The 72089-nt window shown below is 39.8% G+C and overlaps 2 protein-coding genes and 2 pseudogenes across 7 annotated transcripts in view; 2 read left to right on the forward strand and 2 right to left on the reverse strand.

Moving 5' to 3' along the window:
- The window catches only part of Plgrkt (plasminogen receptor with a C-terminal lysine), a 64529-nt gene extending 53794 nt beyond the window's left edge, over positions 1-10735 (reverse strand). Inside the window, exons 1-2 of one of the 2 annotated variants that reach the window (XM_023721950.1) lie at positions 10594-10735; positions 8354-8446 (exon numbers count right to left, since the gene is read on the reverse strand). In XM_023721950.1, the coding sequence (XP_023577718.1) occupies positions 8354-8434 (81 nt within the window). In that variant the 5' untranslated portion in view covers positions 8435-8446; positions 10594-10735. Of the gene's footprint in view, positions 1-8353; positions 8447-10593 lie in introns of those variants that run through there. The other variant, XM_004637192.2, reaches the window with a different exon arrangement.
- A 21287-nt stretch (positions 10736-32022) lies between these two features.
- Positions 32023-50615, forward strand: Cd274 (CD274 molecule). Of its 5 annotated transcripts, none has more exons than XM_012516005.2 (7): positions 32023-32156; positions 35015-35080; positions 36020-36361; positions 43181-43465; positions 45607-45714; positions 47401-47460; positions 48089-50615. In XM_012516005.2, the coding sequence occupies exons 2-7, from the start codon at positions 35029-35031 to the stop codon at positions 48109-48111; spliced, it is 870 nt and encodes a 289-aa protein (XP_012371459.2). In that variant the 5' UTR covers positions 32023-32156; positions 35015-35028; the 3' UTR covers positions 48112-50615. The 5 variants fall into 5 exon arrangements, with proteins under 5 accessions (XP_012371459.2, XP_023577640.1, XP_023577641.1 ...); XM_023721869.1 differs by lacking the exon at positions 32023-32156 and adding an exon at positions 32319-32417; XM_023721872.1 differs by lacking the exon at positions 43181-43465.
- Positions 32830-32932, forward strand: LOC111818321 (annotated as a pseudogene).
- Positions 50616-54161: 3546 nt separating the features above from the next.
- LOC101574144 lies at positions 54162-61922 on the reverse strand (annotated as a pseudogene).
- Positions 61923-72089: the final 10167 nt, after the last annotated feature.

Raw genomic sequence — 72089 nt, forward strand, 5'->3', positions numbered from 1 at the left:
GTGCCCCGGGGTGGGGCCAGCACAGCACACCAGGGATTGAACCCTAGCCCCTGGGCTCTGTCTAAGCAGGCGCTTTAATCTGCTGAGCTATCTGGCCAGCCATAATGCTACAATGTGAATTAAGCTTGTGAATTAAATGAAACAAACTAGACACTAAAGATGACATATTAAGTTATTCTATTTGTACAAAATGTCAACAGAGACAAATGGAGAGATAGAAAACAGAATAATAGTCACCAAAGGCTGGAGTTCAGGAAGAGGGCTTGGGAGTGGGTGCTTAACAGGCTTAGGGTTCCTTTTGAGGGGGACACAAGTGTTAATGGAATTAAATAGTAACAATGACTGCATGACACTGTAAATGTACCAAATGCCACTGAATTGCACACTTTAGAATAATGAACTTCAAATCAAGTCCCGGGAGAACTAGTTGAAGACTATTGGGAATCCACCCACAGGAATCAGGTGGCATTTCTTTCTAGCCCCGCTATCCCCAGCGAGCTCAGAATCATGCTGTACTCCTCATTTAAGGCATTCACTTCTAGTTAAACCCCTGACACATCTAGGCCCTGAGCCAGCTTCCACCTACTGCTTCACCTTTCACCTACGTAAGGTTTCTGGCCACTTTCTCCTCTTCATTACCACCTACTCTACATTTCAGATTCTTTGCAACCACAAGCCTCTCTATAAAACACATGCTGTGCCATTTGCTTTCCTGGGAACACAGCTTCCTTGCTACCAAAAAAAAAAAAAAAAGGTAAACAAAAAGACAGACATTGGGAGTTGTAAAGGTTTAAGCAACTTTTAAATGTTCTCATTATAGTTATTTGCTGTTCTTAATTTTATGTACTTGAAAAAGTGCTTGTTGAGCACATGTTGTAATTTATGTTGCAAAATCCATCAGATGATGGCACTCCTCTGCACAAAACCCCTAGTGGCTACCTGTGTCACGCAGAATGCATTCCATGAACAATTAGAATGAGTACAATGCCTGTGTGTCTTCTGACCTTGCTCCCCCTCCTCTCCCAATCCTTCCGGAAGGGCCAGGGAGATGGCTCAGTAGAATAAGTGCTTGCCTGGCAAGCACAAGGGCTTGAGTTCAATCCCTCGTTCTGCCAAAAAAAAAAAAAAAACAACAACAGAAACCCACCAATCCTTCCAGAGCTCTGAGCCCACAGCCTCTGGAGTGTTGCTCTGGCTGTCTCCTCTCTGTCTCTGCCTATCCCTTCCTTCTGTCTGAAATGGTCACACCCTTTCTACATAGCTCATGTTTCAGTTCCTTCCAGGAAGCCTTCAGTATCCATTCTACAGAAAACAGCATCTCCTCACCCACCCACACACCCCTGCCACCCCGCCCCCCAAACTCATCACTACTAATACTTTGGCCAGTGGGCTGTTGCCTGTGTCCCTGCTGGGGTGTAACTGCTGAGAGAAAGAGACTGTACCAGCTTTCTTCATTGCCCTCTCTCCATCTATAGTACTGTCTGGTGGGAGTGGGCTCCACAAATAAGGTGACTAAATAAACAGCACTCTTAGTAATAAAAGTTCTGCTCATGGTACTAACTTTGCTGAGTGCTTACACAGGCTGGTCTTTTGGTGTGTTAAATTCCTATGCAACAGTTATCTCATTGAATCTCCACAGCAAGTTACAGGGTATAGTAATTATTACTGAGGTACAGACTTAAATGTGGGAAGTGAGGCACAAACAAGTTAGACATCCTACCCATGACCAAGAATTAACTGACTTTTATCTAAAGGACATAGAAGTCCAATTGAAAAGGTCAATTTGGGGATCAAAAGCAATAATCACTACTGATTAAACTCATTAAACTCACCAAAAATTTTTAGCCATAATATACAAACAAAAGATTGGTCACCTTTTGGAGGTTGCCATGGCATTAATTTTCACTATTGTAAAAATTTCTAAATTAAAAAAGAGAAGCATGTATTTTCTGTTTCCTGTGCAAGCTACATTTCATGATAATAAAGTAGTTAGTAAGGGGAATTCTTATTAAATTCCCAGGTAATAAATGCAGAAAGGAGGGAATCTTCTTAAAGTAAGAAGACTGTCAAGCCCTAAAGAAGAAAAAAAAAAATCTAGACCATAATTATGAACAGATAGTAAAACCCTCCGACCACAAGCTGATGTGGAACTTCATAATAGGAAGATCATTTGACATCACTGAGAGCAGATTTTATGTTCCTCATAATTTGATGCATTAGGAAGAATACAATATTGCTTAGAAAAATTTTTTGCTTTTAAAAAACAACTGAACCTGAGTCAAATCAAGCCCCTAGATTATGCTAGTTTATAGAAACAACAACGAAACTGAGAAGAATGCTTTCAATAATAATGCCAGGAAGCAATTCTCCAAATCCTGTCTGTGGAACAATCTATTGAGCAAATGACATGGTTTCTTCAATAAACAAATGTACAACAGGCTAAAAAGGTGTTGCTACAAATTAATACCTGGGAGTCCGAATAACTAAGTATAGTGTGAAAGCTATGCTTGGATTCTGATTACACCCAGTTATAAAAAGATATATATGAGGCAAATGAGATGAGGCTTTCTTTATAAGAGAAAAGAATCACTGCTGATTGAATTCAATGTAGTTATGCCCATATCCTGAAATACTTACGGATAAATTGAAATTTGCCTTAAAGTGCATTCTAGCAAAAAGGAAAAAAGGCAAAAGAAGTTGAGACAGAAGAGACAAGATTACTAAAACATTAGCTTAGGGCTGACCAAATAGCTCAGCAGATTATAGCACCTCAAGCAGGCTCAGGGGCTGGGGGTTCAATCCTCAGGCCTGCCATGCCGGCCTCGCCCCCAGGGTGTGCTGAGATGGTGATTGAGACCAGGCATGGTGGTGTACATTGGTAATCCCAGCTCTTGGGAGGTTGTAAACAGGAGAATCACTATGAATCCAATCTAGTAGTGAGACCCTGAATACCCTGTATACTCTTCCTTAAAATACAGAAAACAAAAAACATTAGCTTAAGTTTATACGTTTTCCTCTCCTTCACATGCATATTAGCAAGTTAGATTTTGTAGGTCTTAATGTTTGTTTGAGTTGACATGATTATATCTTCAATTATTTTTTTAATAACACATGGCTTATTTTCTGAATATCTGCATGTTCGGATTTTTATCAGTATGTATGCACAATTTAGTAAACTATAAAATTTCAGGGTCTTTCATTAAAACTGGAGATGCTGCTCCATAACTTCTAGCAGTAAGATATTTGAAATCAGCCACTAAGCCTCTATAAGAGTTTTTGTTTCTTAATAATAGGCACTCCATACAAATTTATATAAGTGGGCAAATGAATGGTATAATATCTAAGGAAAATCTACTGGCATATATCTGGAAGTGTTTCTTCTTTGGACCACACTATAGCTTTTATTTATTAGAAAACTGAGGGAGTCTATACATTCCACTTTTTCGTTTTTTTTTTCCCCACTAAGTATACAAATCAAATTATTATTCTTATGTTTGTTTTTGCTTGCATATTGAGGAATGAACCCAGGACAGCCTTTGCACTGAGCCACAATCCCAGCGCCCTACCTCCACCCAGGTTTTGTGAATTCTGATACAAGGTTTTGCTAAGTCACTAAACTGCCCAACCTGTGCTTAAACTTTTGATCCTCCTGCTTCAGAGGCGGGGAGTACAAACACATGCCACCATGCCCACTATTGTGTGTTTTCTTTCTTATTCATCAGTTTGTTGCCTGGGCATAGTAGTTCTGTGAGCTCAGTGTTTCTCAGCTATGTCATAAACCCACTGCATCCATTTCCACATCCAGCTAGGCTAATCTACCTCCTGCTGTGGGACGTGGGAGTACGTGGAAAACTAATGCCAACATCACCCATGTGCTGATTGTTCTGCTGTGGGTTACAGTCTTCTGCCAAAATCTGTGAAATAGTAACAAGCTAACTTGTTTACAAGTGTAGTGGAAGTCCAGATGTTTCACAAGACCAGACAGTTTGGGTCACAAAGATGAAATTGTCTTACAGACGTGGCTTTCTGGAAAAGACAAGGGCCCTTGGTTGGGTGAGAGGATGTGAAAAAAAAAGCCCCCAGGGCAAGTGGTGAATGCTGTTGGGTAGACGGCGGTGAGGCTGGGAGGATTAAGTGAGGGCCCTCGTTGTCCTGTGTGTGAAGTGAAGTGCAGCAACAAAAGACAGGGTTGAAACAAGTTGCCCAAATGGTGCTTTGGTTACTGCATGTCCTCCAGGGTAGGAGAGAGGAAGGATGTTATCATGACAATGGCAAGGCAGGCCCAGGTTTTAATCAAAGGCAATGCAATGTGGCTGATGCTACTGAATTGATGAGTCCCTAAAGCAGAAATAAATGTCAGCAATGGGGATAAAGAATTTGAAGTAGCCTGAAAGCACTAGAAATTTATTTGTTGAGTGCAGTGGCAGGAGACCATTTGAAACTGAAAATAAATACCAAGCTGGTTTACTAGCCACAAGATGCTTTTCTTTTCTGCTCTCTGAGCCCTTCCCACCCCTCCTCCTCAACTTCAAGATATTTTGAGAGGACATGTGAGGGGCTTGGGGAATTTTATCCATCTGTTGGATGCAGGAGCCGAAGTCTGCGTGGTCCCCAGAGCGAGGATGGCCAAAGCACCAAAGTGACCCAGGTCACCAAGGACTGCAGGGCAGTATTGGGGCACTAGTGAAGGCTAAATGAATGATTCTTCCCAGTAGCAGTGCTCTCCAGAGGAGGAAGCACCAACATCCTTGCATAAGGAATCAAAGGACAAAATGATCTCTCTGACCTTTTGTCTTCTCCCTCCAGCTGGGAGACTGTGCTAACCCCTAAAACAAGAATCCAATCCCCAATCCCTAAAGAACCTGTGTTAGGCTCTGGTGGGTGATCAGAACAAGAGGAACAACAAGACACCTGCACCAAATGACAGCGTTTGAGTAAAGTTCTCAGTGAGGAAGGAAAATTAAAGGGACCTTGAACCAAGTAAAGACACTGTCAGGTATACCCACACACTCCCCACCCCACTTTCTGCATGCATTTAAATGTATAATGAAATTGATGTGTCTCACACTTGTATTGTAAAAATCAAAGTTACAAGAGGGTCTTTCCCATTCATGAATTCCTTCACCCTCTCCCAGTGGTCTTATGGAAACAATAGAGGGCTGGGGAGATAGCTCAGTGGCATAAGAGCCTGCCTGACAAGGACAAGGTCCTGAGTTTGGTACCCAGTATAAAAAAAAAAAAAAAGTCCCAATGCAAAAAAAGAAAATCTGCTGCTGAACTTTGGGAAGGCTGTTTGCTCAGTACACTAACACCACCTGCTGGACATGAACACCAAATTGTCCCAAAAATTGTATGTTTGCTAGAGCTGTCAAAACAAGTGACCACAGATGGGCTCATTTAAGCACTATAATTTTGCTGTCTCTGTGATGGAGGCTAGAAATTCAAACTCAAGGTTGGTTCCTTTCCAGGTTGTAGAAAAAAGCAGTCATTGACATACTGCTGAGCTCTTGCTACAGATAAAGACTTGCCTGTGGAGGCCCTGCAATTCCCAGGCCTGACATCCTTACTGTGCTGAGCAACAACTAGGACACACCAACTACAAGGGAGGGGCTGCTTTGCTGGTAAAATTAAAATAATGTACCATGATGAGAAGGCCTTGGACAACTGGCATATTTGTGGCTACTTGTCATACATGATCCTTCCTTTTTTTATGAATTGAAGAATTTTGAAACCAACCGTAGAAGGACCTAGCAGGGCAAGGGTGAACCACTCTGAGCATTTTATTGGCAGGTAATCAGTTATTTGTTATTATAAGAAGATATGTAGAAAATAAAAAATTTTTTAATCTAAAAATAAAATAAAATAATGTACTTGAGGAAAGTCTGGCCTGGCTGTGCCTAAGTATAATTTTAGTTTCTGGAGTAGTAGCCACCCCTATGGGAAGAAGTTTTCCCCCTCTCTGCCAACGGAGCCATAGCTACTGGCTCAGTAGAACCCTGGATTCACAGATACTCTCCTAAATGCCTGGGCCTCATTCACCTTTGGTTCAGGTAAGATGAAACCTGATGACCACTCCACTGTGTGAAATCTGGCTACTGGAATCAATGGACAAAGCTCAAAACTTTTCTATGGCCTCTGGTCAATCCAGTTATTATTGTGAACCCTGAATGTTTGTGCATGATTTTCCTGTGCAGGTCAAGCAAGCTAGGCCCAAGTGTTCTTTACGTGGGCCATTCTTTCCTTGTGCTTCCACAAACAACCTGAAGGAATGAAGTCACACAGATCCTTCTCTTCTTCCCCTCCTACCTCCCTTGCCCCTGTCTCACTATAAAAGCAATAGATTTTTGAAGTTCAGTGTTCCCTCCATGTGGCACAAATCCATTTAGTGCATAGAACCCTTTTAAATCCACGCTCACCTCTACCACCTCTGTGAGATTTGGGGTGCATGGAGAATAGCATCTTGCCACTTGAAGCTCTGTAGTAAAGTCCTGTGTCTCTGATTTAGGCACCTGTGGTCCTCTGTGACACACTAACTTGTTAGCTTGCAATGAGAGTACACCCTCCAGCTCTTCAAAGACTCTGACATCATGGGGGCTATAACTTCTGAAGGTCTTTGACAAGGATACTGTAAGGATCAGGAATACATGGTTGATTCTGATGCCTAATACTTGATCTGTTCTAAAACACATTGCTCTGTTACAATAATTCAGTTGTCCATTTTTTTAGTTGTTCCACAATCCCAAAATGAATCTTTACATTTCAGGGGGCATTCTTATCAGTCATTAATAGCAATAATAAAAGTAACATCTAATATGGACTAAGAGGCATTTTTCTAAAAACTGAAATCATTGATCTAATGATAATATGTGTTGGCTTTACTCCTTAAAATATATTTCTGAACAATATCCTGCTACCTCTAGTATCCAGGTCAAGATGCTGAAGAACAGGTCATACAATTAGTCAGGAGTGGAATTGGGATTTAATTCCAGGCATCCTGGTTTTAGTCCTCATTTTAAAGTATGAGCTATGCTGCGAACTCAGGCCCTTGCGCTTGCCAGGGAAGCGCTTATTCCACTGAGCCATCTCCCCGGCCCTTTAACAGTTAATTTTGTTTGTTTGTGTTTTTTTTTTTTTTTTTCAATTTATTTGGTATAGGGTCTATAGGGTCTTACTACACAGATCAGACTTGTAGTGATCCTCCTGTTTTCAGCCTCCCAAGGGCTGGGACTACAGGTGTGCGCTACTATGCCCAGTCTCAGTTGCTGTCTCAGCATGCCCTGGGGATGGGGTTGGCACAGCATTCTGGAGATCAAATCCTGGTCCCTGCTCCTGCATGAGCAGGCACTTTAATCTGCTGAGCTGGCTGGCTGGCCCTTTAACAGTTAATTTTGACTTGCAAAATTTTAACATACTTTTTTGACAATTATTGTTAGACATTTTGGCAGTCTACCATACTTTCATCTTTTATACCCATCCATTGTCTAGTTTCACACTTTGTGTTAGTTTCTTATTGCTGATGTAATAAATTATAAAGGATTTAATGATTTAAAGTAACACAAATATGCTATTTTATAGTTCTGTGGTTAGTGTCTAAAATACACTGGCAGGACTGTGTCCCTCAGGAAGCTACAGAACAGAATCTGTTCCCTTGCCTTTTCTAACTTCTGAAGGGTACCTGGATTCCTTAGTTTATGGTCCTGACTGACTGTCTTCAAAGCCAGAAGTGTAGCACCCTCAACTATCTCTCTCTCTCTCTCTCTCTCTCTCTCTCTGTCTCTCTCTCTGTCTCTCTCTCTCTCTCTGTCTCTCTGTCTCTCTGTGTCTCTCTCCTTCTCTCCTTGTTTCCCTCCCTCCCTCTCTCCCTCTCTTCTACTCCCTCTCCTCCTTTTCTTCTCCTTCATTTCCTCTTTACCATATGAAGACCTTTTATAATAGCAATTGATTCATCTGGATAATCCAGGATAATCTCCCCATCTGAAACCCCTCAAACAATCACATTGTAAAGTCCCTGTCCTTTTTTCCACGTAAGGTAACCTACTCTTAACATATTCACAGGTCCTGGGAATTAAGACAAATCCTTATATCTTGGGGGACATAATTCTGTGGACAATACACTCTAAACAGTTATCTCTTTAAGTATAAAAATTTTGACACAAATATCTGTACTAGATACTCAAACAAGGCCATTCACCAGATAATTAGCAATTAATTTCATCTAATCTTTGAGAGTGGAGTCCAAAAACATTTAGGAAGAAATAGGCCTGTGGGTGTATGAGACATTGTACTGCTAAAAACGTGTGATAAATCTTTAACCATGGCAAGAGCATAATAGCTTAATTATTTTAAAACATACCTGGAGTCGAGCATTCATAAGCATGAATTCCTGTTGATTTTTCATGTTTTCATTCATAGATTTTGAAAATATAAACCCCATCTTGACCTAACATATAAAAAAGCAAGGAGATTTAAAACAGTAGATTGTATACATCCTGCGGGGTTGTGGAACATCACATGTCAGTGGTCTGTCTTAATGCCTTACAGCCAGGACAAGTGCTCTGTGGAAAGCGCAGACAGCTCCTATTACCTAGATCCTTGCTCATCAGGAAATCCTGAGTTTGGACTAATCAGAGGCATAGGAGCTGCAAAAAAATGGCTCCCCTCTATCACGGCCAAGGACAAATTCTGGAATTACAGGGGCCTTGCATCAGAGTCAGCTTCAAAGCCCAGGGGGCCAGTGCGATTATTGAGGAGATGAAGTAGAGCCCTGCACGGGCTCCGTGGTCATGAAGTTTTGTTCTTCCTCTGTCTCTGTCCCACTTGAGTACTCTATGACTAGACTGAGGCAGTGTGTCCCACCTCTGAGGGTGCGAACATGGATCCAGCACTTCCTTCCTTTCTCCAAGTTTTGACAGCCTGATGTAAATTCTTTCCAATAGCAGACCAGAACTTGCCTGAAGGCAGGAGCCATACATAACCCATAGGTTTTTTGTTTTGTTTGGTTTGGTTTGGTGCCAGGGATCAAACTCAGGACCTTGAGCTTGCCAGGCAGGTGCTTATGCCACAGAGCTATCTCTTCGGCCCTTATTATCCATCTTGATAATCTCCAGTGTCTACTTTTCACAAATGTTTGTGCAAGACAGGGGTGATACAGTACAAGAAAAAGTTTAGCTCAGCTAACTTGGTGTTCCTTGTTTGCCTGTCACATATGAGTGTATGACTGAATTCTTATCTGCTACAAATGTAATGAAGGGGAAAAAACCACCCTCTTCTCTCCAAGGACACACTATATACATTAAAGATCTGTGTCCCTTAGAGGCTCTTATTTGTCAGGTGATGGGAAATTCTCAAGTGAAAGGATAGTTCTTATGTCAATTATCTACAGACGAGAAACATTAGAAAATTAGAATTTAGACTTCTGTTTTTTTCTGGGCCTTGCTCTCTTGAACTGTAGTTTGGATACGGTAGGAGACACTCCCTGGTGGAAGGGTTAAAGATCAAAGTCAAGCAGGAAAAACTTTCCTGTGGGAGTCCGCACCTAAAAATGAGTATACCACACCCCATAAACTTTACCTTGATGAAGTTCAAGGTTTTCAACCTCTTCTCTTTCTAGAACACTAACAAAGTCATTTTCTAAAACCTGGGATTATTCCTTAGGGTGTTCAGAATTCTTTTACCTGTCTTTCTTACACACACAAGATATTTATCAGAAAATGAGCAAGATGGTGTGTTTGCAATAGGAATAATTGATTACACATCATAAAATGGATAATGAATATGTTCGTATTTACACAACTGAAGGCCCTGGTGTGTCTCAGAGGGCTGAGAAAGCTGCTTTGTGTGTGTGCTGTCTTCACTTTTTCCTTTGGTTGTGGTGAGACCTTGAAAAAGGTGTGGAATGCTGCAGCTTCACTATAGATACTAAGGGAGGGGATATTTCTTGGAAGAGAAGTTCCAGCCACAAATTCTAAACGCCCCTGGGAAACTTGCTGGTGATAAGAGGAAGTGGGAGGGAAGGGAAGGAAAAAAGGAGGGAGGGAGGGAGGGGAAGAAAGAGAAAGAGAGAGAGAGACAGAGAGAGACAGAGAGAGACAGAGAGAGAGAGACAGAGAGAGAGAGAGAGAGAGAGAGAGAGAGAGAGAGAGAGAGAGAGAGAGATTGAGAAATTTCATGAGTTTTGTCATCCAAATTCCTGCGGTACGTTATTTCCTGATCAAATAATACATTATCTGAATTCATTTCTGATTGCCTAATCACAATCTTGTCCAATAAAAATCGAAGTCTATTTTCTCCAGCACAGGCTGTGGGAGATTTTCCATAGTTCTCCCCACACTCTGGACCTAGCTACTGTAATTTAGATATTCTCCCTAGTGGAGTGCTCAGTTTTGAGAGGCCAACTTTTCCCACGATAACGACAGAGGCCAGGAGTTCCCCGCGGACAGAATGGGCACTGAAAGGAGCTTGACAATGCCTCCCAGTACCAGAGACCCTGGGAGCGGGCCTCTGCAGCCCTAAACGTGACCTCGCGCGAGTTGGCTGTTGGTGGTGCAGACCTTCGTTCCCACCCGCCTACCACCCTCACTCACTCACCTAATTGCGTGAAAAAGACACGGAAATTTAGGGATCGCTGCCGAGGCCTCCAGGCCTGGGCTCGCTGGGATCACCACAGAGTGCCGGCCTTTCCCTCAGAGCCTCGGGATTGGCTAGCCATGACAGTTGTTACAGTCCTCAGCCAATCAGCGCCACTGTCAGCTGCCTTAAAGATTCGGTTCCAACGCCTAACAGCCAACGGAAGACTAGAGTGTCCTTAGTCCCAGCGCCCTGGAAGGAGGGGCAAATCAAAGAGGCAAATTCAAAACTGCAGGGTTTCAGGCATGTGATTTTGAGGAGAGGCAGAAGAATCAGAATGAAAGTCTCAACTAAATACTTCTGTTTCCTGTGCAGCAAAATTTCCACTAGTAGAATAGCAAAAAGTTAAGACAGGAAATAACGGATTTGACCAGAATTATTAATTCTCTGTTTAATACACCCTGGAAACTGAGGGATGTCTATTTCTTTTCACCACCCCCCCCCAAGCAATTTCTATCTTGAGTAAACCAAGATTCCTTCCCAATCTCACTGAAAGAATACTTGAGGAACTCCTGCATTCTATCTTTTGTCACCAGATGACTTGGGAGAATAACATGGACTTCACCAGTCTCTAGCCTTGAGGAGGTCCATAGGGGAGATGCTACCTCCACGTAGCTGGCCACCATGTCAGTGGAAAAGATATCTAACTTTTCAGGCTCAGCATGTGAATGAGCACCTAGACTTGTCCTAATGATCTCAGCCCCAGACCTTAGCAAACCGGACCATGCGTCCCATATTCCAAACCATTTTTGTTGAATGGCTGAATAGAGGAATTGCTACAGCATTCTCATTTCCAGTTGTGGGAGCAGGTATGTTGCCAGGAGCAAAGCCATAAGGACTGTTTTAAGGGAGATCAAGAACTGGTCTATGAAGTAGAGAGTAGCATATGGAGTCAGCAGGTAGTATTGGAGTACACAGACTACCACAAGCCCTTAGATTCTACTTCCAGATCTATCAGTGTTACCCTGTCATTTTATCTCCTCTATCTACAGTAGTACAAAAGCCATCTAATTGGGGGGGGCTGTGAGATCTAAATGAGATAATATATTTAGACACATGGGTCAGTGTCTGGTGTATACTATTTGGTCAACAGAATTAATCGAACAGTGGGAGCTGTTATGAACTATAGGTCAGAAGGACAAGGGAGAGGAAGTGGTTACGAAAATTAAAAGAGAACTATAGTTGCAGCTGTAGGATTGGGTACTCACAAGGTAGGTACCATGTGGTTCAGTAGAGAAAAGTAGTCAATGCTGACATTTGGCAGAGCTGGGCAAGATTCCATTGTTATAGTCACTGCCAGACCTCAGCTCAAAGCAAAAACAGAACAAAGCAGAAAGAATCACCTCTGTTCTGCCCATGCTCTGAAATCCTGCCAAGGTCTTCCATTGGCTGGAGTTGCCAAGAACCAGAAGACTAGGGTGTCAAGTAGATGCAGTGGCCAGTCTCATGGACGCAATGTCTAGACCAAAAAATAAAAAGTATTCAGTATATCATGTCCATGCCCCCTTGAGTTTATTTTGTGTGAGTATTAGTCCAAAAGGAAGAAATGTTCCAGTGGAGAGCCCAACCTAGTTCTAATGAATTGGGAGGTGAAATTGCCTTTCAGTCATTTTGGTTCTTATAGTGATGAAATAGATGACTTACCTGAATTACGAAAAGGTTGTGTCCATACAATGAGGGCAAGGAAAACTGCATGATACCCAGGGACTTACGGACTACCTATTGATCCTCTTATGAACAATAATAATGATCACTAGAAAACTGCAGCAACTCAGCAAAATCTAGACTCCTTAAATTTCAGATTATGTAGAAATTAGTGTTGCAGCACATCTTAGTTACTTTCTCTTCCCTGAGACCATAGTACCCATAATTTAAAAGAAAAAAGGTTTACTTTGAATCATTGTTTGTAGAGGTTCAGTCAATAGTTGGCTGACTTCAAGGCAGAGCCACATGGCTAAGGGGCATCACCAAGGAGAAACACTCCGTGACAGAACAGGCGGGAAGCAGCAGGTAGCAGCAAGAAGCCTCCATTTCCCTTTAATCCCATTCAAGCCACAAGCCACCCACACCCAGGTTGGGGCTCCTTTATCCATACTCAGATCTGTAGTAAGCTAACTTTGTTATCATACACACTCAATCCCAGTATCACATAGTCTAATACAGCATCACACACTCATAATACCTCCCAAAAGTAGCATCTATGAGCACATTAGGCTTTGTGGGAATGTCTAAATACAAGTCAGAACACCTCACCACTTCAGGTTGAAAGGAAAATCCTTATCAAGGTTCTGGGGGAGCCAGAGAGAAAGCTTAGGGGGCCAGGGAGATGGCTCAGTAGAATAAGCGCTCCTTGGCAAGCACAAGCACCTGAGTTCAATCCCTGGCTCCACAAAAAAAAAAAAAAAAGCACGAAAAGCATGAGTGGAAGAATAGGAAACTATGATTATCGATTTTTAACCTTGAAAGAAACTATAGAAGCAAGAACCTATGCATATAAAACATGATCTGTTTTCCCTACTCCTTTTACCATGCATAAATGTACATGTAGAGATAAAGTTTATAATTTAGTGTCTAGGTAAGAGTGTACCTGAGTTGAAATCAGCTGAAGGCAATATGGTGGTATTGTGGTCTCTGCCCACATATTCCCCCAAAGCCTCTTGTGGTCATAGGATTTCTGGAGGTAGCCAAATCTAGAGTGTGTGGTGGACTTGTAGTGCAATGCTGGAATTAAGGTTGTGACACCTACACCTGCTCTAGAGTGGGTAGAATGCATACAATATATGACACAGAAAGAGGTGTTTCTCTCCCTCCCTGGCTCATTGCTTTTGCTATTTTCTGCCCACCACAGATTGCTCTCCTCTCTGGAGCCACCCTGTCTCAGAGCCAGCCAGTTATGGACTGAAACCTCTACAGACTGTGAGCTGAATGAACCTTTGCCCATTTAATTTTGGGTGTCAAGTACCTTGTCTCAGCACTGAGAAGAGTAACCAAGACAGGTAGGAAGTGAAGTCTATGGAAAAACCAGAGACAATAAATAAAGAGGTAAAGATTTTTATCCTGGAACTATTGAAATAACAATGGACCGAACTCATAATAGAACTGAAGTCAATTCCACATACTCCCAGGACAAGTGGAGGTTTATGGCTAAGGAGCAAATACTGGGGAAGTCAGTGGATGGAAAATTACTGAAAGGAGAAAAAGAGAATTTTTGCTAAGCTGACCTAAAAGAATTCTTTCTGGAAGAATGCCAGAATGATCAGATATCATCTGAGAGATGATGGCAGAGAGGAATTTGATCAGATACTGAAGGTAATCAAATATTGAAGGCAGTATTGGGGTGTGTTCTCTAAACTGTCTTTACAGTATTTTTGCTAAAATTAATTCTGGTAGGAAGGACACAGGAGCCTACTCTTGAGGTCTGATGAAGGCGAGAGCTTACAAAAGTGTGACTGAAGTTGAAGACAACACATCGTCACACTGCCATTCTCATGTATAGGGAATGAGCTTCTCTTCCTCTGAGTAATAGCAAGAATAAACTCAGAGTGGCAAAGCAGATAGGTAGGCTTTCTGTTTCCTTTCATTATCACATAACATTTCCTCCCTTCCTTGTGCTTCCTATATCCTCAAAAATGACATGTCTGGAAAATATCACCTGAACTTTCCTCAGCTGAATTCTGTTTGGATTTAGATATTTGGGGCTTTCACAGAAACAGAAATAAAGAAAAGATATCAGATATCTTCTGTTTTTAATTTTTCAAGAAACTGCTCTTCTCTCTGTTTTGACTGAGCCTCTGTGGGTGGGGCTGGCATGGCAGGCCCAGGGATCCAACCCCCAGCCCCTGCACCTGATTGCAGGTGCTTTAATCTGCTGAGCTGTTTGGCAGGTCCTCCTTTTATTTCTTTCTCTTTTCTAGTTGCTCTGGCTACTGTTTACAGAACCGTTTTGAATAAGTGGTGACAGTGGGCATCCTTGTCTTGTTCCTGATTTTAAAGTGAAGGCTTTCAATTTTTGTCCATTAAGTACAATGTTGGCTGTTGATTTGTCACAGATGGCTTTTATCAAGTTGAAGTAAAGACCCTCTATTTTGACTTTTTGCAGTGTTTTTATCATGAATAAGTGTTGAACTTTGTCAAAAGCTTTTTCTGCATTTATTGACATGAACATGTGATTTTTGTCTTTGGCTCTGTTGATGTGGTTGGTGTATTACATTTTTAGTTTTTGTGTATATTAAAACATCCTTGCATTCCTGGGTTGAATCCCACTTGGTCATGATGCATAATCTTCCTAATGATTTGTTGAATTCTGTTGGCTAGTATTTTATTGAGAATTTTGTCACATCAATTATTACTATACTTTCTATAAAATAAATTTTTAAAAAAGGTAAGAGAAGAAAATAAAAAGAGGGACAATAACAGAAAATTTAAGGTTTCTTGAAAGCAAATGGTAATATTCAATCATATGTCCAATCTTACATAACTATATCTGTTAATCTGAGCAACAAATTTGACGACAAAAATAGATAATACATCAACCATTGTTAATATGCTACTCTTGTTTTGAAAATCTGTAACATATGTATTATTGTATGTTACCCTGTTTCTGTCTTTGTTTCTGATTTTTGTTCTTGCTTTTGTTTTTACTCTTCAAAATAAAATAAAATTAAAGCCTGGCCAGATAGCTCAGCAGATTAAAGTGCCTGTTTAGGCAGACTCAGGGACTGGGGTTTGATCCCCCATGTTCTGTGATGGTCCCACCCCCAGGGAGAGCTGAGAGTGGGCATGGTGGCACATACCTGTAATCCTAGTGCTTGGAAGGCTGCTGAAAACAAGAGGATCACTATGAATTCCATCTGTGTAGTGAGACCCTGTACTAAATCCATAACAAATTAAATTTAATTTAAAAAAGAAACCACAATAACTTCATAAACACATAGAAATTAAATATCACCCTACCGAGTAACCAATGAGTCATAGATAAAATTAAAGAAGAAATTAAATGGAACTTACAGTTAAATGATAATGCTAGTACAACATACCACAACTTATAGAATGTCATGAAAATAGTCCTAGGAGGGAAATGAATACTAGTGAAATCTCACATCAGAAAAACAGAATATAAGTAGTTCCTCACTTATCATGGAGGTTATGTTCCAGACACCCCTGAAATAAGTGGAAATCAGTGGAATTGCAATGAATGCTTTATGACACCTTCCCACACTCCTATAAACATTTCTTACACTTTTAAAAACACTTCTAATGTTCTTAGCCATTTTCTAAACTCATAAACCTATGCAATTTTAACAACATATGTATGTTATAAGGTATATAGTATACAAAATCCTGTGATATAGGGCTGGAGAGATAGCTTGGCAGTCTAAGCGCCTGCCTGGCAAGCACAAGGACCAGGTTCAATCTCTAGTACCACATGCTGTGCCACTCCTGGAACTCAGGCATGTGTGCTGGTCACTAAAACTGGGCATGGAGGTGCATACTTGTAATCCCAACACTGGGGATGGTGAGACAGGAGGATCACTATGAGTCTGAGCTGCATAGTAAGACCCTGTACCAAATAACTAACTAACTAACTAAATAGACTAAAAAAAATTTAAAAGCCTGCAATATAGTGAAAAAAACATGATAAATAATTAATTGTTTTTTGAAAACCCATGAAAAAGTCTGTAAAAGTTGAACCATGAAATGGCAAGGGACTACTGTAAGCTCAAACAACCTAATGTTGACCCTCAAACTTCTAGAAAAAGATGAGCAAGTTAAACCAAAGCTCATATGAGGGAGGAAACTATAAAGATGAGAGCAGAAATTAATGCACATAATCAAAGAGTTGGCTCTTTGAAATATTAAATAAAATTGACAAACTCTTACCCAACTCATCAGTAAAAGGTAAGACTCAAATTCATGCAGTTAGGAATGAAAAGTGTAAAATCACAGTGAATCCCTTGAAAATCCAGAAGATCATCAATACTTACTTTGAAAACCTTTACTCTTATAAGATGAAAAACATAGAAAAAGTGTACAAATTACTAGTTACATATGAGTTACCAAAATTGAATCAAGATGATATAAAAACTCTAAAAAACCCAATATCAATCAATGAAATTAAAAATGTAAAAAGCTGGGAGTGGTGGTATGTGCCTATAGTCCCAGCTACTCAGGAGACTGAGTGGGAGGATCACTTGAATACAGAAATTCTGGGCTGCAGTGCTCTACACCTACGAGGTGTCTGCACTAAGTTCAAAATCAATATGGTGACCTCCCAGGAGTGGGGACTCCCCCACCAAGTTGCCTGGGGAGGGGTAAACCAGCCCTAGTCAGAAATGGAGCAGGTTGAAAATGTAAATAAAACTTACCAACAAAGACAAGACTGAGTTCTGCTGGATTCACTGCTGAATTGTAAAGGAATTCAGAGATGCAATGCCAGTACTCATAAAATTCTTTAATTTTATGGATTAAAGCACCTGCAAGAAGGGCTGGGGAGATATCTCAGCACTCTAAGCACCTGCCTGGCAAGCATAAAAACCTGAGTTCAATCCCCAGTACCATATGCTATGTGGGCCTTGAAACTGGGTGTGGTGACCCACAACTGTAATCCCAGCACTGGGGAAGCTGAAACAAGACAATCACTACAACTCTGAACTATGTAGCAAGATCCTGTAACAAAAACAAAATAAAATAAAATAATTGAAAGAGAAACAAAGTAATTCCTGGAACCAAGTATTACCCTGATACCAAAACTAGAGAAAGACTCAACCAAAGAAGAGAACTATAGGTCAGTATGAACACTGACATAAAAAGTCTCAATAAGATACTGGAAAACAGAATTTAGCAGCTTATTGAGATTGTACACCATAATGAAGTAGAATTCATCCTAAGGATGTATGAATAGTTCAACATACACATATCAATATATGTACTATAACATATTAACAGAGCCAAGGACAAGAACTATATGATCATCTTAACAGATGCAGAAAAAGCATTAGTCGAAGTCCAATACCCATTTATGATTTTTAAAATGTACAAAAAAATAGAATAGATGATCTCTATCTCAAACTGATAAAAGTCATCTATGAAAAACCAATAGTCAATATATCAAATAGTCAAAACCTGGGGGCTGAGGAGATAGTGCAGTAGAATAAGTGCTTGCCTGGCAAGTACAAGGGCCTGAGTTCAATCCCTGGTTACACACACACACACAAAAAAAAAAAAACCCTGAAAACTTTCATTCTAAAGCTAGAAACAGATGTCCACTGTCAGCATTTCTATTTAATATAGCTCTGGAAATATTAGCCCTTAGACAAGAGAAAAAAATAAAAGGGATGAAGATGGGAAAGAAAGAAAATTACATTCTCATTATATGCAGATGATATGATACTCTACATAGAAGATCCCAAAAACTCCACTGAAAGACTAATAGATTTAATAACAAGATTCAGTTATGTAGCTGGCTGCTAAGTCAACATGCATAAATTGGGCCAACCAAATAGTTCAGTGGATTAAAGCACCTGCAAGCAGGCACAGGGGCTGGAGTTTTGATCCCCAGACCTGCAGAACCAGCCTCATCCCCAGAGTGCCCTGGGACAGTGATTGATACTTGGCATGGTGGCGTGTGCCTGTAATCCCAGCACTTGGGAAGCTGTAAACAGGAGAATCACTATGAGTCCAATCTAGTAGTGAGACCCTGAATATTTTGTAGACCCTTCCCTAAAAATACAAAAAAATCATGCAAAAATTAATTCATGAAAAAAATTAATTCATGAACATTCCTGTACATGAATAACAAACTCACTGAGAGATTAAGAAAACAGTGTCTCTTCTAATAGCACTGAAAAAATGATATACTTGGGAATCAATCTTAACAGAGGAATTAAAAAGATCTTTACATTGAAAACTATCAGAGATTAAGAAAACAGTGTCTCTTCTAATAGCACTGAAAAAATGATATACTTGGGAATCAATCTTACAGAGGAATTAAAAAGATCTTTACATTGAAAACTATCATACTCTGAAAAAGGACATCAATGAGGATATCAGAAAATATAAAAAATATCCCTTACTCTTGTGTGGGGGAAGAACCAACATAGTAAAAGTGGCCATACTCCCAAAATCCCATACAGATTTAATGCAGTCCCAATCAAAATACTAGCATATCTCACAGAGCTAGAGAAAAACATTCCTAGAATTCATCTGGAACCAGAAGAGACCTAGAATAGCAAAAAAAATTCTAGACAATAAAGGCAAGACAGGGAGCATCATGATCTCTGACTTGAAATTATACTATGCAGCTATGGTGATAAAAACAGACCTCAGGATCAATGAAACAGATTAGAAGATTCAGAAACAACTTCAAACACATTCAGCTCCTTGTCTTTGACAGAAGTGTCAAATATGTTTACTGGAAGAAATATAGCCTCTTTGGGGTTGTGGAGATAGCTCAGTAGAATAAGAGATTGGCTGGCAAGCACAAGGTTCTGAGTTCAATCCCCAGTACCAGAAACAAACAAACAAACAAACAAACAAACAAACAAAGAAATATAGCCTCTTTAATAAATGGTGTTGGGAAAACTGGCTTTCCACATGCTATAGACTAAAAATAGATCCATGTCTATCACCATGCACTAAAATAAAATAAAAATGGAACAAAGATCTAAATATTAAAACAGAAACACTAAAAAGAACAGAAACACTAAATCTTCTGGAAGATAGAATAGGTAGAACTCTTGAAGACAATGGTGTAGGCAAAGACTTCATGAACAAAACCCCAATGACAAAGGAAGTACTACAAAGAATCAACAACTGGCATCTCATCAAAGAGCTTTTGAAAACAGCAAAAGAAATCACCACCAGGATGACTAGATATCCTAGAGTCTGAAAAAATCCTAGCTAGCTGTTCCTTGGACAAAGGACTAATGTCTAGAACATATAAAAAATTGAAAAAAAAAAACCCCTCCAATGTAAAGACTGAATCTACAAATGGGAATCTCAAATGAAAATACAAACAACAAATAAATAGATGAAAAATGTTCAACATCACTGATCATTTGAGAGATGAAAATTAAAACAACACTGAGATTCCTTCTCACTGCAGAATGAATGGCTATCTTCCAGAAATCAACCACTAACAAATGCCAGCAAGGCTGTGGGTGAGAAGGAACAGTTTTACACTGTTGGTGGGAATGTACACTGGAGCAACCACTGTGGAAATCAGTGTGCAGACTCTTTAAAAAAACTGAAATTAGAGGTCCAGTTTGACTTATTGTTCCCTTTCTGGGAATCTTCCCAAAAGAATTAAAAGCATTACACCACAATGGTAAATGCCCATCTATGTTTATAGAAGTGCAGTTTACAGTAGGTAAATCTTGAAAACAATGCATAAGGCCATCAACCCCAAAAATAGATTTTAAAAATGTCTTTTTTAATGCAATGGGGTACTACTCTGCCATAAGGAAGGATAAACTTGAGACATTTCTGGGTAAGTAGATTCAGCTTGAGACCAAACCCTTAAGCTAAATAAATTGGACACACATGTGTAAATATTTCATTGTTTCTCTGGTGTGAGAAATAGAATGTGCAAATAAAAGCAAAAACATATAATAAATATGAAATCAGAAGAAATTTTTCAAAAGGGAAAGGTGAATGGGGTGGTGGAAAGGAAAGGAAAAGAAACAACTAAGAAGAAAGGTATAATGAAAACAAAGCTTTGTAAATAAGGAGGGGAGTAGGAGTTGAAGGAAGAGGAGAGGGATGGGAGAAAATAAAAGAGGAACTAAAATATATCATGTATGGGTACAAGTTCCCTATGATGAATGTGATCACTATGTATACCTAAATTGTATCAATAAACATCATAATTTTTAATAAATTTTTTAATTCGAAGAAAAAGAAATTTCTCTGTGATTTCAAGCCTGTGATTATCCTCTAGGACCTTCAGCTTATGGTAGTGTTCAATTTAGGATGTGATTCTGCCATCCCTAGTAGACAAAGGAGGTAGTCAGAGCCCAGATCAGGGCTGGGCAGTCCCAGGAAACCTACAGTAGGATTTAGGGTGGATGACAGGTCATGCCCCTGAGCCTGCAGTGGGATTAGGGCACGGTGCTGGTTCTGGTACTTTCAAATCCTCAGAAGTTCAGGCTGATCCTGGCCTCTGGTCATGGGGTTAGGGCCTGAGTTGTTCAGCCTGCAGTACCCTGGGTGTCTCTTGCTGGCCTGACCACAGTTCCCTGAGACTGAACACCTCCCAAGTCACTGTGGAATCTCAACACTGGGAGCCCTGAGACAAAGGCAACACATGCTTCTCCGAGTCCTGGGTTCAGCTGGCCCTTCCCTAAAATGGAAACCAACTAAGCACCCTGTCCAGGGAATGCAGAAGTCACTCAGACTGGAGTCACTCACCAGCTGTTGTAGTGCCAGCATCCACTGTTCCATTCCCCTGCTGTTTCTCCCAGAAAGCCTCTGGAGTCACCTGCCCTCACTGATTTCTGTAGATTTGGTCCTCCTCTCATGCCCTGAGCCAAGGGCCTTGGAGAAAGTGCAGATAGTCCCTTTCCTTTCCTGCATTGAGGACTGTCTCTTCACTTGCTCTGTAGGCTCCAGTTTTCCCTTCAGATCCTGACTGGGTCCCTGGCATTTGCCTCGCTACTTCTTTTCTTCCCCTTCCCCAAGCTATTATTTTCCAGTGTCTGGACTCTAAATCTGGAGTGGTTGATTGCTGCTGCCTACCACTCCAACACCTTCCTGGAAGTCCCCTCTGGCTCCAGCTGACTGGATTCTGCATGTTATTTCCTCCCTTTGTTTATAGCCTGCAGATGACACAGGCTTCCTGCTCTTGCTAGATTCTGGATAACTCAATTTAATGGTTCTCTTAATCCAAGTCACATGTTTTTAAATATTGTCTTCATTCATATTTCCTTAGTAGAGTGAACTGAGTAAAATTCTCATTCCTGTTGGAAACTCAATATATATATAGCTCAATATATGATATGATATATATGTCTCTATATATGTATATCTTTATATATATCTTAAAGTATGCATATAATCATGAATACACATGTATGATATTATTCATAATTTTAAAATATAAGTGAAAAGGGATGGCCATGAGAATATATGTCCAAGGAATTGAGGAAGATGTTGGCATAGATATTGGATGCATTTTATAAAATATGGAGTAAAGGAATTAATACAAATTTATTTCAATATCAAGTGACGTAATCTAACTGATATATAGATTATTTTCAGTGTATAAATTTGTGAATGTATATGTATACTTTAGACATCTATAAAGATGTGCTTGTTATCATTTTGCTTTATAAGAATTTTTGTGTTGCTATATAACATTCATAGTACCATTTTTAATAGCCATTAGCTATACAATTCAGCAAGTATATATGCAAAACTTCCATTGTTGGATATTTCTGATTATTTTCCTGTTGCCAGTAACATGATGACCATTCTAACATCTATGTAGCATTTTGCATTTTGATTAAAAATATTGAGTTAGTTTTAATACATTAGAGAGAATTCATGTCAAATCCTCTACTCTTTGGAAACTTGGCATCCCAGTAAAATTGCCGAATATCACCCTGTGCCTCTATAAAGTAGTAGTTTTTATAAAATAAGATTTCTGAAGGTGCTAGTCGGCTTAAAGATACTTACTTTTAACAGAATACTTTCGTGGAGATGTGGATTTCCCTACTAACCTGGGAACCACAGTTAGTCAAGAACCTCAATCTATGAAGAACTACAAGAGCTCGCATAGAGTGAGGCTGAGACCAGGAACTCTTTAATATTAAATGATTCTGTGTTTAGTATTCAGTACATGATTCAGTATTCCCTAAATTATAAACTTTAGCCTTTCACTCCAATCCCAGTGCATCCCTGTAGCCTCGGTACAAGCTGGACAGGCAAATCATTCCAGAAACTATAGAACTCCTGTGAATATGTGTATGTTTGGATTTTGTGCCTTTCTCAACAGGGACACCAGGTGGCAATATAATACAATGACAGCAGAAAACGTCAAATCCTTTGCTCTGCTTGCAAGTATTTTAAGTTGAAAGATAATTCACACATCATAAAATTGACAACTTTGAAGTGTGCAATTTAGTGACTTTTAGTACGTTAAAAGTTGTGTGATCGTCATCAGTGGCTAATTCTGTAACCTTTTCATCACCCGAAAGAGAACGTGAGACCCTCGAGCGTCATTCCTCATTATCCTTTCCTTCGTCCCTGGTGACCCTAATCGACTTTGCATTTGCACAGATTTGTCTATTCTGGACATTTGATATAAATTGAATGGCTTTTTGTGATTAGATTCCTCCATTTATCATACTCTTTTTCCAAGTTTATCCATGTTGTAGCATGTATCAGTACTTTATTCATTTTTATGGGTGGATAATATTCCAGTGTGTAAAAATGCTACATTTTATTTATCCATTCAAAATTGACAGATTGTTCCTGCTTTTAGTATTCTGAATCTTACTAGTAAATTCCTGTAAGTAGTTGCTTTCAGTTCTCTTGGTATATATGTAGGAAAAGGAAAGGCTCAGAGATATGGTGCAGTGGATTTCCCTGGTGGCCAACTGGTCTGGTGGTCAACTTGTTACACCCTGCTGAATTGAGCTAGCGTGGTGGGAGACCCACCTGAGGATTGTTGCCAGCAGCATAAGAGGCAGAACTGAGAGTGGGCCAGATAGCTCAGGGGAGTTACACGCCTGCTTAAGCAGAACGCAGCAGCCAGGGTTTGATCCAGCTGGCCCTGCCCCCTGGGCACACTGAGACAATGATTGAGACTGGGTGTGGTGGCGCAAGCCTGTAATCCCAGCACTCAGGAGGCTGAAAACAAGAGAATCACTATGAGTCTGATCTACATAGTAGACCCCATACAAAATACATTAAAAAAAAAAAAAAGAAAGAAAAGAAAAGAAAGAAAGAAAAAGACAGAACTGGAGAAGCTGTTGGAAGCTGCTGGTTCTCTTGGGCTGTTATGCTGGAGTATTTTGTCATGCTGGCTTTCCTGGTGAACTTGGATATTCTTGTCAGAGGAGGAGCCTGGGACCTTGTTGTCACTGAGAATGGCTATGGTTCATTTTGGGGGAGCTCTGGTCCTCATCTTGAGTATCACTTCCTGGCTCTGGAGGGGAGGATGGTGTACAGCTCAGCCTGTAGGAGAAGCTTGTTGTGTTAGCTTTCCTGATGAGAACTCAGCTTTCCTCATCACCGGAGGAGCTTGGACCTCCCTGTTGCTGAGGATGGCTGTGGTACTGTTCAGGGGGCTCTGGTTCTTACCTTGAGCATTGCTTCCTGGCTCTAGCTCAGATCGCTCAGCCTGCTGACACAGATCCTTCATCCCACTGGTGTAGACTTTCTAGCCTCCACCACTAACCTTTGCTCCTTCCTAGTGCAAATCCATGAAGCATGCCTGCATGAAACCTTGTCTTGGGCTCTAGGTCCTCAGCTGGACTTCTGAGAGGCATTGTTATGTATGGGCTGTAGGTCCTCAGCTGGACACAAGCAGGATATTAGGATCCAGGCCCTCAGCTACATTCTTTGGTCTTTAGTGTATGGACAGATTTCCTGTATTCATTGTATATGATTCTTTGGGTGATTATGAAATAATCTTATAAAATGTGTCCTGTATTATATTGTTCCTCTGACAAAAACCTCAAACCATGACATATGGTAACCCTGTGTTTAACTTTTTGGAGTTCAGCAAATACCTAGTTCTATCATCTATGAATATAAATAATAATGTCACTGCACACTTATGTAGTAGTTAAGAGCAGACACTAGGGCCAGAGAGCCTGGGTTTAAAGTCCAATGTGTCATTCTTTAGTAGAATATACTTAGACAAACCTCTATGCCTCAGTTTCCATATCTCTACAACAAACAACCTTTTATATTTTTTATTGAATATAGGATCTCACTATGCAGTTCAGACTTGTAATAAGCCTCCTGTCTCAGCCTCTCAATGCTGGGATTACAGGCGTGCACCACCATGTCTTGTTTTAGGGCCAGCGAGGTGCACCTGGGATTCCTGGGCTGGCACAGCATGTGGTAGAGAGAATTGAACTTGGGTCCTTGCACTTTCCAGGCAGGCACTTAGTCTGTCAAGCTATCTCCCCAGCCCAGTTTCCATATGTCTAAAACAGAGGCAATAATAGTAACTCTAGCCCTCATGTCTGCTCTTAACTACTACACAAGTGTGCAATGACATTATTTTTTATAAAATTTAAGCTACTATATGGTAACTACCAAGACAGTAACATTTGTAAGTGCTATATTTTACTATTACTTCTACTTTTAATTTACTTTTAATTATTTTTTAGTTAATCTGATAGTTTTAAAAGGCAATGCCATTGTTTGTTGAGGTTTCTTATTGAAATACAGTAACTTGAGATACACTAGTGGAAGTGGGCTGAAAAGTTGAAGCAAGCTGTATTGAGCAAGGGGTAGCTACTTCAGAGTGTAACCTGAGTCACACTGAGGCTTCACATGTTTCAGTCCAAGCATGTAATAGCGTTCTAATAAAACATAAACTGTGTAGTCAAGTGCTGAATGAGGGTCTTCACCTTATGCTTGCTTAAGGAGTCCCCAAAAATGCTCTCCACAGCATGTTCTCTAGATCTTTCTCTTTCCAATTTTTCTCCTCTGAATAGCTGGCAGTATCTACCTTCCTTCTCAGCTGTACCTCTCAAGCCACTTGACTAAGCACATGAATTCCTTCTTCTGAAAACCATGCAACTCGCATGATCCTGTTCTCTGCCTGTGGAACTTAGCCTCTTGCGCCCCTCAGAAATTCAGCCCGGTTTCCTATATTGAATGCTTTTGTTTTAACGGAAAACTGTTCCTGGATTCTGATGAGTAAAATGATCTCTTTTATTACATGTGATGTTGTGAGACAATAAGAAATATACCTTTAGTCTCCAGCCCATTTTCATACACAGTCTCTAAAACCTTTTTTTTTTCTTTCTGAGAGATAGCAGCAGGAGATCCAGTCTGTGCTGTGATATGTGATATTTGACTCAGTTCCTAACACAGAGTTCTAATCTCTTCGAGTTTCTTGAATGATTTGAGTGAACTTTGTTCTGGGGAAGTGACTGTGAAAGCTCTGGCCAAAAGGCCAAGCCATGATCAGAAGCCTGGTGTTTTCAGCCCCATCATCCACAAAGGAGAGAAAGGCTTCAATGAGTTAGTAGTTGCTGATGCATATGTGATGAAGTCTCTATAAAAATCTCTGAGCCAGGGAATTCAGAGAGCTTCTGAGTTACTATTTCCTGGAGAGTGGTGCACCCCAAGAAGGGATGGGAGTTCTACATTGATGTTCCCACAGTTTGCTTTATTTACCTCTTTATAACCCTCTGTAATATCTTTCATTATAAATAGGTATACTGTTTCCCTAAGATTTGTGAGCCACTCTAGAAAATTAATCAGACCTGAAGAGGGAGTCATGGAAATCCTCAGTTTATAACTGGTCTGCCCAGGTTTTGGAGGCCTGGACTTGAGACTGGCTCTTGAACTTGGGGCAGTCCTGTGGGACTGAGCCCTCACCTTGAGAGATCTCACTCTATCTCTGCATAGACAGTGTCAGAACTGAATTGAATTATAGAACAGTCATTTACTGTCTGCTGTAGCATTACTTGGCACAAAAGGAAAACTGTCCTTGTATTTTGGTGATCAGAAGTGTTCTGTGCTGTGTTGAGTGTGAAAATACCAGGAACACAATATCTTTGTATACTACTGAGAACACCAGGAAACCATACCTGGACCTCAGTTTCATTTTTTCTTTTTTCCTCTTTCTTCACTCCTCTTTTTGTGGTAATCACTCTAGGAGTGCTGTACAGCTTGGCCTAGCACAACTTGTTAATCAAAGTTCTTTTAAGCCAGTTTGGGAAAAGGTGTCAATGTTAGAAGTTATTCTTTCCTGTGCCAACTCTCTGTCTTCCTCTTGTCCTCTAGTACAGAGGATTGGATACCCAATGATTTGGTTTAAGATGAACCTCGTTACATAAGAAGTAAAATAGGGCTGCTGTCTTTCTCAACACAAAGCTAAGCTAGCACTTGCTGTATTTGGGAAACTACCTATCCATGTTTACGGAGGTCTTGCTTTGAGAGTTGGACTTCAGGGGTAAAAGTATCCTTATATGAGTCTCATTCCCCAGAATTCCCATTTATCTATCTTGATTTGAAAATGCTATCAGATGCCTCATTTACTTTGTCAATTCTGATTAGCACAAAACCAGCAAGAATTTCTAGGTTGAGAGCTTTCTTTTGGGTTTACCTATGACTAACCTGTAATTCACACATTTCTGTTTGGCTTTTTCATGCACAGATATGAATTAACCAATTCTTTCCAGTTACTCTCCATGTTCTCATATTTTGTAAGGAAGTAAAACATCTTCTTCCCAGACTTTGCATTCATTTCCTTAATTCCAATGTCCTGACTGACAGCATTATTCAGTCTCTGAGGCTCTTCCTTTGTGTACCTTGCCAAAGAAATTCTCTAAACACTAGAGCTCCTTGCTCTCATTCCTGGTCAGCTTTCCATGGAGAGTGACCTGCACTAGTAATTTTCAAGGCTCTTTGATAACAACCTACAGGGACAAAGGTCAGGCCTTGACCCACACCCACCACAGTGCCACCCACTTCCTGTATATTTCCAGAAAGCATTGTAATTTCTTCTTCAGAAGTGATAAGTCCCTTAGTTGATTAAAACCATTTCCCACTTGTCAATTTAGCAAGAGAGTTTTACTTTTGTTTTTAGACTTCCTTAATTTAGAGAATGACAATAGTATGAAAGGCTATAGTATAGGTCACCTCATTATAATATTCTAATCTGGGAAAGCAATATTAAAATATATGCAATCTTTGCCTTGTTCCCATCACCTCTAATGTATATCAACAGATTCTACTGATTCTTCTTCCAAATTATATTGTAATTGTTGTCTTCAGCAACAGCTCCTAGAGGTCTCCCAGCTTTAGTGTAATTGGAGTGATATTTTTCAACACTCATCGGGTAATTCCTCTACTATCTCTCAGTCCTCAGGCAGGGAGATAGCTCAGTAGAATAAGCACCTGCCTGTTGTTCCCACTGTCAAATATACTCTTCCTACAGATCTTTATATAGTTATCTTCATAACTCATTTCTTTTATCACCTTTTTTTTTTTTTTTTTAGGAAAGGGTCTACAGGGTGTTCAAGGTTTCACTACTATCAGACTTGTAGTGATCCACCAGTTTACAGCCTCCCAAGAGCTGGGATTACAGGCGTGCACCACCGCACCCCATCTCAATTGCCAGCTCAGTGCACCCTGAGTGTGGTGCCAGCGCTGCAGGCCTGGGGTTCAAACCCTCCAGCCCCTGCACCTGCTTGCAGGCGCTTTAATCTGCTGAGCTATTTGGCCAGCCTCTCTCATCACCTTTCATATGTTCCCCAACTGCTAGATGAACCCCTCCTCTGCACACTCTGCCATATCACCTTGCCTTTTTTCTTTTTCTTTTCTAATAGGATTTTCAGTACCCAAAATTTTTATGTAGCCAAATGTACATTTGGAATGTGCCTCTCAGAACAGAGCAGTCTTGCTGCCCTTTCACAGAGGATCAGGAAAAGAAAAAAATAAGAACTATTGTTCATTCTTTTATGATGAGCCTCTCTATAGCAGTCTAATTAGGTTCTCAATGTGATTTGCCTGGATTTGACTGTACTTGGTCTCTGTATAAGCATTTATTCTAAAGCAATAACAAAAACAGTTTTCCTTTCAAGGAAGAAATTTTGTGGGCTTTTAGATGTCAAGTCGTACTGCTCTTGGTTGAAAACCAAATGAGTACAGAATAACTCTTCTAGATACAATTCTACAAGAGACATTTGAGCCAGGGCATTTCCTTCTGCCAAGTGAATGGCCACAAGATGGCTGTGTTGTTTGTTTGATACTTGCTTAGGCTATTTAGTTGGGGACATTAACTCAATAAAATATTTCTCAATATCTACTTGAGGAATATATCACTATTCTAAACTCTATGATTTAGTGATTTTTCACTTGATTTGAGATTACTTAGAATTAAAATATTTATCTAGAGTGTTTCCAGACTCCCACCACATTTTCTCAGTCATAATTATTGATGTAAGTGTTTGTGAACTCGTAAGAGACAGGAAACACTGTCAGAGCCATCATCTTTGTGTTTAAATGTCTGGGGTGTGGGAGATAGCTTTTGGAGGCGTGAGGTCTTCCACTTAGAATAGGAAGGAGACAAATACAGTGTGAAAGGGGCAATTATGTGAGGGTGAGGGCAAGTGAAGACGTCTGGTGGGCCTCACCCATGTGACCTACTCCTGTCGCTTAAGCCACTGTTTGATGTAGGCTCAGAAAAGTGTTCCATTCCATGAAATCTGTTAGAGACCAGTCTATAGAATGTGTGCCTATAGAATGTAAGGATGGGACCACAAAAGCCAGGGAGGTTTATGAGTGCAGCAAAAGAGAAATGGGCATTACCTAGGGCTGCGGTTTATATTCCTGCACAATCCAAAATAAGACATTAAGACAAAATTGTGTTTTCATACAATAAAATGAATTTTTAGACATTCAGTATAAAGATGGTTTTCAATTTTTGTTATTCTGAGTGTTTATGTATTGTTTTTGGAAAATCAAGAAAAGCTTCCTAAAATTTTCTCCTTCACTAGAACATTGCTTACATCATTTCAGGGTCAGTTGGAAAACCCTATAATCTACCCTCCTTCTGAGTTCAGTACAAATGTGGGTTCTCTCTCTCTCTCTCTCTCTCTCTCTCTCTCTCTCTCTCTCTCTCTCTGCTTTAGGGATAAAAGTAGAAAATGGATTGGACAGGCTGAGTGAAGAAGTGTGGGCTTCTTATAAATCAGCCAAGTTAAATAGAGGAAGGGGAGTATAGCTGTATGTGCAAAGAACGCTTGGATCAGTTTTTTTCCTTAAACATTTAATCATCATTTTTCAAAACTTCAGGGTATACATAACTCATCTGGGGATACTATTAAACTGTCAACACCCAAGACTATCTTCCAGAGGTTTGGATCCTGCAGATTTGTGGCAGAGCTTTGAGATCTATGTTAAACACTTATTCCAAATTAACAGTGATGCAATCCTCAGAGAGGTGTTCAAAAAGAGTACACGGACATTAATGAGTTTTTCCTCTAAAAGTGAATAGGGTAAGCAGAGGTTTCAGTGGGAAGTAGTAATATTAAAGATTATCAGGCTGTCTTTAGCTGTGGCTGGCTATGCTCATCTATCTTAGCCCTGCTTTGTGCACTTTGTTCCAATTACAAAACTCACACAATTCTGGGGGCCTAACACCTGCCACCAGCTATTTTGATATGATAAAATATAACCTTCATTATTCCCCCTGGAGGATAGCTAAGTCATATGAGGGAGCTTGATGAATTTCATGGGGAGATGAATGGCTGAAGAGTAGAAACAGGTGAGAGAGAGATGAGCGAGAACACAAGGCCTCAAATTACTGCTATGTAAATCACAGAGCAGCAAATTGTACAAATTCCCCAATTCCCATCTGCTTCAGAGAAAGGCAAATTTTATGTATTTCCAGACTCCCATGTGACAATCTAGATAGGCCCAGAGCAACACTTTTAAAAAACAAAAACCAAAACATCCCCTTCCAGTTTTAAGAATGATACATAGGTCATAATCATAGATACTATCTTACAGGATGTGACTTAATCCTTACTTAGTACAATATTTGACCAAGATAAGTCAGCTGGCTAGTGGTAGATGACTCTGGGGCCAGTTGTTCAGAACATCATACCACGAAAGCTGTCTACTGTTAGAAAAAAAAGTTAACTACAAAATGTAAGCAGATATTGCACATAGTTGGTGTGCGTATGAGCGCATACACAAACACACATATGCACATAAACTGAATGTCACATAAAAACTATATTTTACTATAGGTTGGCCACAAAAATTGGGAAAATTGTTCTATTTCATTATGGCTTATCAAAAGAGATTTGAAGGAGGGAGTTTCTTGGCTGGACCTCCAAAACGAGTTACAGTTTTACAGTAGAGAATTCCATATTTGCTACTAGATCTTTGAGGCAGTATCATTTCAATGGTTTCCAAGTTAAAAATAAAATCTACGATACCCTGTGAATATGACAATTCCTACTAAGGAAGCAAGTGCCACAACCAAGCCAATTTTAAGAATGATACATAGGTCATAATCATAGACAGTATCTTACAGGATGTGACTTAATCCTTACTTAGTTCAATGTAATGATTTACCTCTCATTTATGCAGCTGAATGACTACCCAAGGCAAACAGTGAAGAGTCCATCACAGGGCAGAAGAAAGGAAGGTCCGTAAAGTCCAGCCATGGAAATGCTCAAGTAAACTGTGCCGCCACTTTCTGTGTGAGTGGTGCGGCTTTAGCACAAGCCCACCCACTGATCCAGTTTCCAGAAGGAGTTCCTTAACATTACCTAGAATCTATCCTCCCACCCCAAGTCCCAGGGATGGAAGTACAGCAGGGATCCCCAGCATTCTTAAAAGGTAAAGCTCTTGATGGGAAGTTCTCTCAGTGACAACACCACTGAAGTTTCATTATGTCGAGGAACTTTGAGGAAGTTACAAAATCCACAATTTAAAAACAGATTTTTCATTATACACAAATACCTACTTTCTAGAATAAAAACCAAAGCCATCAGGGTCTCTTGCTTACTTTCTATTGTATCGAGTTGTATCTTTATATCAGAATGTTCTGTAATCTTGAAAAGCCTGTCATCAGAAAGGGGGGAAACCTGAGGGCAGAATTTCTGAAGGCATCTGGACTGGGAAGGTAAAACCCAAATCTGAAATCTTTGTGATTTCAGATGTTCCATTTGGGCTAGACCTCTGTTTAAAACACACCAGATATGAATTTGTTTTAATCTTTGGAGTGTGTTTGAGTGTTCCTGAGGATCAAACTCAGGGAGCTACATCCTCCTCTTTTTTTTTTTTTTTACTTTTTTTAAAAAAAATATTTATTTATTTATTGTATTTAGTACAGGCTCTCACTACGTAGTTCAGGTTTTTAGTGATCCTCCTGTTTACAGCCTCTCAAGTGCTGTTTTTTATTTTTTAAAGCTGGTTCTTGTGCAATTGTCCAGGTTGGCTTTGAACCTCCCAAATAGCTTAGCTACTTCAGTCTCAGCTTCCCAAACAGCACAGCTGGGATTGTAGCACTGCACGCAATCCTTCCCGAAGTGTTCTTGACCAAGGACTGACTTACGGGAAAACCGGCTGGTGCTTTTAACTTTTGGTTTCGTTTTTACACATCAATTAGTCAAGAGAGTGAGAAATCCTCTAATTTGTAAAACTAAAAGCTAGAGCTTGAGGAAAAAGCCCAGTCCCAGCTGGATTTTCTAAAGGCGGCGCTTTGGAGAGAGGTGGGCGGGTCCCCTTCGCTGGTCAGTAATTAGCTAGCTGAGTCGCCGCGCTGGACTCGCACTCCCCAGCGCAGCATCAGCGTCTCTGAGCTGGAGTATCCGCGCCCGCAGGTAGGGAGCGTGCTTCTCCTGCCCGGCGCTCTGTGTCCGGTCTTTGGGCGGCTCTAGGCACTGTAGGGGTGGAAGGTCTCTGGGATGGAGAGGGGAGGAGGGAAAGGGGAAGCGAGGTGGTTCGGGCGCTCGGGGCGAGTGGGTAGGGTTAAGACCTAAGAATTCGCAGTACCTGGTACCTGGCCTGATGAGCAGCGCGACTTCGTTTAACTTTAATATCAGTCTTCTATGTAACTGCATGCTTGTGAATATGGTCCAGAGGTAGGTAACCGGGTTGGGATTGACATTCCTAGACTGGGCATTAGGCACCTGGGTCTTTCTGCATTCTTAGCTGCTCATTAGCAATGTAATTTTGAGTAAGTCATTCCACCTGCAGCATCTCTAACCACTCCCCCCCACCTTACCTAAATTCCAGAATCTTGAAGCCTAAGATTTTTGCTCTAGCAGCTTCTCCTAGGAACTGTACGAGTTCCAGAGACGAGGAGCATAAAAATAAGAATGTTAAAACTTTCTTAGACACATTGACTTTGGCCTATTTTAAGGTTCACTTTGGGGTTGTCTTATAACCCAAGGAGTAAAAGTACCATAGGTTTACCTTCTTATTGTTTAATCTGAAAAAAATATACTGTGGATGCTTTTCTGTTAAATAATCCTTCTAAAAATTTTAGCATCCATTGCTTCTCAGCCTTTTGGCTAAGATCAAGTGTAGTATTTGTTCTTATAAGTTTAAAAACATTAATAACCAAATGAAATTAATCTGCTGTTGCTAAACATAAAGTTTATTTATAGTGGTTTACTATTATAGCCATTCACCAAACATCACTTCATATAAATCTCCAGGACATTGCTGATTATTTCCTTCAGAAAAACTCATAATTGTAACTACTTAGTCAAAATGTCTGAAGGTCTAAACGACCTTTTGAGAAATACTGAAAAATACCAGAAATGATATATCACTTGATGAGAATTGCCAAAGTACTGAAGAAAAATTAGCCTTTTTCCATGGAGGAGGGTGAACCAAATCTCTATGATGGTAGTTAGTGTGATCTTCAAGGAAGACACAGGAATTGAAGCCATGTGTGGTAAATGTACCAATGTATCAGTGTGAACTGAAAGGAAAGAGTTTAGGCACAGAGCTTGGTGAAGAATAATAGAGCTTGAAAAGGTAGTAAGAGCTTAATAAATTAAGTCTCTTGCTCTTGAGAAAGGAAGTTTGTGTTTTTACCTCTTCCTCCTAACTATCCTACCCTGGGAAGACCAAGTAGTGTCAGTTCCATAGTGATATACTGGGCTTCCCCTAGAGACAAATCCACTTCCCCCAGAGGAAGCCATCCTGTCTTCTCCAGTTCACATTTTATTGCTTGGCAGAAGTCTCCATTCTTGTCTTTGTCTGGGAATTTACACAAGGTCACCATTTCTTACCTGAAGGAGATGGCAGTGTTTCTCTCCTGGACCAATTGGCTTTATGTGGGATTTAGAAGTCAAAGACCATGCTTATGTACATGGACTATTTTTCTTTTTTAGTTTTTGCTCCTACTACTGGTGGTTGCTCGCCAAAGGAATGGTGCCTTGGAGGGTAAAACTTTGTCACACTAATATTTTCAACCAGATTCATTAAACCATAGGAACTCCACCAAAGTATGCCATACACGTTGGCAAAATTAGATATAATCCATCGGTGGATTTAATTTTCCTGTTTTGTTCAACAGTGCTTTACTTGGGGCTAGGGATATCTTAAGTTTTCTCCTGCCTGATAGGTGTGTTTGTGTTTATAGTGTCACATTAATATTTTATCACTGTAGTATAATCAACTCTGACCCAAAGAAAGGACAATCAGATGCCATAGCCTCTTTCAGCACCTTTGTGTCCTGAATGGCCTCCTTACTCCCTACCTACAAGTTAGATAGAGAGGGAGGAAATAAGAGTTATCTACCTAACACCAGTAAGAGGGTTATTCATTTTATTTTACTTTTTTTGTGGTGGTTTAATGTGTTTGCTACAGGAGTTTCACACTGTGCAGCTCGAACAGCTAGTTGAGCCTCCTGTTTTCAGCCTTTTCAGAGCTGGGATTACAGGCGTGCACCACCATGCCTGGACTTGTGGCCAGATCAGCGTGCCTGGGGGCAGGGCTGCTGCAGCATGTGGTGTTGGGGTAAAGCCCTAATCCCTGCACTTGCCTAAGCCGGTGCTTAGTCTGCTGAGCTATCTCACCAGCCCTATTTTACCTACTTTATATGCTTTTTTTTAAACACAAAGAGTTCATACAGATTGACAAGAAAATAGTAATATAAATAGACCAAAAAAAAGTGATCAGATAATTCCCAAAGAATTAAATAATACACAAATACGTGAAAAAGTCAAGTTGTATCTTTTTTTTTTTTTTTTTTTTTTTTTTTGTACTGGGGATTGAACTCAGGATCTTGTGCTTGCCAGGCCAGTGCTTATGCTGCTGAGCTATCTCCTCAGATAAGTTGTACTTTTTAATACTAAAATTAAAAAAAAAATGTAAATGCAACCAGACCTGGGTGGAGAAACTATGTAATGGTATCAATTTTCAGCATGTGTCAAGAGTCATGAAAATATGCTTTATCCTTGAGCAGCAGTTCTGTTTAGAGAAAAGTCATAATAAATTAATATCATTCTACCTCAGTTGAGACATTTGGATTCCATTTCTGGGGTTCTTCCATTATGTCACTAATTGAGGTCTGCTAAATATTCCCCGTTGTTTCTGCATTTACAAATCAGTCATTAGCTAGTTATCAAGACTATTGCAATTAGGACTATCAAGTCTCATACTATCATACAGAGTGTTCAATTACTAAATAAAGCAAACTTCTTTTTGTGTTTTCTATAATTAGGTCTCTCCAGAAAGATGAGGATATTTGTCATCTTTGTACTCACAGCCTACTCTCATTTGCTGCATGGTAAGACACCAAATCCTTTGATTCAATTCTATATTGTGAATATGTTAAACATAAGTTTAAAAACTAAAATAATAACTTTAAGTGGATATGGATCATACAGAACATTCTAGTTTTCCTTTTTTTGTTTTGTTTTTCTTCTTTATTTCATATATCCTTTCATTCTTGGGAATCACTTGGGTTGTTCTATAAACAGACAGAGAATGTAGAAAATATAGAATTAGCTCATTGCCTACTTCCCAGGGAAAACTATGAAAATTTCTGGCAAAATGACCCATAGATATACTTTTGTTGAAGCAAGGCCTGCATCATTCTATCTATATTGCTCCTTGACCTGCTTTTCCTGACGAAGATATTCTAAGAATTTCAGTATGCATAGAAGTTGGCAAGATAACAGTATTGGTGACATCCTGAGGCCCCCCATACACCTTCAGATCCTTGAACCTCTGACAAGAGAACTAACTAAAACTTTAGGACAAAAAAAAAAAAAAAAAGAAATATGTATACAAATTAAACCTTAGCCCTATTAAAAAAAAACTTTAGGACAGTAAGAACAGAAGCCTGTTAGAACCCACCATCCAGTCTGTGTTTAAAGCAAATATTTATTCAGTCAATTGACATTCCTGGAATGTCTACATGAAACTAAGCCTTTGTCTTTATATATAAAAAGCTGCATCATTGTATAGTATTTTCACAGAAATGTATGTTTATGAATTATAGCTCAATTTGCTTAGCTACTTTTATTATTCTAATGCAAGGGCCAGCTTAAACCATCCTAAAATAGGTTTGAAACATGCTGGATAAAACATGTATTTTACGAAAATAAATTCTTAAATATAATTATCATATAGTTCTTCAGTTAAAGTGATTATAAATCTATACTCATTTAATAAATGCTTTGAGGAATTTTGTCTTCTGAGAACCAGACATCTTCCTTTTCAGCATTTACAATCACAGTTCCCAAGGACCAGTATGTAGTAGAGTATGGCAGCAATGTGACCATCGAATGCCACTTCCAAGTACAAAAACAATTGGACCTGCTTTCATTAGTTGTGTACTGGGAAAAGGAGGATAAGCAAATCATTCAATTTGTGCATGGAAAAGAAGACGCCAAGGCTCAGCACAGTAGCTTCAGGCACAGGGCCTGGCTGCTCGAAGACCAGCTCTTCAAGGGAAATGCTGCGCTTCTGATCACAGACGTGAAACTGCAGGATGCGGGGGTTTACTGCTGCGTGATCGGTTATGGTGGTGCTGACTATAAGCGGATTACCTTGAAAGTCAATGGTAAGAACTATTGTAGCTAAAGAAGCTTAACCTTCATCTGTCACAGATCAAGTGTTGGGAGCTTTTCATTCTTGGAAAGGCAGACTTTCTGACAGAACAGTGGCAGCCTATTCATTATTAATTCAATCAACCATCCATCCATCCATCCCCCCATTCATTCACATACCCATCCATTGGTGCACTTCCTATTTGAGAGTCCCTGGAGACCTAGAGCCAAAGAACACAGAGCCATGTTCTGTAAGTATGTTCAGCTTTCCAAAAAAATAAATTTTAGATTTCAACTTTTTATTATAGAAATAGTAAATGTATTTACAAATAATTCAGAGATTATGGAAAGGAATAAAATGAATTACAAAAATGTTCCTCCTACAGTCACCCTCATGACACAATTTACCCTTCTAGAAATTTTTTTATTCAAATGCTATTTTTTATTCTATTAGGTCTGACACATTTTTCTTCTTTTGAGCTTATCTGTATCAAACCCCAAATAAATATATTAAAAATGAAGCCTTCTGTAAGGTTTACATTCATAAAGATTTAAAGTCAATTGATAAAGGCAAAAATGATCACATTAAATGTAGAAGAAACCACTCTTTCTCAGAGATGGTACAAGCAGCATTCATCTTCGCAGGAATCTATACCAATGTTTCTGGTGTGCTGAAGAGGAACTGTGAATGGTAATTCCTGGATACTGGCCCACAGATATGCCATCAGGTCACTTGAGTTTAAAGTTGTAGGTGGGTACTGGTTAGGGGAAGGAAAACACCTTCACTGACCACCTCTGCTTTCACTGTTGAGTTTCACAGAATTGAGAGCTGAAGCCATCCCAGATACAAACACCTAATCCAAACTCCTACAAAACACAGAATTCCCCTAAAGGATCTTCTGTTTGTATACTTCCACAATGACGTCCCTATCACTTGGAAACCCCTTCTAGAGACTTGAAATTTCTCCCTGATATTGAGTTGAAACCTAGTTTTTCTGTCACACATTGGGGATTATCTCCCTGCTTTTTTTTATTTTTATGATTACTTTTTAGTATTTACTAGAATTAAATTTTCTTCCCTTAATCTTTTGTTCCTGAGCTAATTACTACTGTTGGTCTTAAGGTCAGTAATATAAGTAAGAAAGTTTGTATTTATCATAAATTACAAACACAAAAATAAAACTAAATAGAGATCAGGAGACACACATCCTTTTTATAGTATGTTACTGGATCTCTGATGCTAGTTCAATTAATGCTGCCATTGTTAAAAAAATGTCACTTGTAAAGAAGCCTAAATATTCTTATGTTTTATCATAGGTTTCTTCATTCATGACTTTCATGAATGCATGCTTAAGATGGGTTGTTTATTTTCCCAACTTTTCTTTAGTTCATCAGCAAATATCAGGTATTTACTTTGTTTGAAGGCATTTTCAAGAAATTTTCAAGCCTTGAGCACATGAACAGCCAGCATTGCTAGATTTAGTGTGTGGAAAATAAGAATACAATCCTGGTGGTAAAGAAGAAGAAAGCATCAAGCTTAAGTTTCTGTTCCCAGAGGCCTCCCCTCGGCCTGTTGGGGGCATTTAGAGGACTACTTTGAGGGTATTTTGGAGTGAGGAAGAGATTAATCCAGGCTGTCTTGGCTCCAGATACTCCTTCAACGTAATAGGAGATCTGGCACTGACAGAGTTTTCAAGGAACAGTCAAGATGACCAAGCAGACCTGAAGATCTGATTTGTTTGACCATGTCCTTTTGCCTTATACAGTACGGTACTACATAGGTATCCTAGTTCCAACGCACCTTGTCATTTGCATTCAGTGGTTTGGGGAGTTGAGCTGAGCTAAACCAAGAGTCTGCACTTTCTGTGCTGAAAACAATGCAGCAGCCAGGCTACGCTTGCACAGAAGCAATGTCTCCACCTCCCTGTGGAAACCGGGTGGCTGTGTGCAGAAGCTGCACCCCAAGGAAGTAGAACTCCTGAGTCACCTCTGTATGAAAATTACTTCACAGTAATGCTTCTGGGCCTGTCTTCCCATCACTGCAAATATGTGGTAACACAACTTCCCCCAGGGAGTTTACTCAGTGGGATTTTAAAGGTGAGGTATTTCTAAAGTGAAACTTTAAAGGGTTTGGTTTTCGGTTAACTCAGTTATCACTTTGGGTATTATCACACCTTTCCTCCATTTAAATACCAGATTCTCAGCATCTGAAGTTGAATTGAAAATTGAATTTAGTATCCTGGAAATTGAAATGGTCATTTAACATCTTCGGGGCTGTAATGGGATTAGGCAGCTGAAAGGACAAAGGGGTAGAGAGCTATCTTGATAAAGCTCTTCAGTGGAAAGGACCAAGGAGTAACTGTTAGCATTTCCCACCAACTTCTTGCCTCCAGATTCCCCAGCCCTTTAGGGTCTACACTATCAGGTGGGGTGTCATTATTGGGCCCTTCATCCTCTGTCTGTCTGTCTGTCTGTCTGTCTGTCTGTCTGTCTGTCTGTCTCTCTCTCTCTCTCTCTGTCTCTCTCTGTCTCTCTCTGTCTCTCTCTCTCTCTCTCTCTGTCTCTCCCCCTCTCTCTCCTCCTCCTCTCCCCTCTCCCCCTCTCCCTCTTCTTCCTCCTCCCTCTTCTTCCTCCTCCTCTTCTTTCTTCTTCTTGAACATAAACTCTACAAGGACAAAGAAATAGTCAGTCTGTTTTACTCATTATTATAATCCCAGGACTTGACATATGGTAAAGTACAGTGTGAAAAGAGCGCACAAAAAGTACTTTTGAGGGGCCAGGAAATAGCTCAGTAGAATAAGTGCTTGCTTGGCAAGCGCAAGGGCCTGAGTTCAATCCCCAGTTCCAAAAAAATGTACTTCTGAATGAATGACTGAATGATTTCCTCTAATCAGTTAGCTTGAAGTTTTTGAAACATGCACAGGTTTCAACATGAGAAAATTTATTTCGAAGGCCATCCATCAGGAACTATGGTACATTTATTTATTTATGTATTTATTTATTTATTAATGTATTTGAATGTTGTAGGGTCTCACTATGCAGCTTGGACTGGTGATCCTCCTGCTTTCAGCCTCCCTAGTGCTGGGAATTACAGGCATGTGTCACCATGCCCAGTCTCAGTGGCCTGCTCAGCCAGGCCTAAGGGCAGGGCTGGCATGGCATGTGGTATAGAGGGTCGAACTTTGGTCCTTGTGCTTGCCTAAGCAAGCACTTTCGTCCACTGAGCTCTCTCACTGGCTCCTGTAGTACTTTATTAAGAATATCAAGAAAGTATACTTCAGCAGTAGAGGTAATGGGAACAGCTCAGGTATTAGTGGTGGTGGTGTTGGTAGTAGCAATGGTAATTAAAACTTATGAAGCACTTACTGTGTATTAAGCCCAGTACTAAGCTTTTTACTATTATAATTTATTTAGTTCCCAGTGTAATTTTGTGGGTTAGGTGATGCATTATGTCTAAGATTAACGTTTTTCTTATTTTACTTTATGTAAAATCGGAATGTATCTTTCTTTTCTTTTCTTTAGTTTTGGAGTGGTGGAGTTTTGAGCCAAGGGCTTGCTATGTAGTTCAAGCTGACCTTAAATTCACTATGTAAGCCAGGCTGGCCTTGAAGTCACTATGTAGCCTAGGCTGGCCTTGAACTCTTGGTGATTCTCCTGCCTCAGCCTACCAAGTACATGTAGGCTGAAATCAGATTATATCTATAAATTGATCTATTAGCAATCCATCAGCATTATTCTTCCCTTTTTAGGGATTAGGAAACTGAGGTCCGAAGAAATTAATCAATTTGCTCAAGTCTATCTAGTTTATAAGTGATGAAGCCAAATTCTAAGCACAATCTGGCTCTGAAGTCTGTGCCCCTCATTAGCATATTTTTCTGCCTACCTTTGTACTTCTAGAGTTTGTATCAAGTTGTACAATGGCTTAAAAATGATCTTGAGCTTTTGTTGATCTTGATTAACCAACTGTAGTATAGTGCTGTAGACCTATAGACCAGTGGTCTGTGAAGAGTTTTGATTACCCAACCCATCTGAAAAGCTAGTGTGTTTGTGTAAATTATAAAGAATATAGTTTGCACTGTATGCACATAGTATCATAAAAAGTAGTCATTTTTGAGGGGCAAAAGAGGATAACTATCATCATTTTTGTATGGTTCAACCTAAACTTATGGATTCTAAAAATATAAAAATATTTTAAAGGACGAAATAAAATTTAACAAACAATATCTTAATGCCTTCCTAATTGTGGTGCTCCCCTATCATTAGATAATGTGTTACGGTATAATATATCCTGAAAATCATCATTAACAAAGGTAGATGGCTTTAATAATCATAAAGCCATCTTTAGTGAATACTTTGCCAGGTCCAATTAAGTGCTTATTGATTTTAACCTCATAAAATAGCTTAGAATAAAAATTCACTTCTGACATTACCATTTAATTTATATTAATATTATCTTCAGTTCTGTTTCTTGGTATCATGCTCTTCAATTAAGTCATTTTCTTAAGTCTGTTTACTTAAAAGAAAATAAGAGCCATCCTCTCTTTGATTTTATACACTTCGCCTCTTTCTGTAAGATGCTTATGTATCAAAGTAGACCCCAACACCAGTTAGCGAAACTTAGAGGCTTAGATTATTTCATTGATATGATTAAAAATACATGCAAGTGGAAATTCTGATATTTTCTTGCTGTGTCCTCATGAATGTGCTCCCCTCTAGAACTTACTGTAGTGGGTATTTAATCAGTTCTTCTGGAACGTACCATTCTTCGTTGGCCTTAGAGCTGTACCATGTTTATATGTGCTTCTCTATGTGAAGCAATGCCCTCCTTACTCCTAGCAAGCTCTTCCTTTAATAATATCTCATTAAAAATGGTAATAGGGAGATAAGAAGAGCAATATTTTTCTGTAACATTTTACTTTTTTTTTGCATAACTGGAGATTGAACTCAGGCCCTTGCACCTGCCAGGCAAATGCTTATTCTACTGGGCCATCTCCCCAGCCCCCATTCTACCATTAACAGTCATTTTTAGGTCTTAAATTTTAATTGCCCAGAAATCAAGCTGTGTACTACATGAAATGGACCCTATTATTCTAGTATTATTTTGGGAAGTATTTATGTCATAAATATAATCACACTTTCTATTTTTTAATCGTTCTTAAATGAGTCAGGTATAAGATTGAGAATTTAAATGCCGAAAAAGTACTATTTGTAGGGCCAAGGGGATGGCTCAGTGGAATAAGTGCTTCCTTGGCAAGCACAAGAGCCTGAGTTCAATCCCTGGGTCCACCAAAAAAAAAAAAAAAAAAAAGAAAAGGTACTATTTGTGTGTTTTGTAAACATAATTGTATTAATTTCATTGATGGTAGTTTTCTTGCTCTAAGACCACCAAAAGATTGCATCATTATTTTTTCAGTTTTGTCTTATGCTGTGTTAAATCTCTATGCAAATATTGTCACACAGTTTTTGCTATGTCTTGATAAAGGAATGGAGAATTAAGTCCCTGACCATTAGCTGTTCACTAAAGTTTTAGTGGTAAAATAATGATTATGTCAGAAGAATAAGTCAATATTTGTAATGAGTAAACATGAACAAGATCTAATGCTGTCTATGTGCATTAAATAATCTACTGGAACAGTCAGAAAATGGGATATATTAATCATAAAAAAGGTCCTAAACCAATTATCTAAAATTTTACCAAATTTTGTAGAATGGAAAGAGCACATTAGGTAAGAACTGACTGAATGAATAAATTGTGAAATTTACTTAGTAGTAAAGAACTAATGTTGGTGCCTTTGTTTGATAAGTGTACTGTGGTAATATAAGACATGAGAATAGTGAGGGAAATGGAAGTGGAATATATAATAATGGTACTATTTTTGCAACATTTTTGTCCATCTGAAACTATTCTAAAATTTGAAAGTACACATAACCTTTTACAAGTATCACTAGAAACATATTCATTTTTTAAAATGACATAGTATATATTTTCATATCTAATTTCTGATCATTGACTTAAAGTTGAAAAAGCAAATGACATGTCCAAATCAGTTGGTTGAGTAAAGTGTAAGAAAACAGTGCTTCCTAGCTAGAAATGTTCATGTTTATAAAGACAGCTTTACAACAACGAAAGGAAAATATTTGTAAATATGTTCATGAAGAAATGGGGTCCTAGTTGAAAACTATTGTACTTTACTGAGAAATGTACAAAGATTTGAATAAACAGACATTTTATATTTGCATAGAAAGAATACTAAAAGTGAAAATTTATTTTAAATTAACCTAGACATTTAGTTTGAACCTAATAAACATACCAACATGTTGTGTTTTTCAATAATGAGGATCGAACTTCCCACTAATCCACATCCCCAACCCTTTTTTTAATCTTTAATTTTCAGATAGGGTATTACTTAATTTACTACATTGTCTAGGGTAGGTTTGATTTTGTGATCCTCCTGCCTCAGTATCCCAGAGTGCTAGACCAACATGATTTTTACAGTGAGGTAGTTCCTTTAGGTACAAGGTTAGCCCAAGTTTGAACAAAAAAGTTGAGGAAGACTGACTGGAGTTCCCAGTGTTGAGGACACTGAACCATAAGCTTGTTTCTCTGCAAACCAGCCTGCATTAATATTCATTCTAATATAGATAGCACCAAGCTACAAGTCTAGTTCTGGGGCCGGGGAGATGGCTCAGTAGAATAAGCGCTTCCCTGGCAAGCGCAAGGGTCTGAGTTCAATCCCCAGTTCCGCAAAAAAAAAAAAAAAAAAAAAAAAAAAACCACAAGTCTAGTTCTATGCTAAGAGGAATCCCTGGCTTCTTTTTTGCTCCTCTCCTAGCCCCATACAGCAAAATCAACCAGAGAATTTCCATGGATCCAGTCACTTCTGAATATGAACTAACATGTCAGGCTGAGGGTCACCCTGAAGCTGAAGTCATCTGGACAAGAAGTGATGGCCAAATCCTAAGTGGTGACACCATCGTCACCAAATCCCAGAGGGAGGAGAAATTTTTCAATGTGACCAGCACACTGCAAATCAACGCAACAGCTAATGAAATTTTCTACTGTACTTTTCAGAGATTAGGTTCTGGGGAAAACTATACAGCTGAGTTGATCATCCCAGGTAATATTTTCAATATGTCAATTAAAATATGCCTAGCACTGCCACCTACTACGTAGCACAATGTCTGCTCATCACAGCTAGCTACTCAGTGATGGTTGAATCAATGTGTAAACAAGTAACACTATATTTAAAAATGCATGCTGTTTCCTTGCCTCCACTCATCCAGGTCACATTGCTACTTAACAGTCAGCAAATATTTTCTGAATATTCACTACATGCCAGGCAATATTCAAGCTTTAGACTTAGATATTAGGTATTCGTAAAAAGATAGGACACAGCTCACAATCTCCATGAAGCAAGTAAGAAATAATGAAACAGGAAATCTGGTTTTCTGCAAGAAATGCTCAGCTGGTCGTGTGTGTGTGTGTGTGTGTGTGTGTGTGTGTGTGTGTAAGAGTACCCGTAGTCAACTCAGACCAAGTAAATCAGAGCAGCTGCCTTCTCCAGGGTTTCAATGGCAGGAAGCAAATGAAACATACTTTTCTATCTGTGAATTGCATAAGAGTAATGGTTTCTCCCCGTGTACTTCTCGCAAGGCATATTCAACTCACAGCAGTGGCTTACTACACAGAATGTGAGGTTTGGGGTCCTGAGGCCGGTGGTGGGGACCCATGCTATGTGTGCCGCAGCAGGCTGTTTGTATTACTGAAGGCTCTAAAAGGTTCACTGTCACCACTAGGCAAATTATGAGACCTCTGTGAGCTTCACTTTCCCTAGGGGGTGTAACTTCTCAGGCCAGATTATTGTAGGCATAAAATGAGCTAAAATGTATGAAAACTATCTCAGACCCTGGTCAGCACAAATTCAACTATTTTCAGTTTCACTATCTTGCAGAAAGAGGTAGGATGGGAGACAAGGACTGACAAGAGGCTCAGACTGTTTGAATGAGGGAGGTGGTTTAACATAAAGCCAGAGCTGTTCTTAAAGCACTTCTTACTGCTTCCCCTAATAGATGTTGACAGAAAAACTCCAAGTACTTCAGAGAAAATAGAAAACTTGAACAGAAAAGTCAACCAATGAAGAAAGACAAGCTGAAACATTCTTGTGGACAGAAAGAGCAAAAGAGTTTAGAAAATAAAATAGAATGGGCCTTCCCTCAGAGCTGGAGCTGGTAGTGAATTCTGATATTTAAAGCTGAGCTAGGATGGCTCCTAGTGGGGCAGCCTGAAGTAACTCATTTAACTGCCTCGAGTCTGTTTTCTCAGATATAACCTGGGCTTTGGTTTCAGTACCTGGTGTGGCTACCCTGTAAAGTTATTGTAAGACTTAGATACAATAGATGTGAACAGGCATTGTATACAAGCTTCTAGACAAAGGCTGACAGGCATCATGGCACTGTGGCTTTAAAGCTTGAGCTAGGTAGTTAGGGATCACAGATCTCAGCTGACAGCTTGGGCCAAGCAGGAACTGACACGAGGTAGTAGTCTGCATTCCCCAAGCCCAGGGCCCCATGCTCCTTCAGGAAGTGTAGATAGGGATTGGTAAGGAAAACCAACTGTAAGTTTCCCAGAGATGTTCAAATTTCAGTTGTCTCTGCTTGTGGCCACACATCTGGGGAGGCAAGAGCTCTTACAGTATTGTCCAAGTTCTACAGTGGTCCATCCATGTCACATACAGTAGAGCGCTAACTTCTACATGGAAGTAAGAGTCAAGGTAGGCATGGTGGCCCATGCCTGTAATTCCCAGCACTTGGGAGGTGGAGGCAGGAGAAACATCATATGTTCAAGGCCAACTTGTGCTACATAGTTGTACCTGAATTACATACTCACTTTCAAAAAAACCAAAAACCAAACAAAAAAGAAAAGGAAGAGGAAATGACCCAATTAAGGCCACCACTTAATACTGAGCAGACATTCCTGTGGTAGTCTGCTAAGCACTTTACTAACGTTAGCCAGATAAGTGTCTGAGACTTTCTGTTGGGTAAGCTGGTTTCGCTCAGGTCTCTGTGCAAAGCCTGGGCTGCTCGCGCTGTTCCGTGCTGCTCTCATCTTGTTATCAGAGCTCTCATCATTTCAGCTGCTCACTGGCCAGGGACTTTTACTATGTAAGAAAGTTAACCTAAAGTTAAACTAAATTAGATGTTAAGGAGAGGTACTTCTCATGGAAATTTTATCCTTAATCAATTTTGTTTTGTTTTTCAGAATCACCTACTATACTTCCAACACATAACAGGCATCGTTTTGTGATAATGGGAATCATCCCATTGTTCTCTGTTGTGACACTGGTCCTATGCTGCCTACGAAAAGATGGTATTTCCTTCATTATGATGGTTTTCATTGGGGATGTATGGATGTGTGGAGATGTTAGCATTTAGTGATAGCATTTAGGAGGCAGAACCAGAAATTCTGAGTATCTTGCCATTTGTAAGACAGTCCCACATGGAAGGAAGTGTCTTACCCAGAATTCAGTTGGGAAACACTGGCTTATGCTGCTTCCTGTCAGTTTTCCTTTTCAGGGCCCACTTCCAGTTATGCCAAGTGGATTTTAGCTGTGCTGCTGGGTGGAACTGTGTGCCATTTCTTCCTTCAGTCCTGCTTATTGTGTTGTTCTATAGTGTCATCCTCATTGGAAGGTGGCATTGAACCCTTATAGTAGAATTTATAAGGAACGATAGTTGGACAATGACTGCAAAGAAGCTGACTTCATTTTGTAGACTGGTACAGAATAATCCCAGTATTTGTGAACAATCATACGGAAGCTGAGTGGGATTGCTGGGATTTTGAAGTGGGGTCAGAGGTACAACGATGAGGATAGGGAGAATCGGTATGTAAGGAGGTTAAAGAAGACTCGGTGTCTTACAGCTTCTGTCCACCATGCAAATAACCACAGACTTAGAGAAGTGAAAGTACTGTAATGCTTGCTGGTTTCACTTGAATTTGAGTCTTGCATTAGTTGCAACTTTATTTTGAGCTGACCTCTGATTACTCTATCAAAATAGTTCCATCTCTAGAACTGTGCGATTTTTACCATAGAGTATTTTGCAAGATTCCCAGAGGTGGATGTTAAGCAATTTTAGAAATACTTTATATGTGCTTATTTCTCTACTTACCCCTGAGAGCAATTAAAATCCAAGCAAATAAGTATATTCAAATGATTTCCTGCAATGATTCACAGAAAACATTTTCCCCAATGAATTGGCATGTGCATTGAAAGATCCAGTGATGGCCTTCATAAAGAGATGTCTGATGTCAAATAAGGAACTAGACTATCAAGGGAATTCCCAATGTTGTTGAAGAATTCTCCACAATCCCCTGCGAGGGTGAATCTGTGGATGGATCTGGAAAAGTGCCCCAAACTGGTAGGAACCAGTGGTTTCCAAAGAATAGTCCTTAGATGAACTGGGAGATAGCCAGGATTTGAAAGTCAGGTTTCCAGGATTGAGGGAATTTCATAAGGAAATGACTTTTACCAACTTGCATTATGAATATTTTCCTGGGGAATAAAAAGATCAGTTGGCTAGGAATGGCTAGAAAACCAACAGATAGCCAGAAAAGGCAGCACATACCTGTAAGACCAGTGACTGAGGAGACTGATAGAATGTTCAAGGTCAGCAAGAACCTGTCTCTAAATTTCTTTTAAAAGCTGCGGAATGTAGCTCAGTAGTAGAGCCCTTGCCTAGAATGTATAAGGTTCCGGATTCAGTCTCCAGTACTACAAAGAGGAATGGGAGGGAGAAAATCAACAGGTAATAAAGTACCTTACAGTATGGCACTGTCTATCTCTGAGAGAAGGATGGAACAATAAAAAGAAAATATAAGAGCAAAAATATGTGTCCTAAACTGTTGAATTATTAATGTTGAGCCTTGGCACCCTGGAATAAAGAAGTTCATGAGATTAAAATGTTTCGAGAGAATTTAGAATTTAAGCTCCAGTCATTGTGTGGGATGTAGAGTTGTACAGTAAGAAAATTTAAAAAATGATTTCTTTCTCTTTAGTGAGCATGATAGATGTGGAAAATTGCAGCACCTGCGATATGAACTCAAGGAACCAAAATGGTAAGACTATCAGAAGGACCTGGGAAGATGAAGGAAAGAAACAAAAAGCTAAAACAAGAACAGAGAAATCTGTCTGTTGTAGTCTTCCCTGGCTTTAGAGGCCAGCTGTGAGAACTGCTGACTACTTGCCTTTGCCTTACCACTCTAAGACTGCCTACCATAAACTGAGGAGGATTTAGGGATGGCTTTCCAGAGTAAATGATGGCGAATAGCTTTGTGGAGAGAGGTTGGGAAAGGGAGGGGGAGGGGCAGCTCTCTTGGCTAAGGGAGCTTCTGTCAGCGCAGGCTGGCTCTAGACTTACTATGTAGCACAGGCTGGCCTAAAGCTTGCAGCAATCCTCCTGCCTCAGCCTCCTGAGTAGTGGGATTACGGGTGTGCACCACTATGCTCAGGTCATCATTTAGTTTTAAAAGCAGTACATTCCTAGGTAAACCAGCATGGTTAGTCATTTTTATAATGTAAGGGCAACTGGCTATAAATGTAACCTGTCTCTCTCTCTCTCTCTGATTGCAAACTTACTGCATGGTCTAGCAAATATAAGCTTTTCTTCTCTTAGATTGCTTGTCACTTTTATTTCCAGGCCCTCCCCCATGCCCAATATATTAATATACTCTTGTCACTCTCCAGATACACTGTTTGAGGAGACGTAACCAGCACTGAAACTTGTAAGTGTCAAGCAGGGATTCTCCACCTGTGGTTTGGGAGTTCAGGAAAGAAAGGGCCCACAGGACGTGGGGAGTGTTGGAATTTAAAGTCCCAAACACTGAAAACTGAACCTGGAAAGAGAAGAGGAGGAGAAAGGTGAAGACAGGTGAAGTACAGAGGGGAGCCTGGCGGGAAATCTTGGTACCTCAGTAGCTAAGGAACTGTGAGCGACAAAAGAGACAGAAGACACTTCCGAATGAGGAGCGGGTTGAGAATCCCTGATGAATGGTCAGCTCTCATGGCAGCATCCACTGCTTCCATTCAGTGCCAGTGTCTTCTGCCTCGCTGACAGCCTCAGGATTGCAAGAGTGGTTCAGTACGAGTTGTTTCTATTTATTTTGAGTCTGTAGCGTCTTCTTGTTATGAAAGTACGGTTGTGAGTTATTTCTTTTGAAGATAAAGTAGGTGTTAGAATTCTGCCACTTACCTGCTTGCTCATGTTTAACAACACATACTGTTTGTATCCTCTGTAAGTATTCTTACAGATAGGAAGCACTGAATTGTATGACTTTTACCTTATTTAACCAACTCACTAGTTGGGCTGACTTGAATAATCTTATCTTCAGACTTCAAAGGCCTGTTGCAGTGTCAGGCTCACATAAACATCAGCTTTATGATTGCGTGGGATTTTACTCATACAATCTCATTTCATCTCCGTCACAGCCCTGTCCTGGTCACCCCTATACTATATTCATTTAATAGTGGAAGAGGCAGAGAGGTTATGTGACTTGCCCACAGCAGGAAATAGCAGCCCTCAGATTTCTACAATCTACCTGCCATCCTTTTACAGTGCAATTGATAGCTCTACTTTCAGAACCTCATTAATTCAAAAAGCATTTAAGCGTCTTTGCACATGACAGGTGTCTTGCACTGTGCCAGGCACTGAGTCTATGAATGTTAGCAAGACAAAGTATCTGAGGAGTATACATAAATGCATTCATAATCAAAGCAACTTTTATGAGAAATAAGTATTTAAAAGAACTGTGGAGAATAACTCTTGAATTCTTTTGCTAGCATTATGTTTACACTGATTTATCTACCTTTGGCATATAATCTGATGTTTTTCTATACAGTGTCTGTTATGTCTTAGGAGTCCTTTTTTTTTTATTGAGAATCACATTCCCCATGATTCAAAATTCAAGTTGTTCAATAGAAAAAAAAATACAACATTACATTCTACCCTCGTAGTTATCCAGTTTTCTTCTCTATGAACAACAGATGTTGCCGTTTGTCCATGCATTCCTCTAAAGATAGTCTCTGTGTGAGAGTGCCTGTTAAAAGTATATTTAAAAATTTTTCTCAGTGGTAAGAAATTATATATCTACTATGCATTTTGCGATTTTTATTTAATATATTATTTTCTGTGTGGCAACTGGAACAAATTTGAGGTTCCCAGAAGACAGAAACTGTGTCATGTCCATTCTAGATTATGTTTCCCATTGCCTCCTCGTGTCTTCCATATGATTTACTATGTGTGTGTACCTACTACATGTAGCTCTGCACAGATGTCACTGTTAAGCGCTTGTTCTATGACTGACTTTGGACTCAAGTTATTTTGTGTTTTCTCAAAAGGAGAGCCTGAGTTGCGCAGGGTAGCATGAGTCAGTACGATACCAGTAGCATCCTTATTACTACCGCTGTGTGGAGAAGTGTGTCTGGAACTTTTTTCTATGTTTTCTCTTGAGTACAAACTTCACTTTGCTGCTGTACTTGTGTCATTCCATATTCTTTCTGGAGGCTCTAACAGTACACTTTGACTTTGGGCCACACTGGATCCTCATCTGTTCCTGAAAAGGTTTATTGTCCCTGCTCGGACCCTTGAACATGTCCTGATCTCATCACTCCCGTGGCCTCTCAAGATAGTGTTTTCCAGAGACTTTTAGGTTCAGATGGCCTCTATAGCCCCAAATTTTGTTGGCATCTTCTTTGTCTTGCTACATGTTGGGACTGAAGAAAGAATTTCCAGCAGAGCTCCTCCCGTTGTGTGCAAGTATGGATTTATTTATACAATAATTTGTCACTCTCGGTGAGTGAGAACATGCGTTTGCTGGACTCCTAAGTCACAGGACTTTGCGTTGCACTGGATTTGAAAGGCACTTTACTCCCTTTGTCATGTGTTTCATTGTAAATGGTGAAAGCAGAAATGATATGTAATTCTGTATATGTCACTGTTTGTATTAGTTTTATAAAATATTATTATTTATTTTGTTCCTCAATATACTTGCATATCCATTTTCTTATTTTCTCTGTGTTTTATAAAAGCATGCCCAGTTGAACTTCCCAGGGGAGAGTTCCTGGAAATGTCTGCTGCCTCCTCCCTAGTTATTTCTTTCTCAGAGCTTCTGTGTTTACACAGCACACTTTTCGATCCTACATGTTGAGAATAAAAAGAACGTACTTATTTAAAAAAAATTATGGACAAATTTCATTCTCTTACACATAATAGCTTCTTTTAGGATAGTACCAAGAAAAGAACAAAAATTTTGTCATCTGTATTGAAGATCTGCAGGAGCAGAGGTGTGAGAGGAGGAGGAATACAAAGGGACTTTCCCCTATGAGAGCCCCCTCCCGAGCCTGGGAGTGTGGCGTGCGAGTCAGCATCAGGACAGATGGATTTCAGCTTTCAGTTTCTGTGAAGGAAGTGAGAACCTAGAACTGAGTCAAACTGAGGATTGAGGCCTAAGAGCTGGGTGGGACCATAGAAAATCTGGGGTTTAAAAAAAAAGCATGACAACACTTATCATTCAAGGAAGTACAGGTCTTTTACTATGTCTAGCTTGACTACATAATCATCAAATTCTATTTATTTATTTATTTATTTAATTTTTGGTACCAGGAATCAAACTCAGGACCTTGTGCTTGCCAGGCAGACACTGCAGTGCTGAGCTATATTCCTGGCCCCAAATTCAATTTAAAGAGAAGGTTTTCTTGATTGTCGACATTCTTTTTTTTTTTTATTTTGTACTAGTATGTTTCAAATAATACATCATAGTTATGTTCATCTGGGGGATTGGCATATGGATGTAGCATATCTTGATCATTTTGATCTTTCTGGCTTTCTTTCTGCCTTCCTTCCTCTCCTCTCCTTTCCTCCTGATCACCTTCTCCATTTCCAACAAAGTCTGTTTTTATGTTTCCTAGCATCTCATCTTTGCTAAAGAAAGTTTTGATCATTTCTCAAAGTCAGATACTCTGAAAGGATGATGGCGATTTCTAATAATATATGCCAGACTGGTTTTAAAGGAAGAATATCAGTTTCTCTGTAATGATAATCGTACTCTATTTATGCCCAACCCTGGGGAATCAAAGCAATAAATTAGGTGCTGTGCATGAAGCTATCTCGCCTTTCCTATCAAGGAAGAACATGGGACCAGTTTTCCTGACTGGCTTTGGTGGTCATTGTTCCAGCTGGAATTTTGAGACATTGGAGGGTATGTTGGTTGACTTTATGGCTGTGGCAAAAATACCTTACAAACCAACTTGAAAGAGGAAGGATTTGTTGTAGTCACAGTTTTAAGGGTTAACTGGCTTCCAGACAGAAATATCATGCCAGAAGGGCCTGGCAAAAAAAAGCTGCTCTCCTCAAGATGGCAAAGGGCAAGGGACCAGTGACCAGATGTATCCCAGGGTCACATCTCCACGACCTTCCCAGACACACCGGAAGTGCACTCAACAAGTCTTCTGGGCACCTCTCAAACCAGTCAAGTTGACAACAAAGATTAACCATCCAAGAGGGGTTTGCCTGTAGCAAAGATAACTTGGAAATGAGCTGGGACCTTTAGTAATCGTATATTCCTATCCCTTCTACAGCCATGTAACTGACCACTGCAGCAGTATTTTTACCTAAAGTGTACTTTTACCTACATATTTTAGAAAACATACCATATCACTACTTCAAGGCTGAAAACTCAGAATTAATTTTAGCATTATTGATATCCCTGGCCAAATGTTTGAAAACGGATGCATCCTGGGTTTAGAATTTTTTCCTACATGCGACTCCTAAAGTTTCCAAGAAATTGATGTAATAAGCCAGTTTTCCCCTATTAGAATATACACTAGAATATTTCCAGAATCACTTACATTTTGAAAGAAGTCAAAGTTTAATCAACTATCAGTGCTAAGGTTTCATCATTAATTAATCATGATGATCACCATTTGTTGGGTGTATACCCCCTTCCAGGCATGGAGGTTACATACATTATCTTATTTAATGCTATGGGCTGCCAATGAGTTGTAGCAAAATAAATAAACCTTAAGACTATAACATTAGGTGGGGCCAGCAAGATTGCTCAGCGGTCTAAAGTGCCTGCTTAGGTAAGCTTAGGTGAGCTGCAGGGGACCACAGATTTATTCCACAGGTTCAATCCCCCGATCCCTGGCACCAAGCCAGCCCCACCCTCAGGGTGGCCTGAGCCGGCCAAAAACAAACAAACAAAAAATTAGGTGCAATAAACAGACACAAAATCGTAAATATCTTCTTAAATGAGAAACAAAATATAAAGAACAAAATAAAAGATAATTTGAAATGAAGAGGTAGATCTTTTGTGAAAGGGAAGCAGACTGAGAGGTAGAGGGCAGGGTGGAGGAACAGGATGAAAAAAAGAAGTGAAAGGTGTTCTGTGCTTGCACTAATTCCCCACAAGGAATGTGATCATGATACACTATAACTATGTACTGATACAAACTGAAAATAAAAACCTGTGCTCCCTTACATTACTATTACGACTATAAATGGATACCATCTCTGGGGAGGATAACTTAGTGATAGCCATCAAAATTACAAATGTCCAATGCCATTTCTAACATGGACCCTATAGCTATATTTCACACATATAAAATGACATATATAAAATTAATAACAAAACACTGGAAACAAACTGTCCATTAGTAGGGAAGTGGTTAAATAAATGTGGTGGGACATCCAAACATTAGAACATAGCAAGTAACTACAAAATATCTGTACTAATGTGGATCATATATTCAAGATGCATTTATTCTTAAGTAAAAAAGATATAGAGCAAAGAATATAGTACATTGTACTTCTACATTATATGAATTACACATAGAATTATTATGAATAATTTTTACACTGTATTGCTAGTATGAATACTTATACAGCACAATTAATTTGTACATTATATATAGTATGTAACTCTATAGATACAAATTTTACATTTTAGGAAAATAAAATAATATGCATCTTAGTTTACAAATGAAAAAACTACATAGCTAGAAGGATGCATGACAAAGTAATGAAACTGCCTCTGAGATGGCAAAGTAGAAGAGAATTTTACTGTACAACCTTTGTACCTTTTGATTTTTAAAACTTATAAACACCTCACCTATTTCAAATAAACTATACTTTTTTAAAAAGTCTGAGTTCAATTATTAGTCTTCCATGTACTTTCATGCACTTTTAAGGAAATGATAGGTCTTGTGAATGTGCGAGATCAAATACAAATATGAAAAATGAGGGAGTTTTAAATATTCATTCATCCAACCTCAAATTTCAGTTTGTTCTTGAACTCAACTGAATGAAATAATTTTATTGCATCAATTTTTTCCCTATTTTTCAGTGGTCTTCTTCCTAGCAAAGACTACCTTGTAGAAGCATTATCATTTTGTTTATGGTCTCAGATTAAGAAGCTGTGATTTTACAGCAATGTGAGGATGATAAATGATACTATGACATCTTTTAAAAAATAAATGGGCCTGGAAATTCAGAAGATCATCAATATCTACTTTAAAATTTTTTACTTGCAGGACTAGAAAGATGGCTCAGTGGAGTAAGTGCTTCCCTAGCAAGCGCAAGGGCCTGAGTTCAATCCTTGGTTCCGCCCCTCCCACAAAAAAAAATTTTTTACTTGCATAAGATAGAAAACACAGAAGAAATGGACAGATTCAAAGAAACATATCAATTACCAAAGCTGAATCAAGAAGAAATAAAAATTCTAAATAACTATTAGTTAATGAAATTTAAGATGTAATTAAAAATCTACCAGCAAAGAAAAGCCTGTGTCCTGACGGATTCACTGCTGAATTCTATAAGAATTTTAGAGAAGATTTAGTGACAATACTTCTCACACACTTTAATGAAATTGAAAAGGAAGCAATACTCTCTAACTCATTCCTGGGGGCAAGTATTACCTTGATACCAAAACTAGAGAAAGACCCAACCAAAAAAGAAAACTATAGGCCAATCTCCCTAATAAACATAGATGCAAAAATCCACAAAAAAATATGATCAAACAGAATGCAGCAAATCATCAAGAAAATTATGTATCATGACCAAGTAGGATTCATCCTAGGAATGATTCAAGATATGCAAATGAATAAATATAGTACACTGAATCAACACAGCCAAAGACAAAAATCACCAGGCTTCAATTCCCGGCACCATATGCTGCACTGGCCCTGCCCCCGGGGAACATTGAGCCAGCAATGGAGACCATGAGTGGTGGTGCACGATTATAATCTCAGTGCTCAGGAGGCTGAAAACAGGAGGATCACTATGAGTTCAAGATGCATAATGAGAACCTGTACCAAGCACATTTAATTAATTAATTAATTTAAAAAACTGAAGACAAAAATCACATGACCATGTCAATTCATGCAGGAAAAGTTTTTGGTGAGTCCAAAACTCATTCATAGGGCCGGCCAAATAGCTCAGTGGATTAAAGCCCCTGCAAGCAAGCTCAGGGGCCGGGGTTTTGATCCCCAGGCCTGCAGTGCCAGTCCCACCCCCGGGGTGCACTGAGATGGCAATTGAGACTGGGTGTGGTGGTGCATGCCTCTAATTCCAGCTCTTGGGAGGCTGGTGGATCACTAAACAGGTGGATCACTATGAGTCTGATCTAGTAGTGAGACCCTGAACACCCTGTAGACCCTTCCCTAAAAATAAAAAAAAAGCAAAAAATAGAAACAAAACCTCATACATGATGGACTGGCCAGATAGCTAAGCAGACTAAAGCACCTGCTTAGGTAAGCATTAGGGGACTGTAGTTTGATCTCCATGCTGTGCCGGCCCTACCACCAGGGAATACTGAGATAGTAAATGAGACTGTGTGTGGTGGTGCACACCTGTAATCCCAGTGCTTGGGAAGCTGAAACAGGAGTATCACTACAAGTCTGATCTGTGCAGTGAGACTCTATAGACCCTTGTTATGGTTTGTGTCTAGTTGTCCCCCCAAAGCCTCATGCAGTCATGAGTTTGTGTTAACTCATGATCCACTGGGATTATGTGTGATCCAAGGCTGGGATTATGGGTCTTAGTACTGCTGGGATTACCCATAGGTGGGTAAGTACTGGGAAGTACCCATAGGTGTGAGTACTTCCCCTACCCTGGGGCAGGTAATTTGCATTACAATGTAGGGTAGGAAGAAAAGCTAGCTGCTTGAGCTGCTGCTACCCCTCCCTTGCTCTCTTGCTCTTTGCTGCCACCATGAAAGGTTGCCCTCTGCTCTGTGCTGCTCTGCATTGGACCCAGCTGTGTATGGACTGAAACCTCCAGTAACTGTGAGCTAAATAAACCTTTCCTTCCTTCATTTTGAGTGTCGGATATTTGTCCCAGCAACGAGAGAAGAGTAACTAAGACAACCCTGTACTAAATACATTTAAAAAAAAGAAAGCAAAACTCATTCATGATTTTTAAAAACCTACAGAAAATCAATAGATTGTCTTTATCTCAATCTGATAAAAGCCATCTAGACAAACCAAGAGCCAACATCATACTAAATGGACAAAAGCCAAAGGCTTTCAGTTGAAAATCAGAAACAAGACAAGGATGTCAACTGTCACCAATCCTATTCAATATAGTTCTGAAGACATTCAACAGAGCAACTAGACAAGAGAGAAATAAGGAATGAGGGTAAAAAAGAAAGAAGTTTAATTATTATTATTCGCAGATGACATAATACTTTATACAGATGACCCCGAACACGCCACCAAAACACTTCTAGAATTAATAAACATATTTGGTAGTGTAACTGGATAAAAAGTCAGCACTCAAAAGCAATAGCATTCTTTACATGAGCAACAATCTTACTGAGAGAGAAATTAGGGAAACCACACCCTTTACAATAGCATTCAAAAATGAAATAGTTAGGAATCAATCTAAAAAATAGGAAATAAAAGATCTATACATTGAAAATTATAGCATTCTGAGAAAAGAGATCAAAGAAGATATCGGAAAATAGAAAGATATCCCTTGCTCTTTGATAAGAAGAACCAACATTGTGTAAAAATGGCCATACTCCCAAAGCTGTTATACATGTTTAATGCAATGCTGATCAAAATACCATTAGCATACCTCACAGATATAGTAAAAACAATTATAAAATTTACTTGGAACCAGAAGAGACCTAGAATAGTGAAGGCAATCCTGAACAACAAATTCAAGGCAGGAGACATCACAATCCCTGGCTTGAAAGTATATTACAAAGCTTCTGTGATAAAATCAGCATGGTATTGGCTAAAAAACAGGCCTGAGGATCAATGGAACAGATTGGAACATGTAGACACAACTACAAACACACTCAGTCACCTTATCTTTGGCAAAAGAGCCAAACATGTTCATTGGAAGAAAGACAGCCTCTTTATTTTTTTTTCCATAATTTTATTGAGAAACAAATAGCAATGAGACAGTTTCAAATCAAATTGGTAGGACAGTTTCAATAATTAACACATTGCATACATTCTTCCTAGTGGTTAATTGCGGACAATTAACCATCTGTACAAGATGCAGACATGATATCCTATTTACAAACATCATTAGAACAAATCCCTCTATTCATTAAGAGACTGTAACTATATATCTATCCTAACCACTTTGAATACACTTATACCTTATTTTTGTTAAGTTCCGTTATTTCAATATTATAGGTGTGTAAACTCAGAAAAATATTCTAAAAGAGTCCAGTAGCCCATAATAGTATTGGGTCTTCCACTTGACTAGCAATGTCAGAAATTGTTGACATGAGTCCCCTTCAGCTCAACATAACAGCATGGCTTTACTTCTTAAATTTCAACTTTATACTTTTCTGCTGGATGGTTAAGACCAAGGTAAAGCAGGACCTATGCAGCAAGAGTTGTAGATTTTGGGTCTGATAAGGTCAGTGATATCCCCTCAGGACTTATCCTGAGATCCTGTACCTCAGATTGTAGATCCTTTGTCAGTGTCAGCCATGTGGATGAGTCATGGCCATTGCTTGGCCAATGTGCTCTCTGTGAAAGCCTGAGAGAATGTTCTCTCTCTATGTGATTCTCCTTAGGCACACTCTACATCATCAATCACTTTCCTCTTTGGCCCCATAATCTCCTTGATCAGAAAATTTGGGACACTACGTAGTTACATGACGTTACAGTACAAGTTCTCATATGTCCTCAGTCTTAATTGACCTTGGAAGTCTAGGGCTAAAATGTTGGCTTACCTTTCAGCCCTCCTTTTTCTCTAATTTTGGTCTGCAAACTTAGGTTGTTAACCATCCAGAAGATAAGCTTATTGTTATTACTATACAACTTAGGTTGTTAGGCTTAAGTTCACTATCTGTCTGAATATCAAACATCTTAGGCATAACATGGAACAGGTATTTTTAATCAAGTATTGATATGTTGAACTTTAAGTCCCTACAGAATATGATAAAAAACATTTAAAAATTAGAATATATTTTAAAAATAGGCATAAAGAATTACATACTTCTTATGTTTACACATAAGTCCAAAAATCTCACCATATACAACCTTGAAGCAGGACAGTCCCACAATATTCCTTTTCCTGTCTCTTGCTTTCATTCACCACCCCCTTCTTTTTGAACAACCATCTACCCGAGAGACAGCATAGCAGCAATTGGCATGTCATGGCAAGCAGCCTGTATTCAGAAGACCAGAATGACAGGCACTCCAAGCATGAAGCTACTATTACAGATTACCGTCTGCAGTGCAGTAACTTATTTCACAGGTACCAGTATGTATAGTTAGTCAGGGTGAGAATCTTTCCAATTAACTGCTAGATTCAAAAATCTTCTGGAGATTCTCAGGATCATGCCTTGCCCATCTTGTACATATAACTGTATGGCTTGACATTGAGCCTGTTTAATAAATGCTGGTAAAACTGCCTTTTCTACATGCCTAAATCTAACATTAGACTCATGTCTATCATCATGCACTAAACTGAAGTCAAAATGGATCAAAGATATAAACATGAAAACAGAAACACTAAATCTACTGGAGGAGAAAGTAGATAGAAAGCTTGAAGACATAGGCATAAGCAGAGTTCATAAAAAATTGTATGGGAAGTACTTCAAAGAAGCAATTACTGGGATCTTACCTTATTAAAAAGTTGTTTCATGTCAAAAGAAATCATCAACAGTGTGAAATGAAAACCCACAGAATGAAAGGACAATTTAGAAGTTCCTCAGACAAAGGACTTCTATCTAGAACATATACAATTTGAAAAAAATATTGGGCCCCTGAAATTCAAAAGCCAAATCCAATAATGGGCATCTGAGATGAATATACACTTCTCAGATAAAGATATATAAATGGCAAATAAATATATGAAAAAATGTTCAACATGGTTGGTCATTTAAGATATGCAAATTAAAACAACACTGAGATTCCATCTCACCCCAGAACACATGACTATCATCAAGAAATTAACCAATAACAAATGCTGGAAGGGTTACAGGGGAAAAGGAATCTTTCTTCATGGTTGTGAGCGTAGACTGCTGCAACCACTGTGGAAATGAGTGTGGAGACTCCTCAAAAAACTAGGATTATAGGACCCATTTGACCAAGCTATCCTCCTTTGGATATTTTTCCAGAAGAATTGAAAACATAATTCCACAACAATATATATATATATTCCCATCTTTGTAGCAGTTCAATTTGTCATAGTGCTGATTTGTTAAATCTTGATTCCAAGATTTTTCAAATCTTGGAAACAACCCAAATTCCATTAACTGAGGAATAGACAAAACAGATATGGTATTTTTATATCATAGAGTACTCTGCAGCTATAAATGGACATACTTTAGGCTTTTATATGGATGCAACTAGACACCACACTCATAAGTGAAATAAATCAAACTCACACCTGTAAACATAGTACTGTCTCCCTAGTGTAATAAATTGAAAAAGTAAGTAAGACCCAGAATCTACAATAGATGCTGTGAAAGTAAAAGAAACTGTTCAAAAACAAAGAACTGGAAAGGGTGAAAGGAGAAAAGAAGGGAAAAGAAGGTAGATATATACATATGATAGATAAGATAGTTATACTGCTGGCTTTTGTTAGTTCACTGAAGAAAAGTTTGTGCTTATATTGTCTGATTAATTATACATTCTTATGTCTTGTAATCTATATCTTGAGAAAGTATTCTGCGGATAACAATGCGCAATATACTAACCATTGTTAATATCTTATCTTGTTTTGAAATTTGGTATTACTGGCTTTGTTTTTTTCTTTTTTCTCTCACTTTAAAATAAAATTTAAAAATAAAAAAAAGACTAAATGGGTCTAATCAACCCATTGTTCATGCTTCTACAGATGTGAAATAAAAGATTTGGACTTTGGGAAAACTTTCAAAAAGGGTCCCAATTTATATTTACATATTATAAGAACTGAGTTTAATATACCTTTTCAAGTGAAATTTTGACATAACAGGAGAGGCTTTGTTCAGCATTTGGGGATGATCAAAGACTATCAAAATCCCCCAAATGTAGGTTTCCCCTCTCAGCATCTTGGCTTCTTCATGGAAAACTTTGACTGTCTGCCTGCCATAAGATCAAGCATCTAGCCTTCAACAGACACAAAAGGCTATTTTTACCTCAACGCTCTGCAGTGGAGGAAAATAGAAAGAGAAAGCTCAGGAGAAGTTGCTCCTTAGACCACATTTACATAAGCGAAACTAAATAGGAGAACTTTTTTTATAAAAATTGAAGAAAATGCCACGTCAAGTCTGAGTAATGAAAAACTTACTATCAACAATAGCACATGAGCAAGAGCAGACTTCATTTGTCAAGCTTCACTTCTTTCTGGATGTATGTGACTTATGAAGCTTGAGGTAAGTTGGGAATATTAATGTGTATGAAAGCAAACAAAATTATGTCTTTCTGGGACACTGAAGTTGCAGAGGGAAATTCAAAACTTGATTAGGCCCCACCCGCGGGCTGCACTGAAAGGAGACTGGGCATGGTGGTGCACACCTATAATCCCAGTGCTTGGGAGGCTGAAAACAGGAGGATGACTATGAATGCAATCTGTGTAGTAAGACCCTATGGACCTTGTACTAAATACATTTTTAAAAAGTAACAAAACTTGATTAGATGATTCCAGCATTTAAGGAAAGACTGAAGAACAAAAACAAAAGCACTAGGAACTCACTGCTGTAAGGATTGCCTCATTTGACACGACCAGAAAGAAAAAAAGTCCACTTGTATTGAGAGACGTACCTATAACTAGGAAGAACAGGAGAATGCACTGAAGACCTGGAATTGGTAAGACCTAAATTCCAGTTTTCTTAGCTGTATGGCCTTGGTTATGTCATTTAATTTCATGGAACCTATCTCTTCTGGGTAAAGGGAGGAGAGACTAAACAAGGCAGAATATCTAAAGTGCTTAGCATAGTGCCTAGTGCCTAGGAAGCCTGCAATAAATTTGTATATTAATGTGTTCAAGAAGCAATCGTTTATTACTTTAATTTAAGGTCTAGTAGCTATAAATCCAGCCATATTATTAGTTATGGATGACATTAAAACCTTTAATTAAGATTTTTATTTAAATTTTTATATAGTTATTTAAATTTTTAATTGTTTTAAAACAGTGTATGATTTTGATTTTTTCTTTTTGGTATTTAGTACAGGGTCTACAGAGTCTCACTACGCAGCTCAAACTCATAGTGATCCTCCTGTTTTCAGCCTCCCAAGCACTGGGATTACAGGCGTGCGCCACCACATTTAGTCTCAATTGCCATCTCTGTGTGCCCTGGGAGCGGGGCCAACACCACACTCCAGGAATCAAACTCCGGCCACTACATCTGCCCATCTGCCTAAGCAGGCGCTCTAGTCTGCTGAGCTATCTGGCTGACCCCAGTGTTTGATATTTGTACTTCCCTTTTTTTCTTTTCTTTCTCTTTTTCTTTTCTTTTCTTTCTTTTTTTTTGGGGGGGGGGTGCAGGGCCTCACTATGCAGCTCAAACTGGTAGTGGTCCCCTGTTTTCAGCCTCCTCAGTGGTGGGATTACAGGCATGCGCCACCAGGACCAGACTCGGTCACCGGCTCAGCGCACCTGAGGGCGGGGCCAGCGCCACATGTGGTGCCAGCACTCGAATCCCGGAAGAGCTCTTCCTTGTATTTGCCTTTCTCTTTCCCAACTTGTCGAGACTTGGCTTTGCGTTCAAGAATCTTTTTCTGTCTTTGTCCAGTTTTGGCCTGGGATAAACACCTGGCTGGAGTGAGTGCCCACATGGACAGTCGTGCCATTAGCCTTCTCCCGCTGCGCCCACTAACAGTAGACAACGTATTTCTTCCTGTATACCTGAACCACCTTGCCAATTTGCTGACCTTTGTAGTGTCCTCGAACCGCCTCATTGTCCCTGCAGATGGGCCTGGAGCCGACGTTATTGTGCTTCTGCTGCAGCTCCTTGGAAAGAGGGGAAGACATGATCTTCCCGCGCATGTGCGTGGGGGCACTGAAATGGCGTTTGCGACTTTTGCCGCGGTCCGAGGTCACGAAGGGGTTGAACTTCATGGTTACAGTCTACTAGGCACCACCGGCTGGTTCAGTGAAGATCTAAATTAATAGATAATAATTTTGAAATTTTCCATAATCTCAAAATTAACTAAATTTTTTTTCATCTTGCACAATTAAAATTCTTACATCAGTTTTTTGCTTTTTGTTTTGTGTTTCTTTAGTTCTATGGGTCTCTTGTACCTGTAACTATTGAGCTACTGAAAAGCTACACCTACTTATGCAGGATAACATAACTTACTTAGGGGAAATTTAGAAAGTGTTTATTTTTTATAAAACCATGCTTTGTTTTGTTTTTAAGTAAGAAGTTTAATTCTTTGCTAATTTCAGAACAAACAGCTTTCTAGTGGAAAGCAATTCTTTTTGTACCTCAAGTTAAACATTGCTGACTATTCCTTAGTCAAATTGAGAACAAAAGATACAACAATGTCGCAGTGTGGTTTCTAACTAGACAGAGATCAACATGCCACAAATATCCAACTACCCTCTTCATTAAACAATTGTCAAGCACCTATTGTATCAGCTAGGCGTTATGGAGAATACAGAAATGACTTAGACATCTACCCTACCCTGAAATACAGACTGATATATATGGAGTGTTAGTATGACTCATGGGCATAGCTCTTCTTCCAAAAACGAAACATCAGAGGACATAAATAAATTGCTGTTAAAGATACAACACAAACCACGGGACTGTAAGTCATGCTGTCCCTCCCTATTCCACCTGGATGAGAATTTGCTATCCATACATCCATCACTTAGTAGCCATCTTGGTTATCAGATCAGCTGTCCCAGAACAGCAGTGCTTATATCCAAGTAACCTATTTTGCTTAGTAAGGGGCCTACAGCATAAGAGATGCTCAAAATTCAGATGTATCAACAAAAAGCCATGACATGCATCCTGAAAGTGAAAAGGTGAAAGTTCTCTCCTCAATATGAAAAGAAAAAACAATCATATACTGAGGTTGGTAAGATCTACAAGGAGATATTACAGAGAAGATAAGGTCGTACAGCAAACTTCCTCAAAGGTCGTAACAATTTTGAGAATGCTCTGTTTTAAACTTCAAAAGTTTACTGGAAATGAATGGTTATACACATATGCAGGAATAGATGCACACACACATCAGAATAGCAAGCAACTTCTGTGTGTGAGGTTGTGTTAAAAAAAAAAAAAATTATCCTGTAAGTCCCCTGCTAGCTAGGACAGAAGCGGTGCTGACTGCCGAGCGTAGATGCAGACAGGAAGTGAATGTCCTGGCCAAATACCCACTGTGTCCTTTCTCCAGACTAGCCCTCAGTCCCCCCAGTCCCCTTGCCGCCCACTGCCTGGTGACTGGCTAACTTTATCCACTCTTCGGTCACTTCCATCTGTATACCTCAGGTCAGGGCTCAGGCTGCCTGACGGGGCTCCTCCTCACCTGACTGACTGCATCTGCCCTGTGTTTCTTGAGCAGGGAAATCATAGTTCCACGACTGTGGACAGACAATGTAAATAAAATGTTTATCAAATCAGGTGACTTACTAACACTTCTAGAAAATAAAAAATCTGTAGAGACAAATTGTGATGCACACAAAGAACAGGCTCATGCCAGGGAAATTAAGGAACATGTGCATCTGTTGGACACAAAGCAGGTGCCGCCTATCAAGGAAAAGCAGAAGGCAAAGGGGAAGGGAGAGGAGCTGGAACTGACAGAGTAAAAGTCAAGATGCCAGCATGCATCCTACTTTTAATGCAAAGCGACTTGGGATCAGACAACATCACAGATCCTCGCTGCTGGTAACCTCATTGTTCACTAAGAGAATATTCTCTGTCCTAGTCACAGCTCCCATTGTTAAAAGCAATATCATAATAATGAAGAGAAGCAATGGTAAATAAAAGAAACCTAGAGTCAACTTATGGGTGTTCTCAGTTCTTTCATTTACTTGATCTTTCATCACCAAATCACCAACTATGGGCCTTGGTTTCTTTATCATTTATGAAATAGAAATGATGAAGGCATCTGTCTCCCAAGGTTCTTGTGAAACAAATGGGTTAATACACACAAAGCGCTTGCAGTTGCTCCAGGAGTATTTAGATCACTGAAGACACTACCCATGTGTCTGCTCTTCCCTTCAGTTTAAGACTTTTTAAAGAGCAGTAGGCGTCACATTCCATGCTTTTCCCACTGCAAGCCTAGGAGACAGAATGCTCCACCCAAAAACTGCCTGTGAGGTGATCAGGGAGGCAGGCTGGAAGGAAACTGGTAGACTGGCTAACCTCTGCTTGAGGTCTGGGTCCACATGGTCCTTTCCTTCACCACCTGTGAAAGGAGCCAGCCTCTGCTGCCAACCCCTGGCATGGTCCTCCTGGCATGGCTATTTCCTCCCACTCCATCCAGCTGGTGTTTTCCCACGGGGGGAGGGGGCTGCTCTTCGCCACTACCCTTGTTTGTTGCCTCACATCATAGCGTTATTTGCTAAGGCAGATGTTCCAAATCACCGCCATGGGATAAGGGAAGTCTGAGGCCCAGAAGAATCTACCTCAGGCCATATTGATGTAAAATGCCCACAGACATTATATTCTCAGAGGCTTTCTCAAATGTTATGTGACATTTTTCAACTAAATGAACTTCCCTTAACTTGATTTCACAGAAAAACCAGCAATTCAGAGAAATTGTAGGGCACTAAGAGGTCAGTAAATTCTCCCATAGAGTCCCATCTTGGGTCAGAAAAATTACCTCAAGGCATAGGAGCGATGTGTTTGAAGCACGTAGACAGGAACAGCCTCCAAATATTTGCCTTCTCTCAAACTGGTCATTGCCCTGAGTTACTGCAGAGCCACCTTCATGCAGGTCCTGTCAAGCCAGCTGACCAGCCAATCTTTCTCTCAGTATGAGTTGCTCTACTGGGACATGTGTCCTCAGGTATGTGCCCTTTGATTCACTTATAGCAAGTTTCCCCAAGGAAACAATCAGACAAGGGCCCACAGCTGGCTGTACATGATGTTTCCTTGTGCCAGCATTTTATATAATGGAAAATCCTCTCTTGGAAACAATCTAAATGCTGTCTCTAGGAGATGACTTGGATAAATATGATATATCTGTACAATGAAGTTTGAATTCAGTCTTTACAAATAATTTGAGATCTGTGATTACTGACATGCAAAGATACCCCAAAAATCTTTGATGAGTGATAAAGGCAGTACAGTGAACTGCTTTTATCAGAATGCATTCTGATATAATGTCACTTATTAAAATTACATTTATAGGGGCCGGGGAGATGGCTCAGTGGAATAAGTGCTTCCTTGGCAAACTCAAGGGCCTGAGTTCAATCCCCAGTTCCACCAAAAAAAAAAAAAAAAAAAATACATTTATGTAGTTGTGTCCAGAGGGGAAAGCCCTAAAGAGTTATATCCACCAAAATATCAACAGCAGTTATTCTCGGGTGAGTATTTGAGTAATCTTTACTTTCTTCTTCATGTGTTGTTTTGCAGTTTAAAAGATTTTACAGTCTTTGTGTCCCAGCAGGCTCTGTACTGAGCACTTTCCATGTAACAACGCATGTAATCTGCGCCACGACCCCGTAAGGCAAGTTGTTTGTGTCCCCCATTTTACAGGTAATGAAACAGGCACCAAGAGAGGAAGCAATTTGCTCAAAGTCTCTAAGCTACTAAGGCATGAAACAGAGATTTGGGCAGAGACATCCCTCCAAAGTGTTTAATCCTAATCCTTGTGCTGCTCAGTGTGCTCTAGGGCTGGAAGAGAAGGTGCTCTGCCAGTGGGCAGAGGGGCGTGGCGGAGGCTCTAGGGCTGCCCGAGCAGCCTTCTGTTTTCTTCACCCTGCTGCACCTAAACCTGGTTCTTAACTCCTTTATTTATTTATTTATTTATTTATTTATTTATTGGCGGAACCGGGGATTGAACCCAGATCCTTGTGATTGCCAGTCAAGCGCTTATCCTACTGAGCCATCTCCCCGGCCCCTTCTTAACTCCTTTACACTTCAGGATTTTCTTTTATACATCAAGGGAGCCTTCTTAGACCACTCCATTTCGAATGACTGAGTCCCCTTCCGTGTCATTTATGGACCTAGTAGTTACTTCTGTTGTGGCACTAATGCTGTCACCACCGACATCCCATTTCAGCTCAGAAACGCAGGCCCCACCCAGGGTCTCCAAGTAGGCAAGCTGTCACAGCGGGCCAGAAGACAGACATTCTCGATTCCTGAATTCACTGTCCTCTGTAATAGTAATTCCGTTCATCTGCCATTCTCCCCACTGGACGTGAGCTCCTCCAGGCAGAGAGAATATTCTGTGCACCACTAAATAGCTAGAATATGCATCCCAAACACTTCCTCCACTGAGGGAATACTTGGGCATTACAGCCACATGGTCCTGGGATTCCCGAGTAATAGGCAGGAAAGAAATCCATGCGAATTAGTTTGTTGTTTTGTTGTGCCTTTGCTACCATATCAGACACAGAATTCAAAGTGTGTTCATTAAATATAGAAGTCACTAATTTTAAACAACAAAAAGAGCCAGAGGGCTCTATTTTTATATTAGTTACTTAGTTCAATAATTTTAGACATAAATATAAATATTATGTTTTATATAAAGTATAAAATTTACAAATCCCTGCGTCTTGGTTGAGGGATTTTATCTCAACATTCAGAAAAGTCAGATCACGCAAGGAAGGCACTTTGGCCAACCTTCTATTCTGCCTGTCAACTGCTGTTTACTTTACACTCCACTTTCTAAAAGCAGACCTGCCTTTAGCTCTGCTGTGCACTGGGGTTCAGCTTACATCTGAGTATCAACACCCTGCAACCTTCATTGGTAAACTAAACTGCATATCATGACATCAACTTGTTCCAATGCTGGAAAATCTGAGAAGCATGGACAGACATAACACGCATCTTGAAAGAGGCAGTTTGTCTGTGGTTTATAACTTTCTTCTTTTCCTTCTTACTCTTTTTAAGTCTTCTGTTTCCAACATCATCCAGCCCCAGGAATCCTGAGTACCTATCTACCACATTAGAGCAGGACTGGTAGCTTCAGAGCTATCTGCTATGTTTTGAAAAATGCAGATTCCTGAACTCCAGCCTTAAAAATGGAGATTTTTAAGCAGATGGTCTGGGTAGCACCCAGGCACCTATGTCCTCTGAAATCTCCCCAGGGGATTCTGGTGTGTATCTAAGACCTTGACCCCAAACCATAAGTCAACTGTGTCCTCCTCCACCTTTAGCTGTATTTAAAAACTTGAATCATGCTTTCATTTGTTTAAACAGCTGAAACTGAGGATTCATTGGAAGAATCTCTGATTTCCTTTATCTGAGTTTGAGTTTAAAAATCTACTCAACTTATTCCTAACAATTCATCTGCTTCCCTAGCTCTAAAGACCAAAGGACATCAGCACAGATTTCAATAGGTAGATTCCCTCCTGAGTTCAGACCTGGGCATATGCTGTGGTCCTGATTAGTACTGGTTAAGGAGTCCATGGGGGAGACTGGCCTGCTCTGGGGGCTTCTTCATTGCCTAGTTCTGAGAGCCTCACCAGGTTTATCTTACAGTGCATCTTGAGGTTTGGGTTCAACAATTTTTCTTCTTCTGGCCTCCCTGAAGCAGAACCAAGAAAAGCAAAAGACTTTAGAAAGAGACCAGAGTAGGGCACACTGAGATGGCGATTGAGACTGGGTGTGGCGGTGAGCGCCTATGATCCCAGCACTTGGGAAGCTGAAAACAGTAGGATCACTACGAGTCAGATCTGTGTAGTGAGACCCTGTACTAAATATACTAAACAAAAATTAAAAAGAAAAGAAATAAAGAAAGAGTCCAGAGTGTTCCTTAGGTCTGTGTTGTCCTTCCCCCTCTGTTATCCTACAGATGGGGTCGGCCCTGGATCAGCATGCCGCAGGGGGTCTCTGGACTCCCCTCCATCCTCTGAGCATTGTGTAACAGAGACCTACTTGAGAAAAGATTCCTAAGTACCTATGGGTGTCCAGGGGTACCTGAGGCCACATCCACAAACCAGCCTAGAGAGGAGACTGAAAGCAAGACCAGCACTCTAAATCCAACTTTCTTTCTCATCTGCCCCTTTCTTCACCTCTTTCTTAAGCAGTGACAAGCTGGAGGAGAGGGAGAGTGTGTGAATCAGAGTGGTGCCTGTGTAGCCAGATTTTGGAGAGCTTTAGGTCTTGTCCATCCTTATGTCACCAATTTGATTGAGGTGACTTAATTTATTGTAATGTCTATGTTTCTAGTAGCTGTCACCAATAGCATTCTGTGGTAGTGAGTGACCCTTGTTATATGGAAGTCCAGTTTCATAATTTTCAGGTCATTCAGCCTAATCCTATGTTTTCTAACAGATTTGGGGATATAATTCCCATACCAAGAAATTCAACCATTTACGTGGTTTTTACTGTAAACACAGTGGTATGACTAATGCTACCAGCAATTTTAAAACATTTTCTTCCCGAAATGAAGCCTGTACCCTTTAAGCAATTACCCCATACTTCCTCTCATACTTTCCAGTCTTAAGCAACTATTAGTATTTTCTGTCTCCATGGATTTACCTATTCTGTACATTCATATACAGGGAACTATATATTATGTGGTCCTTTGTGACTTTTCCTATAGCTCAATGTTTTCAAGGTTCAGCCAAATCATATCATGTACCAGGACCCTGTTTTTTTCCTAAGGCTGAATTATATCCCATTGCATGAACATGCATTTTGTTTAACCATTCATCAATCTCTGAACATTTAGATTGTTTCTACATTTTAGCTATTGTGAATAAAACTGCCGTAACCATCTGGGTAGACATATGTTTTCATTTTTCTTGGGCACGTGTACTGGGTCATACTGGACTTCCATGGTTAGCATTTTGAGGCTTGACAGTCAGTTCCACTTAAACTTCTAATCCCTTATCTTTTTCACAGCTTTCTTTCTCCCAGAACAAGCTAACCTGGTTGCCTGCTATCTTGGAGTAGACAGAGAAATGTCCAGACTCAGTATGTTTTTGCATACTCTTGGTGGCCTTTGGTGAGAGCCCAGGCTTCCTGCATGGCCAGCTTCCCTGGCTTCTCTGTTGCTCAGAGCCACAGTCAGTGTGGGGTTTTTGTGCTCTCTGAAGGCTCAGGGGCCGGTGGGGAGGGATGCTTTCTTCTCATCATCCTTGAAAACAGCCACACTTCTCTTTGCACATCCCAGGCACGCGGTAACCAGAGAAACTCTTACCTTCAAAGGACCTCCAGCACTAGCAAAGGCTAGTGTGCGTATGTCTGTAAGGCACCCTCAAGCTTTAGAGATGTGTGTCGAGCACCCCTTACTCTGTCCAAGAATGAAGGGATGAGGACAGTATCCATCCCCCTAGGCATGTTCATTTTTCCTGTCTCACAAGTTCTCTCTTTTCCATTGTGAAAGGCAAGTGGACTCGTACATCCTTCCCTGCACCTGCACTTACGACCCTCCCTGGTGGAATCATGCCTTAGTCAAATTTGATCTTTGGTAGCTCGGTAACTGTTTCTTAACAAGGTACCATTTCCCCAGCTACTTCTCTATGCAGGATCATGGAGGATGAGGGGGAGGGGGTGGGGCAGGGAAAAGGCTTTATTAGTGCCAGGAGGGTGACCCACACCTGCAGTCCCAGCACAGGGAGACTGAGGCTGGAGGATAGCTGAGAATTCGAGGCCAGCCTTGGCTACCTAGTGGAAACCTGTCTCAAAATAAAACAAAAAATGAGAGACTTCATAAGTGCCTCCTGTCAGCCCAGTAATAAAACTTCCTTTATGTTGAAAAGTTATTTTCAGTGAGTGAGTCAAACCCAGACTTTTGTCCTTCTAAAAACAAAAACGAATCTCAGTTTCTCTGACCCAAACCTTAATCCAGCCCCTTCTTTCCCCCTGCTGGAGGCCAGGCCTTTCTTGGGAGAGACCTAGTGAGAATACAAGCCACGTGCACGCCCGCCCAGCGACCCCTGACCTCCTCCGAGGGCAGATTCTGGCCCACAGGAGGCCAGTACCCAGGCCTGCCCCATGTGGGCTCCTCCCCGCTCCTGGCCTCTGCTCCCAGCTGTGTATGATCCCCTCCAATTCGACCGGCCCGCTGTCAGGGAAGAAGCCTCACTTTCCCTCCCTTTCATCACCTTCCACTTAAGCTCCGTCCTATCCTTCATTCTTGACCTCGGCAAGGTCACTAAGGCTGATTCTGGATAAAAGGCCGCTCTTTGTTACTTTTTAAATGTATTTTTTCCCATAATTTTATTGAGAGACAAATAACAATGAGACAGTTTCAAACCAAATTGGTAGGACAGTTTCAATAATTAACACATTGCATACATTCTTCCTAGTAGTTACTTGCTGTACAAGATGCAGACATTATATCCTATTTACAAACACTATTAGAACAAATCTCTCTATTCATTAAGAGAATGTAACTATATATCTATCCTAACCATTTTGAATACAGGGATACAAAATGGACATTCATCTGTATCCCCTTTTTTGTTGAGTTCCATCATTTGAATATTATAGGTGTGTTAACTCAGCGAAACAGTCTAAAAGAGTCCAGCTGTCCATAATAGAATTGGGTCTTCCACTTGACTGGCAGTGTCAGAAAGTGTTGACCTGAGTCCCCTACAGCTCAACATACCACCATGGCTTTACTTCTTATAGTCCGTTTAGTAAAGGATCTACAGGGTTCCACTTCACAGATGGGACTTGTAGTGATCCTTCCTGTTTTTCAGGCTGGAATTACACGCACACTCCACCACACCCAGTCTCAATGGCCTCTCGGCACACCCCAGGGGCAGGGCTGGCACAGCAAGCCAGGGATAGAAACCCGGCCTCTGCCTCTGCCTAAGCAGGCACTTTAATCTGCTGAGCTATCTGGCCGGCTGTAAAATGCTGCTCTTTGCAGTTCTCACCCCTTCCTTAGTTTGTGTTCTTTGCCTTCTTCCCCCAAAACAAGGGCATTTTTAAAAAATTAATTTTATTGAAAAAGAAATAGCAATGAGACAGCTTCAAAACAGGTTAGTAGGAAGGTTTTTGTTGTTGTTGTTTTTGGCTGGTTCAGGCTGCCTTAAGGGCAGGTTTGGTAAGGCATGTGGAGCTGGGGATCAAAAAACTTGAGAAGGTTTAAAAAAAAAACAGGTTAGTAGGACACTTACAATAATTAATACATTGCTTATTGTTGTCTTCATAGTAGTTATTCAGAGTACAAGATGCAGACATGATATCTTGTCTAAACACTATTAGTATAAATCTTTCTTCTCAGTGAACTAAGAGAAAGTAGCTGTATACAAATTGTACTGCTATAAAAATAGATGCACATATATCACTGTGATATGATGTTTTCAGTTCTTTTGGGAAAATTCCCAGTATGGGTATAGCTGGAATTTCCCATCCTAATTTTTTAAGGAGTCTCCACACTGATTTCCATAATGGTTGCATGGCAATTTTTTTCTCATTCTCCAACTGTGTGCTGTTTTGCCCTCTATGGCCAAGAAGAGTGAGGAAAACTGAACTGATTCTTTGTGGGGGGGGGCTAATACCACCATTTTTTTTCTCAATAATTTTATTGAGAAACAAATAACAATGAGACAGTTTCAAATCCAAATAGTAGGACAGCTTCAATAATCAATACATTGCATATTGTTGTCTTAGTGATTATTCATTGTACACGATGCAGACATGATATCCTGTTTACAAACACTATTAGAACAAATCTATTCATTGAGTTAAGAGAATGTAGCTGTATATCTATCATAACTATTTTGAACATACAGATACAAAATGGTCGTTCATTTGTATCCCCTTTTTTTGGTTAGTTTTGTCAGAGAAGGGTATTCCATTGTCATTTAAATATTATAGGTGCATGAATTCAGCAAAATATTCCAATATAGTCCAGTAGTCCATAACAGTAGTGGGTTTTCTGCAGGACTGGCAATGTCAGAAGTTGTTGACTTTCGCCTTTTACAGCTCAGCATATTAATATGGCTTTAACTTTTTATACTTTGTTTTTAGACTTTTCTGCTGGATGGTTAAGACCAAGATAAAGCAGGACCTATATAACAAGAAATGTAGCTTTTGTATCTGATAAGGTCAGTCAAATCCCCTCAGGATTTATCCTAAAACTCCATACCACAGTTTGTAGATCCTTTATCAGTGTCAGCCATGTGGATGAGTCACGGCCATTGCTTGACCAA

Source organism: Octodon degus, unplaced genomic scaffold (genome assembly GCF_000260255.1).
Source record: "Octodon degus isolate 3935 unplaced genomic scaffold, OctDeg1.0 scaffold00087, whole genome shotgun sequence".
NCBI classification, from domain to species: Eukaryota; Metazoa; Chordata; class Mammalia; order Rodentia; family Octodontidae; genus Octodon; species Octodon degus.

Excerpts from the sequence above, each read along its gene's own strand:
- Cd274 (XM_012516005.2), top strand. The coding sequence starts at position 35,029 with ATGAGGATATTTGTCATCTTTGTACTCACAGCCTACTCTCATTTGCTG. Across the intron at positions 35,081-36,019 it reads CTACTCTCATTTGCTGCATG|CATTTACAATCACAGTTCCC; the intron begins GTAAGACACCAA and ends CTTCCTTTTCAG. Across the intron at positions 36,362-43,180 it reads GATTACCTTGAAAGTCAATG|CCCCATACAGCAAAATCAAC; the intron begins GTAAGAACTATT and ends CTCCTCTCCTAG.